At 45.7% G+C, this 72,089-nt stretch overlaps 1 protein-coding gene across 1 annotated transcript; it reads right to left on the reverse strand.

Moving 5' to 3' along the window:
* Positions 1-13,415: 13,415 nt before the first annotated feature.
* On the reverse strand, positions 13,416-28,912 carry LOC136610575 (kinesin-like protein KIF3A). Its single transcript, XM_066589804.1, has 5 exons — positions 28,877-28,912; positions 19,278-19,331; positions 19,128-19,196; positions 16,037-16,161; positions 13,416-14,591 (listed from the first exon to the last, which is right to left on the reverse strand). The coding sequence occupies exons 2-5, from the start codon at positions 19,326-19,328 to the stop codon at positions 14,543-14,545; spliced, it is 294 nt and encodes a 97-aa protein (XP_066445901.1). The 5' UTR covers positions 19,329-19,331; positions 28,877-28,912; the 3' UTR covers positions 13,416-14,542.
* Between the last annotated feature and the right edge of the window lie 43,177 nt (positions 28,913-72,089).

Genomic DNA, 72,089 nt, shown 5'->3' on the forward strand with positions numbered 1-72,089 from the left:
TCACACAGCCGAGCACTCCCAGCGGAGGATGCAGAAGACAAGCGGGATGTCCCCGATTGTCTTCTGCATCCAGCTGTTCCCCGCTAGGAGTGCCCAGCTGTAATACAGCCAAGTACTTAGAGCGGAGGATGCAGAAGACAAGCGGGGTGGCCTCTGAATGGGCCTTAACAAGTTTTCCATGGATCAGGCTCAGTGTTAATCCACATTAGATTGGAAAATCTAGTGATCTGAGTGACTTCCATCGCCTTGGTTATTGATGCTAGACTATCCGGGGCCAGGATACTACTGCCAACCTTGTGGGGTTTTCTCATGCAGTGGTTTGGATAGTATACTAAGAATAGAGTGATCAAAAAAAACTATCCAGCAAAAGGGGATCCTGTGGATGTAAACAACTCATCACCGAAAGGAGTCAGAGGAGAATGTCAAGAATTGTTCTGACGAACAGGCAATGCACAGTTAAAGTAATTACAGCCAAATACAATGCCGGTGCTCCACTTAATATGTCCAAAAAGCACAATTCATCATTTCTTAGCGCGGATGGGTTATAACAGCAGATGACCACCACTGTGTCTAAGAGAAATAGAAACACTAAACTCCAGTGGGCAAAAGAGTTCAGAAAATTGTATCAATAAATGTTGGAAAACATCTTCTGTGCAGATGAATCCAGATTTCTGTTGCACTGTGCTGATGGGAGGATCAGAATTAGGCACAAGCAGCATGAATCAATGAACCCTTGCTATCGGGTATCAGTATTTCAGGTAGAGGTGGAGTATTGATGTGGGGAAGGTTTTCTTGGCACACCCCGGGTCGCTGATATCTGTGGATGGACGCCATGATGAATTACTGCAGTTCTGAAGGCCAAAGGATGTCCAACGTGTTAGTAGATGGGGATCTCTAAGGAGGAACGGCCAATGGAGAGTTTTTATTTTATAGGCAACATAAGTAGTTAGTAAAACAGACATGTCAGGAAAGCATATTAGCAGTTTACGCTTAGGTAAAGCAGCGCTGCTGATTAGAGCCACCTGATTGGCTCTTCGGCACCACGTGACTACACAGCGTGCACGCGCATTGCCTTCAGCAGCCGTGTACTACAAACTACAGTTAAGCAGACGTGCACTACACACTACACTTAAGCAGCACGGGGTTAGGTTTAGGGTTACGGTTAGGTTTAGGGTTAGGATTACCTAAACCTAACCCCAACCCTAACCCTAACACTAACCCTAAACACTAAAACTAACCCTAAACTTAACCCTAAACCTAACCCTAAACCCTAACCCTGTGCTGCTAAAGTGTAGTGTGTAGTGCACATCTGCTTAACTGTAGTGTGTAGTGCACGGCTGCTGAAGAAAATGCGCGTGCACGCTGTGTAGTCACGTGGTGCCGAAGAGCCAATCAGGTGGCTCTAAACAGCAGCGCTGCTTAACCTAAGCGTAAACTGCTAAAATGTGTCAGGAAAGCTTCCAGTATGAGTAAGAGAGGAAACAGTACAAGTGCTGCTTGCCGATACTCACTGAAGGGGAACATTCGGAAAATTCTCTTCTGGTGCACACCTTGCACGGCTCTGGCCGCTCCTTCTCTGGCAACATTTGCTTTTACATAGCATACTAGCAAGACATAATTCTCCATTTTCCTAAATTTAAAAAATGAAAATAAGACAGGTTAGTTTTTTGTGACTCGCCAGTAGTTTATTTGATATTTTTTAAATTTCATAGAGAAGCCTATGCAGAAAAAAACGCAGAAATACACCACTAAAACACACGGTTAATGATGGGTTCACTCACCGTGTTTTGTAAAGTAAAAAAGATGAAAAAAAAAAGGAGAAAAAAAGAAAGTGGAGAAAAAGGAAAGAAACGAGGAGGAGGAGGAGGAGGAGGAAGAGGTGGAAAAAAGAAGGAGGCAGCAGAAGAGGAAAAAGGGGGAGGAGGAAGGAAGAAGGAAATCTGCTTTCTTGTTTTCCTTCTTTTTGCTCCTTACTAAAGGTCCCTCTACAAAGGAGGACTGTAGAGCATATAAGTAGAGCTGAGCGAGCACCAAAATGCTCGGGTGCTCGTTACTCGGGACAAAGGTTGCACACCACTGTTCGTCGGTCGTCTGCACTCTCAGTGAAAAACTGCGAGACCTTTGAGCACCTCGGCCTCTGCAGGGTGGCATGGCGTGAGGGGGCGCTTTGGGAAACAGTTGGTGGATTATTCGGTCTGGCCCTGCCTCTACCCCTGGCCACCGCACTGCCTCTTCCAACCTGCCCTGCTGCTGCACTTGCCTCCCCCTCTGAAGACCTGTCCTCAGTAGGCTTAGCAAACCAGGTGGGGTCAGTCACCTCATCGTCCAGCTGCTCTTGCTCCGAATCCTCTGTGCGCTCCTCCCTCGGACTTACTGCCCTTACTACTACCTGACAGATAGACAACTGTGTCTCATCGTCATCGTCCTCCTCACCCACTGAAAGCTCTTGAGACACTTGCCGGAAGTCCCCAGCCTCAACCCCCGGACCCCGGGAACTTTCCAAAGGTTGGGCATCGGTCATGACAAACTCTTCTGGTGGGAGAGGAACCATTGCTGCCCATTCTGGGCAGGGGCCCGAACACAGTTCCTGAGAGTCTGCCTGCTCCTCCAGAATGTGTCATTGTAATGGAGTGAGGATGCTGGGAGGAAGGAGGAGCAGCAGCCAGAGGATTCAGAGTTGCAGCAGTGGACGGCGCAAAAGTCTGGGTGGTCGATAGATTGCTGGATGCACTTTCTGCCATCCACGACAGGACCTGCTCACACTGCTCATTTTCTAATAAAGGTCTACCGCGTGGACCCATTAATTGTGAGATGAATGTGGGGACGCCAGAAACGTGCCTCTCTCCTAATCCCGCAGCAGTCGGCTGCGATACACCTGGATCAGGAGCTCGGCCTGTGCTCGGCCTTGGGCCTCCGTGTCCTCGCCCGCGTCCATGTCCTCCTGGCCTACCCCTACCCCTCAGCATGCTGTATTACCAGTAGTGCAGAAACAGAACGCTGTAATTAAATGTGCCGCTTATTGGCCTGTGGTTGGAGGCTGACTTCGCTTATGGAATGCACAGCAGAGCCAGGAAAGAATTTTGCGCAAGCCTGCTGTAACACTTAGCTGGCTGCGTATGAATTAGGACAACTACCCCCAGCAGAGACGCAGTACACTGAGGATGGTCACAGGCAGCCCAAATAGATTTTTTTTCCCAAATTTTTTTGGAAAAGCCCACTGCCTATATAGACTGTATATGTCTTTCACTGTCCCTGCCTCACCACTAGTGGCCCTGGACTATGTAAAATTACTGCAGGACGCAATGCTCTGGACGCAATGCTCTGCACGGTCGATATACAAAAAAAAAAAAGTGCAACACTGCAAAAAGCAGCCTCAACAGTACTGCACACGGTCAGATGTGGCCCTAAGAAGGACCGTTGGGGTTCTGGAAGCCTAAAATCAATCCTAACACTCTCCCTATAGCAGCTCTGGCATCAGCAGCGCTTTCCCTGATCTCTGTCAGAATGCATCTGTGGCGAGCCGCGGGAGGGGCCGATTTATATACTCGGGTGACACCTGATCTCGCCAGCCACTCACTGCAGGGGGGTGGTATAGGGCTTGAACGCCGCAGGGGGAAGTTGTAATGCCTTCCCTGTCTTTCTATTGGCCAGAAAAGCGCGCTAATGTCTCAGAGATGAAAGTGAAAGTAACTCGAACATCGCGTGGTGCTCGTTTCGAATAACGAGCATCTCGAACACGCTAATACTCGAACGAATATCAAGCTCGGACGAGTACGTTCGCTCATCTCTACATATCATATAAGTCATTTAAGTGAATAAAGGTGGAGTGGGCCAGGATTGTTCTCGACCACCCACCTCCAATCACAGTAAGGGCTTAAATACATGGGTGTGTTTTTGGACCATTATGCGGCCATCAAAATCACAGATGCAAAACGGGTAGAGATGAGCGAACGTACTCGTCCGAGCTTGATACTCGTTCGAGTATTAGCGTGTTCGAGATGCTCGTTACTCGTAACGAGTACCACGTGATGCTCGGGTTACTTTCACTTTCATCTCTGAGACGTTAGCGCGCTTTTCTGGCCAATAGAAAGACAGGGAAGGCATTACAACTTCCCCCTGCGACGTTCAAGCCCTATACCACCCCCCTGCAGTGAGTGGCTGGCGAGATCAGGTGTCACCCGAGTATAACAATCGGCCCCTCCTGCGGCTCGCCACAGATGCGTTCTGACATAGAGGAGGGAAAGTGGTATCTTGGTGGAGCTGCTATAGGGGGAGTGTTAGGAGTATTTTAGGCTTCAAGAACTCCAACGGTCCTTCTTAGGGCCACATCTAACCGTGTGCACTACTGTGGAGGCTGCTTTTTGCAGTGTTGCACTTTTTTTTTTGGTATATCGGCCGTGCAGAGCATTGCGCCCTGCAGTAATACTCCAGGGCCAGAAGCGCTTAGGCAGGGACAGAAGACATATTGATTGAATATAGGCAGTGGGCCTTTGCAAAAAAAATTGGGGAAAAAAATCTATTTGGGCTGCCTGTGACTGTCCTCAGTGTTCTGGGTCTCTGCTGGGTATAGTAGTTCTCCAAATTCATACGCAGCCAGCTAAGTGTTACAGCAGGCTTGCGCAAAATTATTTCCTGGCTCTGTCTGGGCTGTGAAATCACCGCTGTATTGCAGTTCACAGTGCAACACTCTGCAGTTCTTTGACATACTCCAGGGCCAGAAGTGCTTAGGCAGGGACAGAAGACATATTGATTGAATATAGGCAGTGGGCCTTTGCAAAAAAATTTGGGGTAAAAAATCTATTTGGTCTGCCTGTCACTGTCCTCAGTGTTCTGGGTCTCTGCTGGGTGTAGTAGTTCTCCAAATTCATACGCAGCCAGCTAAGTGTTACAGCAGGCTTGCGCAAAATTATTTCCTGGCGTTCCGTAAGCGAAGTCAGCCTCCAACCACAGGCCAATAAGCGGCACATTTAATTACAGCGTTCTGTTTCTATTTGGCCTGCCTCTGACAGTTCTCATCGTTCTGGGTACGTGTGTGGTGGGTGGAGAACGTAAACAAAAATCATACGCAGCCAGCTACGTTTAACAGCAGGCTTGCGCCAATTTATTTCCTGCCTGGGAAAAATCACCGCTCTGCTGTAGTTAATAACTCTGCAACCCTGCAGTTCTGTGACACATTTGCAGGGCCAGAAGACATATTTATTATTGATTGAATATACGCAGTGGGCCTTTTCTTTAACAAAAAAAGGGAAACATTCTATTTGGCCTGCCTCTGACAGTCCTCAGCGTTCTGGGTACGTGTGTGGTGGGTGGAGAACGTAAACAAAAATCATACGCAGCCAGCTACGTTTAACAGCAGGCTTGCGCTAATTTATTTCCTGCCTGAGAAATCAAATCACTGGTAATACACCATGCTGAGGGGTAGGGATAGGCCTAGAGGACGTGGACGCGGGCGAGGACGCGGAGGCCCAAGTCAGGGTGTGGGCAAAGGCCGAGCCAGTGCGGTGGCCACGGGTAGAGGCAGGGCCAGACCGAATAATCCACCAACTGTTTCCCAAAGCGCTCCCTCGCGCCATGCCACCCTGCAGAGGTCAAGGTGCTCTACGGTGTGGCAGTTTTTCACAGAGACGCCCGACGACCGACGAATAGTGGTGTGCAACCTTTGTCGCGCCAAGATCAGCTGGGGAGGCACCACCACCAGCATGCGCAGGCATATGATGGCCAAGCACCCCACAAGGTGGGACGAAGGCCGTTCACCGCCTCCGGTTTGCACCGCTGCCTCTCCCCCTGTGCCCCAACCTGCCACTGAGATCCAACCCCCCTCTGAGGACACAGGCACTACCGTCTCCTGGCCTGCACCCACACCCTCACCTCCGCTGTCCTCGGCCCCATCCAGCAATGTCTCTCAGTGCAGCGTCCAGACGTCGCTAGCGCCACTGTTTGAGCGCGAGCGCAAGTACGCCGCCACACACCCGCACGCTCAAGCGTTAAACGTGCACATTGCCAAATTGATCAGCCTGGAGATGCTGCCGTATAGGCTTGTGGAAACGGAGGCTTTCAAAAGCATGATGGCGGCGGCGGCCCCACGCTACTCGGTTCCCAGTCGCCACTACTTTTCCCGATGTGCCGTCCCAGGCCTGCACGACCACGTCTCCCACAACATTGTACGCGCCCTCACCAACGCGGTTACTGCCAAGGTCCACTTAACAACAGACACGTGGACAAGCACAGGCGGGCAGGGCCACTATATCTCCCTGACGGCACATTGGGTGAATTTAGTGCAGGCTGGGACAGAGTCAGAGCCTGGGACCGCTCACGTCCTACCCACCCCCCGAATTGCGTGCCCCAGCTCGGTGGTGGTATCTGTGGTGGTGTATGCTTCCTCCACTAAACCACCCTCCTCCTCCTCCTACGCAACCTCTGTCTCGCAATCAAGATGTGTCAGCAGCAGCACGTCGCCAGCAGTCGGTGTCGCGCGGCATGACAGCACAGCGGTGGGCAAGCGTCAGCAGGCCATGCTGAAACTACTCAGCTTAGGAGAGAAGAGTCAGGCGGCCCACGAACTGCTGCAGGGTCTGACAGAGCAGACCGACCGCTGGCTTGCGCCGCTGAGCCTCCAACCAGGCATGGTCGTGTGTGACAACGGCCGTAACCTGGTGGCGGCTCTGCAGCTCGGCAGCCTCACGCACGTGCCATGCCTGGCCCATGTCTTTAATTTGGTGGTTCTGTGCTTTCTGAAAAGCTACCCACACTTGTCATACCTGCTCGGAAAGGTGCGCCGGGTCAGCGCACATTTCCGCAACTCCAAGATGGACGCTGCCACCCTGCGGACCCTGCAACATCGGCTTCATCTGCCAGTGCACCAATTGGTGTGCGACGTGCCCACGCAGTGGAACTCTACGCTCCACATGTTGGCCAGGCTCTATGAGCAGCGTAGAGCTATTGCGGAATACCAACTCCAACATGGGCGGCGTAGTGGGAGTCAGCCTCCTCAATTATTTACAGAAGAGTGGGCCTGGTTGGCAGTCATCTGCCAGGTCCTTGGAAACTTTGAGGAGTCTACCCAGATGCTGAGCTGGGATGCTGCAATCATTAGCGTCACCATTCCTCTGCTATGCCTCTTGAGAAGTTCCCTGCAAAGCATAAAGGCAGACGCTTTGCACTCGGAAACGGAGGCGGGGGAAGACAGTATGTCGCTGGATAGTCAGAGCACCCTCATGTCTATATCTCAGCGCGTTGAGGAGAAGGAGGAGCATGAGGAGGAGGGGGAAGAGACAGCTTGGCCCACTGCTGAGGGTAGACATGCTGCTTGCCTGTCATCCTTTCAGCGTGTATGGGCAGAGGAGGAGGGGGAGGAGCATGAGGAGGAGGGGGAAGAGACAGCTTGGCCCACTGCTGCGGGTACACATGCTGCTTGCCTGTCATCCTTTCAGCGTGTATGGTCAGAGGAGGATGAGGAGGAGGAGGAGGAGGATCCTGAAAGGGATCTTCCTAGTGAGGACAGCCATGTGTTGCATACAGGTACCCTGGCACACATGGCTGACTTCATGTTAGGATGCCTTTCTCGTGACCCTCGCGTTACACGCATTCTGGCCTCTACGGATTACTGGGTGTACACACTGCTCGACCCACGGTATAAGGAGAACCTTTCCACTCTCATTCCCAAAGAGGAAAGGGGTTCGAGAATGATGCTATACCACAGGGCGCTGGTGGACAAACTGATGGTAAACTTCCCATCCGACAGCGCTAGTGGCCGAAGGCGCAGTTCCGAGGGCCAGGTAGCAGGGGACGCGCAGGGATCAGGCAGCATGTACAGCGCAGGCAGGGGACCATTATCCAAGGCCTTTGCCAGCTTTCTGGCTCCCCAGCAAGACTGTGTCACCGGTCCCCAGTCAAGGCTGAGTTGGCGGGAGCACTGTAAAAGGATGGTGAGGGAGTACGTAGCTGATCGCACGACCGTCCTCGGTGACGCCTCTGCCCCCTACAACTACTGGGTGTCGAAGCTGGACACGTGGCCTGAACTCGCGCTGTATGCCCTGGAGGTGCTTGCTTGTCCTGCGGCTAGCGTCTTGTCAGAGAGTGTGTTTAGTGTGGCTGGGGGAATCATCACGGATAAGCGTACCCACCTGTCAACCGACAGTGCCGACAGGCTTACATTCATCAAGATGAACAAAGCCTGGATTTCCCCAGACTTCTCTTCTCCACCAGCGGACAGCAGCGATACCTAAACAATACGTAGGCTGCACCCGCGGATGGAAGCATTGTTCTCTATCACCATCGAAAACGGGGACCTTTTTGCTTTATCAATCTGTGTATAATATTCCTCCTCCTCCTCCTGAAACCTCACATAATCACGCCGAACAGACAATTTTTCTTAGGCCCACAAGGCTCAGTCATATAATTTTTCTAAACAGTTTTTATACGTTTCAATGCTCATTAAAGCGTTGAAACTTTCACCTTAACCAATTTTTATTTTAACTGGGCTGCCTCCAGGTCTAGTTACCAATTGAACCACATTAACCAAAGCGATTAATGGGTTTCACCTGCCCTCTTGGTTGGGCATGGCCAATTTTTCTGAGTTACATTAGTACTGTTGGTACACCAATTTTTGGGGGCCCTCGCCTACAGTGTAATCAAATTCATTTTTAGCCCACCTGCATTACAGCTGACGTTACATCAGCTGTGTTGGGCACTGCAATGGGATTTATTTATGTACCGCCGGTGGGTTCCAGGGAGCCACCCATGCCGTGGGTCCACAGGGAGTTGTAACTGCATGTGTCCACTTCTAAAGAACCCCAGTCTGACTGGGGCATGCAGTGTGGGCCGAAGCCCACCTGCATTAAGCACGACATTACCTCAGCTGTGTTGGGCACTGCAATGGGATATATTTATGTACCGCCGGTGGCTTCCTGGCACCCACCCATGCTGTGGGTCCACACGGAGTTGTAACTGCATGTGTCCACTTCTAAAGAACCCCAGTCTGACTGGGGCATGCAGTGTGGGCCACAGCCCACCTGCATTAAGCACGACATTACCTCAGCTGTGTTGGGCACTGCAATGGGATATATTTATGTACCGCCGGTGGCTTCCTGGCACCCACCCATGCTGTCGGTCCACACGGAGTTGTAACTGCATGTGTCCACTTCTAAAGAACCCCAGTCTGACTGGGGCATGCAGTGTGGGCCGAAGCCCACCTGCATTAAGCACGACATTACCTCAGCTGTGTTAGGCACTGCAATGGGATATATTTATGTACCGCCGGTGGGTTCCAGGGAGCCACCCATGCCGTTGGTCCACAGGGAGTTGTAACTGCATGTGTCCACTTCTAAAGAACCCCAGTCTGACTGGGGCATGCAGTGTGGGCCGAAGCCCACCTGCATTAAGCACGACATTACCTCAGCTGTGTTGGGCACTGCAATGGGATATATTTCTGTACCGCCAGTGGCTTCCTGGCACCCACCCATGCTGTCGGTCCACACGGAGTTGTGACTGCATGTGTCCACTTCTAAAGAACCCCAGTCTGACTGGGGCATGCAGCGTGGGCTGAAGCCTACCTGCATTAAGCACGACATTACCTCAGTTGTGATGGGCAATGCAATGGGATACATTTATGTACCGCCGGTGGGTTCCAGGGAGCCACCCATGCTGTGAGTGCACACGGAATTCCCATTGCGGAGTTGTACCTGCCTGTGACTATTTATAAAAAACCGCGGTCTGACTGGGGCATGCAGACACCTTGACAGAATGAATAGTGTGTGGCACATAGGTTCCCCATTGCTATGCCCACGTGTGCAGCTCCAGATGGAGGTGGCACAGGATTGGATTTCTCATTGCGTCTGTACAGCATTGTGGACTATCGCCCCGCCCCTTTTAAAGAGGGTCGCTGCCTAGCCGTGCCAACCCTCTGCAGTGTGTGCCTGCGGTTCCTCCTCATGGCAGACGCACTTATAAATAAACATGAGTGTGGCGTGGCATGAGGGCAGCTGAAGGCTGGGCAGGGACAGTTTGGTGTGCGCTGTGGACACTGGGTCGTGCAGGGGGGGGGGGGGTTGGGCAGCATGTAACCCAGGAGAAGTGGCAGCGGAGTGTCATGCAGGCAGTGATTGTGCTTTGTTGGAGGTAGTGTGGTGCTTTGCTAAGGTATGCATTGCTAATGAGGGCTTTTCAGAAGTAAAATTTGTTGGTGGGGGGGCACTCTTGCCGCTATTGTGGCTTAATAGTGGGACCTGGGAACTTGAGATGCAGCCCAGAATGTAGCCCCTCGCCTGCCCTATCCGTTGCTGTGTCGTTCCTATCACTTTCTTGAATTGCCCCGATTTTCACAAATGAAAACCTTAACGAGCATCGGCGATATACAAAAATGCTCGGGTCGCCTATTGACTTCAATGGGGTTCGTTACTCGAAACGAACCCTCGAGCATCGCGATAATTTCGTCCCGAGTAACGAGCACCCGAGCATTTTGGTGCTCGCTCATTTCTAATAGATAGATATGAGATAGATTCAAAATATGAGAGCCTGAGATAGCCAAATGAATGCAGATTAAAGAATCCGGGCAGAGCCACCTCGAAAGAAGACAGCAAACACACAAACAGCAAGACGGTCCTAATCCTCTTGTGTGCCATTTCTATAAAGGTGAGTCCAGAGTGACCCAGTCCTCTGCCGATCCTCCTAAATATAATAGCCCATAACAATGTGACCTGCTGAAAAACAATGCATTTCCCAGCATGCTTATCAGTTTTGTGAACGCAGTAAAACCTGTCTGCAGCCTGTTCTACAAGCTTTTATTAATGTAAAAAATGTGCAGTGTTGTTTGCCGGCTAGAAGATAACCAACCAACTTTCTGGGTTCCAGTTTAGTGGCACAAAATCTGGATATTATAGAGCTTGTTTTAGATTTACCAGCCGCAAACCATGGAAAGCAATCAGGATTCTAATTTTTAATCATGTGATTGACAGTGTACTCGGAGCAGGAAGCAGATAGCGCCATGCACATTGCAGCAGCCTGGGCTGGTAATTCAGGAACAGATCCCATTGAATTGAATACCTGCAGTACCAACCCGGGCCCTGCTACCTGCTAGCTTGTTCCGTACATGCAGTTAAAGGCCCGGAGAACAGCTGATTGGCAGGACCCAGAGCAATGGACCTCCACCTATCTTGAGGATACTCTAATGGCAGACAACCTCTTTAATTCACACCCTGTGCCCCAGTATCACAATATTTTAATATGCAAATGGGATGTGAACCACCTGGTCCTTGTCCCCCCCCCCCACCTTATTTCACCTAAACCCTGCCCCCTACTTACTGATTGACATCTCTAGCTCTCTTGAGCTTAAGATACTGTGTCCCATAGATGGAGTTGTCAATAACTAGACTGAGGTGGGGTTTAGGCCAAATGAGGGGGAAAGAGCTTAGAATGCTTAGGGTCCAATGTGGCCCCCACTTATGCGAACATCTTTATTGGGGCCTTTGAGGATGGTTTTGTATATATCTCTTCTTACTGGCATGAGGTTAAAACCTGGTGGTGATATACAGATATCTTCATTATATGTGAGGGCTTGCAGGTGGACCTTTTGGCATTTCAGGCGGAACTTAGTGGGATTTACCCAGAGTTAAAGTTTACATCATCCTTCTCTACAGAAAGCATCCAAATTTTCAGACGCTTTGGTCTCTAGACCCGTGTTCCCCAACTCCAGTCCTCAGGGACTGCCAACAGGTCATGTTTTCAGGGTTTCCTCAGTGTTCCTCAGGTGATGTAATTATTGTCAGTGCCTCAGACATGGTCACAGGTGTTCTTACCATACGATATCCTGAAAACATGACCTGTTGGTGGTCCCTGAGGACTGGAGTTGGGGACCCCTGCACTAGACAAGGTGATGGCTTAAATACAGATCTGTTTGTTAAATCTACTGACAGGAATGATCTGTTGATATATCAGAGTTGTCTCCCCTGGACTATTTTGGACTCGCTTCCTTGGAGTCAGTTGCTTCGGGTGAGACGTATCGTAAATGATCGAGTTATTGACTAATGCTTGGAAGAGATGTGCTCCCAGTTTCTGATTAAAAGGGTTTCAACAAGGATTGCTCCAGGAATTTTCAAGAAGAGCTAGATTGTTTGGACGGAATTAGAGATGAGCGAACGTACTCGGTAAGGGCGATTTCGCAATCGAGCACCGCGATTTTCGAGTACTTCACTACTCGGGTAAAAAGTACTCGGGTGCGCTGTTGGGCGGGGGGTTGCTTTAGCACTGTAAGTCACTTTTGAAGTGGCTGCCACTAGAGGTCTCCCTTCCAGCTTCTCTGCACTCCACTCTCTGTCTTTAGGTAAAGAACTTCTGTAGTAACAAGGACATATGGACGTTTCCATATCAACAGGGGGAGGGCTTTGAACCCCTTTGATTTTTAGAGTTTTCATGAAGCAATGCTCCAATCTGATGTGACCATTTAGGGTTTCTACCCTTTCGATGTTGTGTTGGAGTGTAATGTATCCTGTGGGCACGTTACATCCTTGCAGCAGTGATTATCATAGTGCTGGGAGACGGAACGAAGAAGAGCCCGTATGGCTGAATGGGGGTAAGTATAAAAGAAAAACGGCAACAGAGTCAGCGGACAGCGGCGGCAGCGGAGCGGTACAGACACTTCCGCTGACTTCACAACATGACAGATCCTCTGTAAATAAATATGACGTACAAGATAATGAAGCTCTGTGAATACCATAGTATGAGTGATACCCTATAGACTGGGACGTGGGCACATTGTGGCTGTACATAGGATGACATTACCACGGTAAGAGGTCTCTCTGAATGATAGAACAACTTACCACTTTTTAGGGTCGTGCTACCATGCGGTGCATCACTGCAAGGAGTAACATGCTGGGCTAGCTAAACGCAAACCTGTAAGAATATTTTGCATTAAGTTCTTTTAAGCTTATTTCTCAGAAGAGGAGAACTGTTAAATGGAAGATCCAGCACCTTGTAGGGAATGTAGACATAATTAAAATCACAGTGAAATATTTTCCAAAGTTTTTACTTCTGGTGTGACTTTTTCATTCTATTGTCTGTACATAATCGGCCATCATCAGTTAGCAGCATTTAGAGATGCTTTACAGCAGCCTCACAGGCAATAGCCACAATGGACAAGTCTTAACCCATTGACATTTATGGGAGGCTGCTCTAGGCATTCTCTGTGACATGTGCAGGGAGAGGGAAGAGGTGAGCTGTGATTATGGGTTAATTCACACTTGTATGGTTTTGATTCTGTTGTTTAGCTCTGTCCTCAAATCTGAGCAATGGTAAAACAGAAGTGCTGTATGTGATTCATACTGGACCCCACTGACAATCATGTGGTCTGTCCGGATTCGGTTATGTCCTCCTCTACATTTCAGGACACAATAGTGCTGCATGCAATGCTCTTTAGTCCTGGATTTTAATGGAATTCTTAGACAGAACCTCAAACACAGATACCTATTGTGAATAGTGAATCCTGTGTTCTCTATATATGTGTTGTTTTTTATTGTTAGGGTATTTTATCACGGGGCAGCTGTTGGCTGCTTAAGCACTCGCCCGCTGCCCCAATGATTTTCTATTCTGCGTTTTTACACAGCAGCGATGACCGCTCACAGAATGGAGGCAGAGAGCGCCGAAGATCTCTTTCGGCCACCTACCGGCATTCAGAATAAATGAATGACTGCCTGTTTAAACAGGCCAACAGTTTCTCAGTTTTCAGATGAGCTACATACTAAGCGACTCAGATTAATGATTGTCACTCACTTGCCCTGTCGGTTTACATGTAACCACAGTCTCCCTACCGCTGGAAGAAGATAATGATCCCTCATTAAGAATTAGCTCCATTTATAATATTCCTCTTCAGGAGACGCTCAGCGAGGAAACCAGACTTACTGCAGGCACAAAAACTTCCTGTAAACTTGTAAGGATTGAGGCAAAGTGAATGTGTATTTCATGTGTTTTCTAGATGCAGTGGGACTACAAACCTCAGCATATCTTGCCCATGTCCATTTTGAATATCGCAAACAAAACTGAAATGAAATAAACATAGGGGTAGACCGGTCTTGGCGTATCCTGTCCATACATGTACGCTTCCACAGATAACTCAAGGCCAAATCTAGAACATTCTAACTCTGCAGAATGCTATATGTCCTGGAAGTATAAGGGAGTGTCTTACATTGTGCCCATTACCCAGGATGAAATGTTAAAGGCTTAATCCCATGTGTAAATATGCCATAAAAGTCTGAAAGGATCAATTCCCAGAGGTGGGAGCCCATTAATCAGACATTTATGGCATATACTGTGGATTTAAGCTGGGAATACCCCTTTAATGAAATGTCAGCAAATGAAACTTATAATGCCATGAATCTATGATAACGAGGCCTGTCACAATATGAGGAGACGCAGGTTTACAGGGATAATCATACAAAGCCTACACACGGTATCTATTATAATCCGCCTCCTGCAGTTTACATCACACGGAGGTCAACAACCATCTCAGACCGCCGTTCTGCCGGCGCACGGCGCCCCTCGCAGTCCAGTGCAGCTACTGTAGCAGCGAGTCAATCACTGCTTCTGGCTTTGCTGAACGCTTCCTACAGGGAAGGAATGGGGAGATACTGCAATTAATACCGCTGAAATCTGATACAAGCAATATAATTAGATTGATATTACATCATGTGATGTACTTGTCATTATGCTCTAGTATCATTTTAGGAGCACTCAATGGTGTAGCCTCTGGTTTGGGGCTCATAGCGGCAGGAAATCAGATCACCGCAGAATAGATAATACAGCACTTACCAATCGGTAACAGCCAGACCAAGAGCTCATCTTTACGGATGTAAATATGTACTGTTATGCACTTATTCTTTACACACGTAATATGGAGTGACTAGAACCCACTGACTTTAATCGATTCAATTGCATTTTTCACACAAATTTCGGTCATATGGAAAACCACAGCGTGGCCCATTTTGGTCAGTATTATGGACCATAATAGGCCATAGAAGTGAGTGGGACTGCACAAATACGCAGTGAATGCGCATGGCACATATGTATTCACTGCATAGTCACACCAAAAAATCATTGGTCCCTTCTTGCATTTTTTGACCGTATGAACACACAGTGCTTCTGTGTGCAAATACACTCATATGGAGGGCTGAACTATGCCCTGAATAGGCATGTTTTGGTCTGTGACTACGCTTGTATAAAGGAGGACTGCTGGAGATATCCATGCACTTGTACTTGACCATCTCCGGTAGTTCCATAAAGGTGAATGGAGCGGCAGTGCGTATGCTTGAATGTTGCTATATTCAAACTCCCCCTCACTACAGAGTGTACAGTGAGGAGGACAGGGGGACACAAGACCCCTGTTCTTGCGGTCTGTTGGATAGATGATTAAGTCAATTCTGCCGCAACACATTTAAGGTGGACCTGTCAGATGGAATAAGGGTACATGGGCACTGCCACTGCAGTATAGCACTGTGGTATAGGATAAGGACGCACTACTGTAAAACTCATTATAATCTCAGTAATCAAGATATCACATGCCTCGATGGGAGATTGGAGTGCTCTGCTTGGATAAATCTGTCATCAGGTGTGATCTACTGTATATTAATATCCCTGTGTCTCCTCTGTACTTGGATAACTGGGATCGAAACCAATGGTATAAATCAGTGCTTCTGAAACTGGGGGGCAGGCGTCACTGGGGACCACCGACTGTTGGCAAGGTGCAGCTATGTAGTCAGTTTTGACAGAAATGATCATATGCTAAACAGGTCTTTGTCTTGCTGAAAAAAATCTCCAATTTAGTAATATTTATTCCTCCTGTGCTTATTTTAAAAGTCATACAGGCGACCAAAGACAAATTTCCATTTTCGCATAGTCTGTGGCCATTAGTGAGGCCCAGGCATTATCACCATGTTCCAGCTATGAGGCTTCAGGGAGATAAAAAAAAAAGATTGAAATCTCCTGGTTTAAACGAACCGATCTAATATCATCGGCTCTGTGCCTTAAGCATGATAAGGAAGCGAACACATACCTCCGACCTGTTTTGGGTCTTGTTTTTCCTTTTGATGTTCTAGGCCTTTCTAGCTTCATTAAGGACTGACGAAGGCTCTCCTCGGTATAAGCCAAATATACATGGGACAAATCCACTTCAAAAGGCTGAGGGAACATTAAGCAAACTAACTTCAGTCACCTCTAAGGAGGAGGTCTATGTAAGATATACACAGACAGACACAATTAATCCACTAGCAACTGGTCAACAATAAACAGTTTTCAGAAGTTTGGTATTTTGTTTTCTTTCTTTGCTCTACGGGAATGCATCATCCTTTCTTAGGTTTCCTTTACATGATTGTGGAGTTTCTATAGGAAAGTGTCTGCCTTCAGAAAATGTATAGGCATGGAGACAGAATACTATTTGTTTTTATTTCAAAACTCAGGTTTGTGTATGTCCTGGCCGCAAAACAAATAAAGTAGATAATCTGCCACAATGTTTATTGGCTGAACTAATGGTAAGTTAAAAAGGAATTAAAACAATGTATTTCTGCCCAACATCATAGTGTAAGAGATGGAAATATACTGGTTCCAGTTTGGTAAGACAGCCATAATGAAAACCAGTTCAGAGCTGTACATAGACGTGCTGTGTGCTGGAAGACTTCGGTCATACCGTGGATCCTTCACCTAATGACGGTTTTATCTCCTGATCATGAGCCCCATAATACACCGCTGGCACGGTTTTATTTCTCCTGTTTTGTCTAGAGCCTGCTGCCCCTACACTACCATAGAGCAGCTTCTACGCTCACCCACTGTCACGTTCCCTTGTAGATTGTAAGCCCCCAGTAACAGCGCACTGATGTACTCATGTGTATTCTTGTATTTATTGTTATGTACTGAAAATGTTTTTAAATGTCTATTGAAATGTTCCCAGCAAGAGAAACCAAGTGATCGTGTAGATGTGATACCTTTTTATGTCTACAAGATTACTTGGTTTCTCTTACAGAGAACAATCACATTTTGCTTTACTGGGTAACACGGTACCAAACCTTTTTCATTGTACAGTGGTACCTTGGGTTGCGAGTGCCTCAGCTTGCGAGCTTCTTGACTTGCGAGCAGGCTCTCTCCCGAATTTTTGCTCTGATTTAAGAGCAAAAACTTGGGTTACGAGTCTGCTTCGCATTCCACGCAGGAAGTTCCCTCATCACTGAACACTGTCACAGTGCTCAGTGACAAGGGCACTCCCTGCGGGGAGTAAGGAATTCCCTGACACAGCTGTGACAGAGGATCGCAAAGCTCTCCCATTGATTTCAATGGGGCTGCGGCTGCTGGCAGCCCTATTGACAGCAATAGGATGCCGGCACCCCGGCAGTGATTTTAATATAAACCCTTTCCTGAAAAGCACACTTAGCTGTAGTAAAAAATAAAAAATATATATGTACTCACCTCTCTGCCGCTGTCGGAATTCAATGAATGGCCGAGCGCTGCCTGTGATTGGCTGAGCGCTGTGACCAATCACAAGCAGCACTCAGCTGTCATCCATTAAATGGCTGAGCGAAGCCTGTGATAGAACTTCTGATAAAAGAACTTCAGAACAGTGCAGGGAGAAGACGTGGCTACATGCGGCTGAGCCCCGGCAGTGGCGGAGAGGCGAGGAAATATATTTTTCATTTTTTACACATGTTACTACTATTTAAAGCCCTTCTCCGAAAATCACTGCGGGATTGTCGGCAGCCCATTACATTCAATGGGGCCACCGGCAACCCCATTTAAAGGAATGGCAGAATGGATTAATGCAGTTTCCATTCATTTCAATGGGGAAACTAGTTTTGACATACGAGTGTTTTGAGTTAAGAGCTTCGCCACGGAACAAATTAAACTGTTAACCCAAGGCACCACTATACCTAAATGTCTAGTGTCCTGGAATAAGTGGCACTTCTAGAAATAATGTTTTATTTAACTATTTTATGATGAATTGCTCATGGATTTAACTTCATTTTATTTAATAAGATTCATTTTGTTGTTGCAGGCATTAGTATTTTAACCCATATACGATAAAGACCCCCCGTGTATAGTGTATTTGGGGCTGTGTGCTGCCCATGTACTGTGCGCGGCCTTATTATACCTTATAAGACTATTATAGATTATAAGACATGTCAATTAATGTTTTTTCACACAGAACAATGGTCCGTGTGAAAAACTTGTCCCGCATCCTATTCCTGTCCGTTTCATGGATGAGAAATAGGACATGCCAATGCGTGCCAATGTGCTGCATCCATGTAAATCGGACAGCATGTGGACTAGTGCCCGTGTGCTGTCCGATGCGAGTTGTGCACAAACCTCTCGGTCACAACTCCCATTCATAGCTCGTGTTCACCTAGCCATAGTTACATTTTTGATTTAGGTGTGATTTTCTGTCATAGTGTATATGTATCTCCCTCAACTTTAGATTCAGCCTCTATACATGGGCGATAATCAGCAAGGTGCCGAAATGTTTAATGAACGCACAAAAGCAGATAAGAGCTGGGGTAAAACAATCAAAAATTAGTGGCTAGGGTTAAATAAACTATTAAGTTATGGACTGGCAGGAATTGGGACGCTGAGACCAGGAGTGTCACTGTCATCTTACTTATCATTCTCCCACTGTCCACCGTAGGTCCTCTGTTCATTGTATCCCGCAGACTATTTATGTGTGCATTATGGGTACACGTGGAAGTATTCTGTGACGGCTTTGCGGATGGACAGAGGGGGTACAGCAAGATAGATAAGTATGTGAGTGGCACCTTCAGACTCAGCGCCCAAGATCCTATGAGCCCATAACTTTAGCTTATGGGGCTTATAAGAGCTGATAAATATCTGAGGACCTGACGCCCCTGCAAAACGCTTATTGTTTAAGTTCATTCTATTTACTTCTTACTACAGGACACAGGTTAGCATGGAACGTATGGTGTGTTCCCTTCCCATTTACACATCACTGGTACCACTGGAACACTGTTCTCAGCGATCTGTATACACATACATGCAGAAGACGCAGGTCACATCATTGTATACCCCGAGACTCCTCCGCACAGGGAACACGCCATGTCATAAAATACATAGGACACGTTACTCTACTATGGTAGGATGCATCTTACGTCTTTTTCTTTCTTGTCCGGTACCGCAGTCTGCTTCCTCATATTGTTTCCAGTGTATGCAACGCATTTCTTACAAAGATACAAATATACATGTTAGATGTTCTTGGAGGATCAGAAGACACATTACTGTAAACTAAGGAGTCTGCTTACCAGCTGCCACTCTCCAATATCTTCATTCCAGTGGACGTAGTTTTCAATCATGTCCTGAACACAAAGAGCATTATAGATATATTTAGCATGAATACGTTTTGAAGGTTTTGATGGCTTTTCGTACATAAGTGGACCGATACATATTAGATCCTCATTATAACAGTATACAAACATAGAGGTGGTGTAAGGATGGGTCTGCAATAGCTTCCTAAGCAAAACCCTCTTAATAAATTGTTTGAAAAGTCGATTCATCAATGTTATTTCCTCCGATCCAAGAGCAGAGATGTAGATGTATACAGTTTAATAATAATAATCATTTACATCCTTCCTCACTATTTCATGCAACGGCGGGTCTCCAGCAAAGCATTCCTGCGCTGTCTCATGGCCCTTTTAGATGGAACGATTATGGCTCCATTTCTCGCCGGATCGCAGGAATCTGAATGACAATCGTTCGGTGTAAAGACTGCCAGCAACTGAACAAGGAATGATAATTCGTCCAATTATCGCTGATTGTTCAATTTCTGCAGGCATAAAAATCAAACGATGATCAACCTGAGTAAACAGGCAGTCATTCATCTGTGAATGACTGCCTGTTTACTGTGAATGGAGGCGGGCGGCTAGAACGATCTCCTGCCCGCTCCACCTCCATTCACTGAGTGAGACAAAGACTTGCTTATACATTGGACTTGAGAGAAGGTGGGCAGGAAGGAGGGGGGATTCTATATGATCCGACAAATGAGAATCCTATATGTTACTGATGTAACCTGTTGCCCGCCCATGTTATGCTTTACAATAAAAGGCCCTGTCTGGCTGTTTCTGGGCAGAGAGCCATTTTGGATATGAGGCTGATAGCTTGTGTCTAATTTGCTCCACGATGATGTGTGCACACGACATAATTCGGAAGCGGCAAAATACCCCAAAGCCTGCTGGAGAAATCATAATCCAGATCAGTGGCGTCCCTGGGTGGGCGAGTGGATCTGTGAGGTCACAGCCTGGAACGTACAGAGATCGGCAGATGGCACGCAGAACTCAGGGGCCCGAAAATCTACAGAACACGGTAAGATTGCTTTATGTAAATCTACCGATGTGAGCTGGGTTCTGACTGCTTTTCTGCCTGTTCCTGATCCAGACTGGACCTTCACTGAAAGACAGGTAATAACTCTAGTTCTGTCCACTTGGAAAAATCACCATGTTACCTGTCTAGGGGTATTTTGTACGCTGTGTCTGCTATGTCTGAGACGGTTAAAAATTGTGTATGCAAGACCAAGAGATAAATTCTGTGAGGGTTAATGTGTCAGAAGGGCGGACTCGGCTGTTTAAGTCTGAGGGAACACGCCAGTGGCACGTACTCCTAGGTAAAACTAGTGTGAGGTTAGGAAGATTTATGATACGTATATTTACCTTTATGATTGAGCGTGTTATGTTCTCATATGTGGAAAGGTATATATATACATGGGAATATGGCCGTGGTGTGACGGCTGAAGCTTCCAGAAAACTCTTGGTCATTGAAAATAATCGTCAGTCTCTGTGTATAGCTAAAATGTCCTGTCTAGAACGTGTACAAGAAGTGCTCTTGGGGATTACTAGACGGTGGGTTGTTAAAAAAGGTAGATGAGATATATATATACCCTGAGCCATTGTGGGTATTCTCCAGTAATCCTGTCTGTCTGGTACTATAGAAAGAATGTGCAGTGTTTATTGTTGGGGGGAGGGCTGCTGATAAGAGTGAACTGAAAGCTTTTTCCAATTAACCCTTTCTGTTGCCTTTGTCTTTGTTTTGTAGAATTAATGTGCATTGTAATCTGAGTGGGTTATATTGGAAGGATTTGAAGATAGAATGAGAAGGTTAGGCATAGATGCAGGTTGTTTAGAGAATGGGGAGCAAAGTGAGCAAGGACAAAGGTCATAGAGCTTGTGATTTGGTTGCTGAAGGGAAGGCAGCAGAGTTTACTGAACAATGGGAAAGGACCAGGAAAAGTTGCAGAAAGAAATATCAGGTCATGGACAGGTAGGATAAGTTGTAGAAAGTTTTCAGAAGATGAGCAGGAAGCCTAGCAGAAAGAAAGGTGTTTTTAGATTGCTAGGAGGAGGTATAACGTAGTTAAGAGATTGAAGAGGGGAAAGCATGTAGTGGGGTATGTGTATTGCTAATGAACAATGTAATGTCTTTGTGTTCACTACAGCCCCTCCCTGTAATGGCGGCCGCGCTTGCAATGTTTACAACCCAACATAGTGTGACTCTGCAGTAAATGTAGTGAGGCCTGCCCCCACCCTGAAGTTACTTCCCCCCCCATGTGCTCACTTTCAGGGTGTGTGATGTTACTTCCGGTCCCTCCCCATCCGGGACAGGACCTGGCCCCGCCCCTTCCTCCTCCAGTGGCCATTTTGCCTCACCTGGAAGTGCTGCTGCCCCTGGCCTCGCCCATTCCTCCGGCAGCCATTTTGCCTCACCTGGGAGATCTGTAGCCCCGCCCCCTTCTGCCTCTGGGGGCCATTTTGCTGCATTTGGGAGGCCTATATTCCCCAATGCCACTGTATCCAGTGCTAACATCATGATTGTCTGAAGTAAGGTTTTGTTTGACCGGCCTTTGTTACGCTCCAAGATGTGGCCACCTTGGATGTGTGATAAGTTCAGGGAAACAAACCTTTGTGAAGATGCAGCTTGGGACATAGTAGATGACTAAGCTGGTTTATAGTGCATGGAAGATTGGAGTTGATGCATGGGGGGCAGAGACCAGGAATACATGACAGGGGACGCTCTCTCATGTTCCCAGGGGCTCTGTTTTCCACTGCCCGCTTCTCCAATGGATACTCAGACAGATGATGTTATGGAAGGCTCCTACAGATGGAATAATTTCCCTATAGTCACCCAGCAAACTTTTTCATGCAATTTGGTGAAGTAATTTTACTTTTTATGTGAAGAAAGAGGGACTGAATTGCCTAGAGTAGGATGTTAATTCATCCGTATTCTTTAGTTTTTCTTTAAGTCTTTTGTATATTCTAGTGTCAGTCTACACTGAAGCTATAATTATATTCCGACAGGAGAGTAAAAGCTAAACGCTGGCCATACCCTGAAATACTATTACACTGGGTGACGTAAAATTTGAATCGTGTGGCGCCCCCTTGTGTTAAAAAAATACTAACTGCGACCTGAAAGGAAAAAAAAACAAAAAAACAACTTTTTTTTTGTAAGGAGATTTTCGCTCAGACTTCGCTGCATACAATGTCACCTTGACCTACAAAGTGCTTGTTTTTGTGCCTCTTGGTTTACTAGTTTGAACGCAATGACTCTTTTTCCATTGAGTATTCCTGTTCAAAAGGGGGGAGGCATAGGTGATATGGGTCATAGATGATCTAGGTGTTGTAGATCAGCTATTGGGTTTGAAAAAAATAAATAAATAAATGATTTTGTGCTACAAGATTCCGAGCCATGTGAAATAGAACATCAGCACGATTATTTAGTACTAATTCGGTAAGAAACTGCAGATATGCAAACAGTTATCAGAACCTCTGTTGATAATGCATATGTTGAGCTTTTTGCAGATGGTACCAGGGTGAGGACTGATGACTCCACATCGGATATGCAGTGGTCACACAACAAGATGTCCTAGAAGCAGAAGCTCTGCCTCCGCATGTCACAGTACAAGAAGCGGAATTGAAGGCCCTCACTGAGGCGAGTAGAGTGGCGAGAGGTAAGATGGCAACCCTTTACACTGACTCCTGGTATGCATTTGGAATAGCTCATGATTACGGCCCAATATGGAAGGCCAGACAGTTTTTTTACCTTAGCAGGACAACCAATTGAGAATGGTGCAGCGGTACAGAGTCGCATGGAGGCCCTACTTCTACCTGACAAAGTTGAGAGTTCGCACCGATTCCTACACTGGAGAGGCGAGAGACGACACCCTCGCTGACAGCGCAGCAAAGGCAGCGGCCCTCAAGCCGTGGAAGAAAGAAGAAAAGATACTGACGGCATGAGTCAGTGGTAAAAACTTTGGACATTGACAAAAATTTGGACTTTGATATGCTAAAGACTTTTACAGTTACAAGCCAGCAAGGAAGAAAAGAATAAATGGACTAATATGGGAGCAGCAGAAACAGGACAGCGTGTGGTGAACGGTCAACAGCACTTGCCCACCACAGTTCCTGTATCCCATGATGGCCCAGCTGATGGACGGAAAGACCCACCTAGTAAACCAGCAATAACGACGACGCTTGAAAGAGGATGGGCGACTTCTAGGTTCTCTGTAGCTGCTGCATCATTTGTCCAGTTTAGCATGATCTATGCCATAGGTGAGTCAGGGCAGAAGTAAATTTGCCACATCACACTTGCCGGGACCACTCTACCCATTTCAGGGATTGCAAATTGACTACGTTCAGCTCCCACTTGTTGGGAAGTATGAATACGTGCTTGTTGTTGTTGATGTCTTTGCAGGTTGGAGGCTGACCCTGTTACCAAGGCAAACAAGTAGGTAACCGCAAAGAAGCTCATGAACGAGGTAAACTGTGAATATGGGGTACCAGAGGTGATTCAGAGTCAGACAGAGGTATAAACTTCGCAGGTGAATGTAACATGTCATGTCTGCTCTGGGTGTATCCCAGGCCTTTTACATACTGTACCACCTTTAGAGTAGTGGCAAGGTGGAGAGACTTAGTGGCACGCTAAAAGTAAGATACTTAAAAATGACGCCACTTTGGAAAGACTGTCATCCAATAGCCTTATACAGTGTTAGATATGAACCCAGGGGGGATTATACATTATCTCCCTACGAGATTGTTTGGGCTAGCCCCAAGGCTAGGTCTTTACTATCCTCAGTGGTTACAATTACAATCTGATGTGTTGACTGAGTATGTGATTTCCGTTGTTAAAGAACTAACCAAAGCCTATGCACAGGTGTTCTCTTCCAGACTCAGAGGCAGACACTGGGACACATATCTTGCAGCCTGGGGATTGGGTGTGCGTCAAGAAGTTCCTCAGGAAGCACCCTCTTGAGCCCCGATTTGATGGCCCCTACCAGGTGCTTCTGACTACTGCCACAGCTGTGAAACTAGCCGAAAGACTTACATGGATCCATGCTTCATACTGTAAGAAAGCTTCAGATCCGGGAGACCAGTCTTAGTTGTGCCAAAGACGTTACTCTGGTTAAGGCTAGTGAGAGAGGAGGGTGGCAACTGGAATCCTTAGTCGGAAGAATATGGGGGTATGGTTACCTTCTGGTATAACTCGTCCAATGCTCAAGTAGCCGCATATTCCTTCGACTATTGTACTGTGGTCCCGTGTCTAGGCGCAAGATCCCACCGCAGGCCAGATTTAGCTCAGTCCAGCTGGTTATATGACTCATATACCCGGGGAATACAATATGTTTGCGCCACTGATAACGTCTGGGGAGAAGACTGCCGTTATTGGGGATTAGTGGGATGTAACACAGGAATAGACTGGTCCTATAAACCTCGAAGTGCCTTAAATAAGAAAGATAAGAGCGGGAAATCCCTAATTAGTCGTATAACCCTCCTTGAGAATAATAAGGACAGCAGGTATTGGAAGGCTGAACTTAGTATGTTGCTTGGTTTTAATGCGGTTTTTACATTAACCATGGGAGATCCAAGCCCGGGGGACGGGGAGACTTATAGTCTGGGGACATACCGGTACGGGAGGACAGATCCCTTAGGGAAGTTTAAAATAAGGGGTATGGTAGATGCAGCCGAATGGAAGCCTTCACTTAGTCCCGTGCACATAATTAACCCCCTCCGCCGTAAGATAAAGACCTTGACGAACATGATGATCATAGCCGACCCTACTTTTGTGGACACCTTGACAGTAGCGACTGGCTACTCTGACCAGAATCTCTGGTTGGAGTTGATGAGGTACAATGCTAACAGGAGCAACAAGTCTAACTGTTGCGTGTGTGGTAGTGCCCGACCACACTCAGGGATGGTCCCCCTAAATCTCCCTGTAGATGCTGAAGAGTGGTTTATTAGTCTCTTCACGAACATTTCCGCTAATTACACTGTCCGTGAGAAATGGAAGAAGGAATACTCTATAACTACTTAAGTGTTTTGCACTGGAGAGAGTATTACTGACTACCCTGGAAACTACACCTGCCAGGCAATTAGGCAGGGTAGAGGGAGATTTTTGGGGAACTCACCAATATTTCCCTTGTTTAAAAAAGATGAAGAGCCAGTTCCGATAATGCCAAACACATACGCTACCAAAGAAAAGGAGAAATGTACTAGTACTGCGCCTGCCCCGATCTCCTAAGATGGATTGTCAGTGGAATTCCCATTTGCCAAGGGATAGTGCAGAAGACCTTAGGTTCCGGCGAGGGCACACCCTGTGGGGTGTTAACTTGTACAGATAGAGGGTATGGATGCCCGGAAATGAGCCCAGGGAATCCATGGCCTCCCTCTGAGGTGAGGTAGGGATCCCCCCCTCCTAGGAGTAGGGACTTACGGGCAGTGGGAAAACCCTGACGCAAGGGTGAGGCGACCTGGACGTGTTCACCATTAGGACTATCTCCAGGAGGGACATTGGTGTGGGTGAAGATTAGGGAGTCCCACGCCGTGCGTACCTGTGCACGCTACTAGTATTGTAACATTATGCTAGAGCGAGAAGAGAGACCCCTGGTGGTAGTTTTGATCTACACGTGTACATTGACATCATAGGATAGCCAAGGGGGGTACCTGACAAGTTTTAAAAATTAGAGACCAAGTTAAAACTAGATTCAAGTCCATTTTCCTGATCATTATGGTAAATAAACGTTGACTGGATTAATTATGTTTATTATAATTAGCAGTGGTTTATAAATTATACTAGAGACGCCTTACAGTCGACTATGACTTTTTCAAAATAGAATGACCTTAGATATGACTTTAGCTAAAAAGGGGAGTGTCTGTAAGATGATAGGGGAGACTTGTTGTACCTACATCCTAGACGACACGTGACCCGCAGGTAAAGACGCAGTTGCCATTAAGAGGCTGACCGCACTAACTAAAAAGAGCTAACTTTTGGGACCAGCACTCGCCATGGATGAGCGGGTGGTAAAGGATCCTGGCACAGACGGGCATTGCTGTTGTATGTGAACTGATGGTTATCTTTTCTGTTCTAGTCTGCTGTGTTATCCCCTGTGTCAGAGAGACCTGTGAAACTGATGCTGGAAAAGCCACTCCCACCATGAGTTTGCTGAATGCATCCCCAGAAGGAGTGGACAAGTCCTACACCCCCTTGAAGACTCTAAAACGAACCTTCAACGCGCTCCAGTTATAGGCTCATGCGCAGAGAACTGTGAAAATTAGATAGAGAGTTAGAGGATAGACATTTTAAGGGGGGATTGTGATAGACATGATAATTAATTAGTATAAAATGTCTATCGATTTGCACTAGACGTATTATGTGTGTTTTGTGACTTCAGCCTAATGTGAAACTCTGCTGCATAAGGAAAGAGTTAAATCACAGTGTTATATGTTATTGCTTGAGTGTTCTCCCAGTCCTCCCCATCCCCCACACAGGATCTTCTTCAACAAAGAGATATCTACTTTCACTTTCAGGTTCGAGCACATGTTTGTGAGACAAAGACTTGCTTATACATTGGACTTGAGAGAAGGTGGGCAGGAAGGAGGGGGGATTCTATATGATCCGACAAATGAGAATCCTATATGTTACTGATGTAACCTGTTGCCCGCCCATGTTATGCTTTACAATAAAAGGCCCTGTCTGGCTGTTTCTGGGCAGAGAGCCATTTTGGATATGAGGCTGATAGCTTGTGTCTAATTTGCTCCACGATGATGTGTGCACACGACATAATTCGGAAGCGGCAAAATACCCCAAAGCCTGCTGGAGAAATCATAATCCAGATCAACCATCACTGGGACAGCTAGAGCCCAACAATCGTCAAGTGTAAAAGAACGCTTAGCCCTACCAATTTTTCAACTCCACACAATATGACACATAAGACTAGTCGTCTGAGAACATTCCCAAATACATGTGTATATACAAAAGTACCACTGAAATTAATATCAGTGCAGTGTGAGAACCGTGCCGGAGATTGCCAGTGATGTCAATAGCCAACTAGTTTATAAACTACTTGCAGGAATGTAGGGAACACATGGGGATTTTACATTACATAAACACCCCACCCAATTATGGAAGCCCATGTGCTTATATATGAAACAAACCGGATCTCATTTTTTAGTATAAGAAGCGGCTTTGACAAAAGGGAAGGTGCAATTTATAGACAGACACATCGCACTGAACTACATCTGCGGACCAGGATGTTAGAGGTTGTCTGAGCTGTATGTTCTCTGTAAACCCTCGTTCCCCATGCACTAGAATAACAAATGGGCATATACTCCCCACTGTATCCGCTGCCGCGGCTCGGAGTCTCCCCTCTGAGGTCATATTCACAGGCTTTCCCAGCCCTTCTTCGGGACGTCACAGGAGCTGCAGCCAATGAAAGAGCTCTGCAATCAAGTCATCGGGCATCAGCGCTGCGGGGATACTGACAGCTCATCGCAGGGGTACCAGTGTTTGAAGGAGGGAATTACATGGCACTGTCAGCTGATCCTCACCCTTTTAATGCCACCCTATGATGAGGTGGGCTAAGGGCTCTGTAACACGGCGTATGCACGATTGTACGCAACGTATTTGCACTACGACTAAAGCTTTTTTGCGCATGTATTGGCGTATTTTCCTGTACTTTTTGCACAAACCACGCCCTGATTTAAATGGCGGTGTAGCCTGGTGACTTACTGACGGGTTGTTCTTCTCGCACAGTTCTGTAATGTTTTGCGCACACATTCGCGCTCCCCCATAGAAGGGCCCTTGCGGTGCACATAACGCTGCATTTTTCTCCGCGTGCACAAAAAAAAGAAACCGTAAACGAACCGATTGAAATTAATATGTTCTATACTGTGCGGATGCAGAACCGCGCACGAATGCGTCCGTGCGAAGGAGCCCTCAGGGTTTGTTCCCATGGGTTGGAAAAACGATGGAATATTGCAGAGAGGATTCTTTCCCTTCTCTAGTGCCGCTCCTCCACGCAAACGACTTGTTTGTTGTAGCGACCAATCACAGCGCAGCTCTCTGCTCTTAAAAATTGAGCACTTTTTTATGTTTGGTTGCTACGGGCAACAGGAGTTTCTTTTAGGCAGTTTTATAAGTCCTCTTTTACCCACAACTAAATGGCCGCCATAACAGCTTCGCCGCTATTAAAGTCACGCCCAATAAGGTTTCATTAAAGGGGTTGTCCAGTTGTGAACTATTGATGGGCGTACCTCCAGGAAGGAGATAAGTGCAGAATACTACAGATGAATTGTTTTTTTTTTCTTTCTTAGACCCTCTTAAAAATGTTCATGAAAGTCAATCAGCGCGTCCCAAAAATGGTGTCAGTGAGAAACACAAAGCGTCCCGCCTCACGCTACACGGGCGGACAAGGAAAATCCTGACAATTAAAGCCCAAACAGTACTGGCCACTGAGGGGTTAAGGGTCACTGTCCCTTTAATGTAACCCCACGAGCACCGACTGCCATGAGGAGCTCGAGGAGCCAGCAGGCTGCAGCACAGAACAGGATAAGTAATGCCGGGACGACATCTCGGCCCTCACCTTGTCTCTCTGCGTCTCAATGCCAAGCTCAGGACACACGGCGACATTCGGGTGAAGGGAAAAGCTGCAAGCAAGCGCCACCTGCTGGCAGCCTACACGCCTATACCGGTGTACAGTTTCATAAGTGCGTGGGCGCCCTCTGGTGTCGAGTATGGAGATAGCAGCAGATTGTAGTCATGACTCATTTGCACTACAGATTTGTCACATAAACCCCTGAACGTCAGCTGGGTTATTAACATGTATGAGAAGTGCTGTCCTGTGTGTTGTAGGAGGTGTCAGGAGGGATGTACAGTCCGTGATAGGAACTAGTACAAACTTGTAGAAGTTGGTTACCATAATGTCAGAGGAAAAAGAATTCAAAAATAATATATATAAATATATATATAATATCATAGTATGTGAGGATAAAAAAGACATGTCCAACCAGTTCAGCCTATTACACCCAATGTGGATCCAGAGGAAGGCAGCCCCTTCAGCCCCCTCTCAACCTCCAATGCGGTAGAAGCCAATTTTCCTCATTTTAGGGCCCCAATCTGGCAATCAGAATTAATGGCTTTTTAATGACTTATCAATCGGAGGTGCCATTAGGGTACTGTGGGCATGAGTTGCAGTAAGTGGGCACAGAGTACCGCTCATTTGCTGTGCGTCACTATAACCAGGGCAAGCACAGGGGAATAATGGCAAGCAGCGGTTACTGCTGCCTGGCCGCAGCTTGTATGGGCACTCTTTGAGTATATGCGCAAAAAAGCCGGCCACAGCACGTTTTTGCGCCATGAACGAGGTTGGAGGAAGTAGATGTGCGCCTGTATCAGCACATAGTACGGTACTTTTTGTGCACACAGGGCCACCTCACACAAGCGCGGCACGCCCTGTCTGTGGATTAAAAGGCTAATGAGGTCCAGATGTGTTCTTTTCCCCGCAGTTTTGCGGGGTGTTTCATGTATCTCCTTGTGTATTTGCACCCCCCCCCCCCTCCGTAGACTTCTATTGAGCCTTTGGTGCACAAATAGAGCATGCTGCATTCTTCTCTGTGCGTGGGAAGTGCGCGCACAAAACATGCTCATAAGACTGAACCCACTGAAAACCCAATGATTTCCATGGGAGCCATGTCTGCAGTTACCTGTGCCGGTCACTACACAGAGGTCGGCCCAGAACACCACCCTGGTCCCCTCCAGAAATGTCATACATGTCTGTCCTATGTAGATGCACTGTGGAAAGCCTGTCCTGTCATATCCAGTGTGTGTGTTGCACAGCTGCAGCACTTAATAGGTTAACAGTAATAAAACCATTGCCTGCATGTAGATGTATCAGTTCGCCATGTCATGTGGTGTGTGAGAAGGAAAATGGGAGTGCTTGAGAGCCGGAAAAGAGTCCACCTTGTGAGAGGAGACCATATAGATGGCTGCTGTTTATGGTATAGGTAGGTGCGTTCTCAGTTTATATACATTATCATGATAGTTATCTATAGGTGCTATAAGGCCACTCCCACACAGGCGCTTGTTACAGCGTTTTAGCGGGTGTTTGAAACGCTGTACTGAGTCTCCATTGATATCAATGGGGCTTCATAGCGGTATGTTCTATTTCAGTGCGTTGCAGCGCTTTTTAGCGCACCACATCACCCATTGCAATGATGGGGTGCGGTAAAAACGCTGTCAACCGCGTTTACCAGCGCCGTTCTAAAACGCTGTGAAATGCCTGTGTGAGACTGGCCTGAGGACAATGCTGCATTACTATATAAACTTTGTGCCCTGCAATGTATGTCACAAGGTGCTAATTACTAGTTTCCAGCACCTTATGGATGGCGACAAGGTTACAAAATGAAAGCTGAGTTCTGATTGGTGGCTATGGACAAGAAGGTCAGTTTTGGTTTTAGACTGTTTTGATCAATTGAACTGCCCCAAAATGTACATTTCTTCACATTTAGGAAACATAATGGCCTGCTCTGAGAGCGCTCTAAGTGATGAACTGTTCCTGCTCAGCTCTACTACTCTCAGGCTGCATTCACACGAACGTATATCGGCTCGGTTTTCACGCCGAGCCGATATACGTTGTCCTCGGGTGCAGGGGGGGGGGGGAGGATGGAAGAGCCAGAAGCAGGAACTGAGGCTCCCGCCCCCTCTCTGCCTCCTCTCCGCCCCTCTGCACTATTTGCAATGAGAGGAGGCGGAATGGGGGCGGGGCTAAAGTCCAAGAATTAGCCCCGCCCCGTGCCGCCTCTCCCCATTGCAAATAGTGCAGGGGGTGGAGAGGAGGCAGAGAGGGGGCGGGAGCTCAGTTCCTGGCCCTGGCTCTTCCATCCTCCTCCCCCCCCCTGCACACGAGGACAATGTATATCGGCTCGGCGTGAAACCCGAGCCGATATACGTTCGTGTGAATGCACACTCAGGCTTCTCCCTTCAGTTGGTGGATGAATCACTAACTAACATGTTACAGGAATGACACCTGGTATGAGTATTATTTTAATGCAATTAATGAAGGTTATGTTTTAAACCTGTGTTAATTAGTGAATTAGATCATTTATATATAGTGGGCCCTACTAGTGATATCTGGTGTACAGTGAAGTGTGTCTCCCTTCAGTCGGTGACATCATAGGGTTCTGTTTAATGACATCACAGGTGGCTCATTTGTGACAGCGGTCTACATTCCATCAGATAACTCTCAGCCCACAAGACCAGCATCTTCTCACTATACGCCATGGAAGAGCTTCAAGCGGTGATCCCGGATGGCTCTGCAGGAAAATCGCCCCCTGCGTGGCACGTAAGGATCATTTCAGTGTTGTATGCTCCTTTGTACGGCCCCATTCACATCTACGTTGGAGGCTTCGTTAGGAATCTCCGGCGCAGATCCAGCAGAAAATCCCAGATGAAATATTGAAGCTGCACTGGGAAATACCAGAAGCAGGATGGCCCCCATTATAGTCAATGGGTTCTGTTTGGTGCTATTTGGGGGCTATACAGATAGTTCCCGACTTGTGAACATTCGAGTTATGAATTTCGCTAGATACGAACTATCTGTCCTGCACAGTATGATGTGATGCTATGGCATTACATCATACTGTGCAGGGATCGGACAGGCTTCTATCAAGCCTGATGGAAGCCTGTCCGGTCAGATTGCAACTGCTAGGCAGCCGGGGGCCTTCTGAAAGGCCCTAGGGCTGTCTATGCAGAGCGCCTAGCAAGCCGTGCGCTTGATGGACACTCTGCATAGGCAGCCCTGGGGCCTTTCAGGAGGTCCCCGGCTGCCTAGGAACCACACAGCGTCCCGCAATCTCATCGTGGGACGCTGTACGGGCCCCCTGAACGTTGGGTGCAGGCTGTTTCTTACAGCGGGCACCCGGCGGCAGCAGTTCCGACGAGCCGCAACGCTCGTCAGAACTGTTAACACTTTAAATACTGCTGTCATAGCGATATTTAAAGTGTTAACAGTTCAGACGAGCGGCGCGGCTCGTCGGAACTGCTGCCGCCGGGTGCCCGCTGTAAGAACAGCCGACACCCGACATTGTATGGAGCAGGATCCACCCGCGATCCCGCTCCATACAAGCATTTGTTCGACTTGCGAACAGGCTCCTGGAACGGAACCTGTTCGCAAGTCGGGGACCATCTGTACTGTATATTTATATATGTTATATTTATTATATGTTATATAAAAACGCACTGCCCCATATGGGGTGTAACGATACTGGTCCCGCACCTTCAGCCAATAGCTACATAGCGCTATACAGATGGACTAATAAAATATGATATTCTGGGAATACCCCTTTAAATAACACATTGGGCTCTGCTTTATCTGTCTATGTAGTGCACTACAGTGGGATTTGGCTGAGCAGGGGTTAATGTTACATTATCTATATATATAAAATTGAATGTATGTCTGTCTGTGTGTGTGTCTGTCTGTCTGTCTGTTTGTCCTTTATGCGCTACTACACCATTCATCCGATCGCCATGAAACTTTGGGAAGTTGTTGAGTACACTCCTGGGAAGATTATAGGCATAGTATATTTATGCTATGATAAATGGCGCGCGTGCGAGCGTCATCGACAGTTACGTCCCCCCCACGTAGATCGTTCGATTTCCATCATTGCCACTAATTCTCTCACTTCCCGATGTTGTAGAAACACGAAATTTGGCACGAGCATTGACTATGTCATAAATAGGAAACGTTAATAGGTCCCAACTCAATTATTCAATTCTATGCGCCAAAGAATTAGCGTCCAAATTTTATGTATGGAATGTAATTTTCTCACTTTCCGGTGTCATAGAAACGTGAAATTTGGCAGGAGCATTGATTATGTCATAAATAGAAAAAGCTAATGGGTCCCAGCTCGATTATTCAATTCTATGCGCAAAAGAGTTAGCGTCCAAATTTTGCATACGGAATGTAATTTTCTCACATAGAAACGTGAAATTTGGCACGGGCATTGAATATGTCACAAATAGGAAAGGCTAATGGGTCCCAACTCGATTATTCAATTCTATGCGCAAAAGAATTAGCGTCCAAATTTTACGTACGGAATCGAATTCTCTCGCTTCCCAATGTAATAGAAACTCGAAATTTGGCACACGCATTGATTATGTCATAAATAGGAAAAGTTAATGGGTCCCAACTCGATTATTCAATTCTAAGCGCCAAAGAATTAGTGTCCAAATTTTACGTACGGAATCTAATTTTCTCGCTTCCCGATGTCATAGAAACTTGAAATTTGCCACGAGCATTGATTATGTCATAAATAGGAAAAGTTAATGGGAAGTTGCTGAGTACACTCCTGGGAAGACTACTGGCATAGTACATCTATCCTACGATAGGTGGCGCGCGCGCGTGCGAGCGTCGTCGACAGTTATGCCCCCCCAGACAAAGATCGTTTGATTTCCATCTCAAGCACAAAAGCAAAAGGCATTACGAGCAACGGGATGCGTGTTCAACTACAAAATGATGCATCTGCTGAACGTTTCGCAAGACAATAGCTGGATATTGAGAATGCTGAGGTAAAATAAAAGCTGTGCTGTGATTGGTTGCTATATATTATACCGCTGAGGTAAAATGAATGCTGCGCTGTGATTCGTTGCTATTTTTTATATTGCTGAGGCAGAATAAAAGTTGCGCTGTGATTGGTTGTTATTTCTCTTACTGCTGACGTAACATGAAAGCTGCACTGTGATTGGTTGTTATATTTTATACTGCTGAGGTAACATATAAGCTGCGCTGTGATTGGGTGTTATATATTATAAAGCTGAGGTAACATGAAAGCTGCGCTGTGATTGGTTGTTATATATTATACCACTGAGGTAACCTTAAAAAGCTGCGCTGTGATTGGTTGTTATCTAGATATATAAAAACGAATGTATGTCTGTCTTTGCAGCAACGCGCGACGGGTAAGCTAGTAATGAATAAATCTATAAGAGAGTTATTTGGGTTGGTGAGTTATTGCGGGTTACTGTATGGCGGCAGGATGGGCGACGCTCCTGAGAATACATGGTAGATACAAGCATTACATAACATGGCAGCCATGCTTGTGGCTACTTGCTCCACTGAGCTTCCTTTTCCAGGGACTGTAATTCCTGAGAAATTATTGATAATCAACAAAAATATGGTGAATATTTAAGAAACCTCAGTTATCAGAACAAAAAAAGCAGGCCTGGTCGCCCATGGCAACCAATCAGAGCGCAGCTTACATTTCTGAAGCTGCTGTGGAGAAATGCGAGCTGCTCTGTGATTGGTTGCTATGGGTGACGGGGCCTGCTGTGTAAATATGTCACCTGGTAACGACAACATGATTAGATGGGCTGTGTATTAGCCGCATGAGGGTGGCCGTATATTCCTATCCAGGCGACAGAATGTAAGTAGTTCCCAGAAGGTGAGCGTTATAGCGGGGATTTGTGTTATAATGGCCAATTTGGCAGTTAAAGTCAGATTGGACAAGATGGCTGCCGGACAGAGATAGCGGTGACCATCCTGGCTTATATATGGTTTTCTTTTAAGATAAAAGATGTTAATGTATGCGTTGTTTTTTCTGAACTACAACCCCAGTATTTAGGGAGGGGGGAGGCAAACTGGGCAGTTGCTCAGGGCCCCCACCCCAAGATGACCCCACTATAGCACTGCTGTCCGGCAGCCCAACTGTGAAAACGAGCGGAGGGCCAACCGAACAGCAGTGATGGCGGTCATGTATTTAATGACTTTCAGGTCCCGCTGAGCCACTGTCACCGCACGGCGGTTTTTATTCACATGCCAGCTCCTCCTCCTGCTCTCCGTCCATTGCTTCAGAGCAGAAAGCGGAGTCGGGTATGGGGAAGCACATTGTCCGCTGGGACAGTCGCTCAGTGATAGAGATTTCTGTGACTCTATAGCGTTTTTGGAGCAGAGAAATGGAATTACATGTTTATATTTTTGCTCCATTCATTTCAATGGGTTTTATTAATAATGTTTTCTTTTGCTTCCGTTTAGTTTCCATTTCTTAAACAGAACAAATAGCGCCGCAGACCGCACTGTTTGTTCTGTTTAAAAAACGAAAATTGAACGTAAACAAACAGAAACATTTCTGTTAATTGAAAACCCAGAGAAAGAATGAAATGTTTAATTCCATTTTAATTTAATTTCCCTGTTCCAAAAACAGAGAAAATCGCTAATGGGTGCTAACGCTGGTGTGAACGGCCATTACTTTGTACAGATACACACAAAGGGCACTATTACTTTGTGGCGCCATAGAGGGTATTACCTATGGAGGCATGCACAGCGGGCACTATTACTTTGTGAGGACGCAGGACACACTGAGACACTATAACTTTGTGGGAGCATAGAAGAGTACAGTGACTTTGTGGGAGCACAGAGGGCACTATTACTTTGTGGAGGCGCACACAGGGCACTTACTTTAGTGGACATAGAAGGTGTATCATTTTCAGGGTTATTATGGGACTTTCATTACCTTTTAGGGGGAAAATAGGGATGATTATGGCACAGAGTAGGGCACTATTAGTCTTGTGGTGGGCACTATTACTATGTGAGGCAGTGAGTAGAGCAGCAGAAGCTGAGTTCTGATTGGTGGCTATGGACAAGAAGGTCAGTTTTGGTTTTAGACTGTTTTGATCAATTGAACTGCCCCAAAATGTACATTTCTTCACATTTAGATAACGTAATGGCCTGCTCTGAGAGCGCTCTAAGTGATGAACTGTTCCGGCTCAGCTCTACTACTCTCAGGCTTCTCCCTTCAGTTGGCAGATGAATCCCTGACTAACATGTTACAAGAATGACCAGCATCTTCTCACTATACGCCATGGAAGAGCTTCAAGTGGTGATCCTAAAAGGCTCTGCAGGAAAAGCGCCCCCTGCGTGGCACGTAAGGATCATTTCAGTGTTGTATGCTCCTCTGTACGGCCCCATTCACATCTGCGTTGGAGGCTTCATTAGGAATCTCCGGCGCAGATCCAGAAGAAAAACCCTGATGAAATATTGAAGCTACACTGTATAAGTGCTGATCAGAATACCAGAAGCAGGATGGCCCCCATTATAGTCAATGGGCTCTGTTTAGTGCTATTTGGGGGCTATACTGTGTATTTGGCTTATGTTATATAAAAACGCACTGCCCCATATGGGGTGCAATGATACTGGTCCGGCACCTTCAGCCAATAGCTACATAGCACGTGTTTCAGCTACTGGCGACCCCCTTGCAGTTTGTATTGTATAGGGGTCTGGAAACTTTGAGAAATTATGCCTTCAGAGACGCACTCATGAAGAAATTGCACATCTACTACATTGTTTTTCTTACATAATCTCTTTTATCTACTTTTATTAAATTTTTTATTGATGACCAAATAATGCGCAGTTCTAGCGTTGTGTTTTTTGTTGTTTTTTTTTTTTTTAAACGGACGGCGTTCATTCTGCTGGATAAATAATGATATATTTTAATAAACTGGACTCTCACTGATGCAGCAAAAGCTATTTATTTTTTTATGTGATGACTGGAATTTTTTTTTAAACTGTCATTAATTTTTAATGTACAAATAATTATAGAAAAATGTTATTTATCTTATTTTTAATTCCTTTAGTTCCCGTATGGGACTTTAACTAGTGATTATCAGATCTCATGTACAATATACTGCAATACATCATCATTAAGGATGCATCTACACGGAGAGATGCACAGAAATCACACTGGAAAAAATCCACTGAGATGTGAGAGAAAAATTGTAGCATGTCATATTTTTAGGTGATTCTGTTGAAGAATCGGCCATTCTTCCCTTTGGGTGCAGAAAAAATAAATAATGTACCTGTGAGTTTCATGCGAGTGGGATGCATTATATTTTTTCTCCCATAGGGAATAATGGGTGATTTTCACCCATATTTTTCACACAATGTGAGTGCCATGTCGGTGGCTGTGTGTACTCAGGCCATCTAGCACTCAGAATCACTGTTTCAAGCAATTACTTGGAAGGTAATTGCCCCGTGTAAAAGTACCTTTACACTAGGAGGTTAGTATAAAACATTTTTGGGAACTTGTCCTATTAGAACCATAACTTAGTTTATAGTGCTTACAGCTGGTGACTAGAGATGAGCGAGCCTACTCGAGTAACTGCTTAGTGATCCGAGCAGGCTCGGATGGGGAAGGAAGAAAGAGTGAGAGAGACCTCTCTCTCTTCCCCCCGCTTCGTCCCCCCCACTTACTCGCTCGAGTAACTGCCTTACCGAGTAGGCTCGCTCATCTCTACTGGTGACAGATCCCCTTTAAGTAAAAATGTACCTGAATCATGTTTTTTTTTAGGCCACACCGATTTGACAGCTCCCATGTCCCATATGAGGTATGAAGATAGAAAATGGACCGTCATGGGTATGTTACTATTTGATTGGGTTCTTGAGTGGGGCCCCAGTGGAAGTGGATACCACCTGCATCCTGGGTAGAGGGGAAAATTGCCAAAACCTGAGACTATCTAGAAGGTTGGAAGGAATGTATTCACGTTCCTGAGATCTGCAAATAAAAGCACCTTGCACACCGCCATTTTTGGATACAGTTAAACACTACATTGTTTACTATGGTGACAATATATGCCAAATAGCATCAGGCATACCTTGTAGACCAACTCATTTTATGTGGCCCACCAGCTGTGCAGCACGCTAACAAGCCTTCCATTTACCCAACCAACTCTGGTCCAGCAACAGCAGTGTATAGTCTGTGACCGCTGATCTCTCTCTCCGGTGTCTGTGTGCGCCATCCTGCATGCATCACAGGGGAGAGCTCAGCGGTCACAGACACAGAAGAGGCTGATGCCGGACAGGAGTTGTAAGCAAAGTGAGTGGATGGAATGGAGGGATGCTGCCTGGCCAGAGGCCATAAGGAGGGGTCTCTATAACTACCGGAGCCAAGGTAGGGGGCACTATTACTGCTGGGACTAATTTGGGGTTCACATATTACTACTGGGGCCAATATAGGGGACACCATTACTACTAAAGCCACTATAGGGGGCACTATTACTACCGTGGACTGGTGGTTGGGGCCCCCTGCTTCAGTGGACATAGAAAGTGTATTATTTTCAGGGTTATTACGAGAGTTTTATTACCATTTGTGGTTGAAAAGGGGGATGATTATGGCACAGAGGAGGGCACTATTACTCTTGTGGTGGGCACTATTACTGTATGAGGCACTGAGAAGGGCAGCAGAAGTAGCAGGAGGATGGGGAGTGTTCAAAGACAATTTGTGGCTAGAAGAAGTTGCCAGGGCAGTCCAATCACAGACAGAGAGAAGAAGAGAAAGTGAAAAACCCCAATCAGAGGAGACGCCCCCTGTCATCACTGGAGGTAACTGCATTGTAATCATTATGACTGGGTAGAGCTGGTATCTGTTATAGGCTGACTGTATTATTTAGACGTATACTAGACCTGAGCTGATGTGTTTAAGCCCACAATCTTATAAAAATGATAATCATAACCGCTTAACAGGACAAAACAAAACCACTGATTTCAATTGATTTCCGTGGTTTCGTTTTCACTATCAGGATTCTCGCCTGTTAATTGTACGGCTGGGAAGAGATAGGATCTGCCCTATCTTTCCCGCATGTACTATTAACTATGCGTGGAAAAGATCGGGCAAGACCTATCTTCCCACTATTTTTTTAAACTCCTTCGCTATGGCGTGGAGTCTGAACATCTGGTGAAAAACCTTGTTCATGGGCAACTACTCGCTATGCTGGCGAGCGAAATTGTGCTTAGGGTCGTCTGAAACTGTCCTCATACTGATATGTAATAGTATCTTTGTGCATTACTAATACTTATGTTATAAACACTGATGTGTTTGAGAAATATTCTGTTGAGAAGAAATGCCTATATTTTTAGCTCTTGGGCTCTAAGTAGCAGTAAGGCCTCATGTACACGGGTGGGTTGCATTCAGTGCGGACCTCTTTTGTGCTAGGACGTCTGTACTGCGGATGGTCCACACGGCTCGCCGTCGGAAATGCGCAGTACAGATTTTTGCTTTAAAGCTCCTGCTTTCCCGTGGCATCCATGGCCCGTCTGCAGTGTCAGATGCGGGTGTGCTGCGGATCAGACGGCTTCCTTTGACTTCAATGGAAGCTGTCTGTACGGGAACTGCACTGAAATAAAGCATACTGAGATTTGTTTTCCGGATTAAAAGGTCCGCAAAAAAAATCTGCATACTTTAATTCCAGCATGGACGCCCATGCATCCCTATGGGCGGATTAAATTGAGAAACTTCCGCGAGAATTTAATTCCACCCATGCACATTGGGCCTAAGGCCAGGCTCCCATGCCATGACCCTGCGTACGGCTGTGTAATGTACCGTGTATGACCGCATACTCACGCAGGCGGTTAAGTGCAGTACAGCTTTTTGTTTATATTTCCTGCACCATGACTTAGTGATGACATGGATACCCGCAGCGCATACACAAGCTGCGTGTATATCCCAAACCATAGAGAACAATGGGCTCTATTTCGTGGATTCCGCGATAAAATAGAATATGCCGCGTTCAGCAGAGCAATATTTTCAGCGAACAGATTACACAATTCCGACCCACTAATGTGAGCGCAATTGTGTAATCCAATACATTTGACTGATCTGCATATTACCGCAGATTAAACGCTCACGGAATCCGCAATTCCTATCCCCAATACCCAATTCACAATATAGTGCAGACATTAGAGTTTGTTCTGACGGCCGAATCTAAACCAGATTTATGCAGATGGCTAAACACTGAAATCACCAAAGTTAAAGGGAGTGTACGCTTATAAAGTCACCGAACACCCTAAAACTATAAATGTTATTAAATACAATTAAAACTGAGGTTTAAAATTAAAACAAAAAAAAAGGCAAACAGCATATAGCATATTGTGGATGCACTACGAGATCGGACCACTTCATTGTAGTTGTGTAACAAGTACGCCCTCACTCGGTATTAAGGGTAGGCCATCCAAACAATACAGCTCCTTAGATTTGTGCAAGCTAAGTACGTAAAGATCTCCGGAGATAAAAGGAGAGTCTAGAATAATTTTTTTTGTGCCACAAAACTACCCTTAAGAGTCCTCACAAAGGGAGGGAAAAAGAAAAAAAATACCAAGGGGGTCCAGATATACAGTAACCTCAATAGGGTTAGTGAAAAAAAATAAAAAAATGAAATTGTTCTAGACCAGACTCCAAAAATCAAGGGCCGCTCACAGATAGAATGCGGACTTTCATGTAGGTCAATTCTAATCAAAGAATGCCCAACATAAACTCCTGTTAGCTGCCGCTGTGCTTATATGGTTTACTGTCTCAAAGCGCCAGTCCTGCATGGTGATGCATGGGGTTACAAAACTTAAATATATGTCCCTGTATCACCTTAACCACACTTACGAAGGACACACAGAACTAATAGCCCAAATGTGTGAAGTGTAGTAAAGTGGCACACAGTTGGTATAATTGTGCTTAGCTTCATTTCACACAAAAGGAAATAAAAAATGATGCGCAGTCAAAGAAAACATTCCCAATTCGTTTCTCTGGCAAACCACAGCCTGATTATCAGGGGCAAGATCGTGAGAATGGAAAAGGAGAGTGCCAAAAAACAGACTATACAAAAAAAAGAGGTGCAGTACAGTTAAATCACCTCCACTCACAAAAAAATTATGATATGAAGCGATGCGGAGTTGAGAGGGTTAACAGGAGCTAACTGATTCCATGAGAAATCAGATTCAGACCCCAGAGCCGAAAATGCAAACAGAAATCCCCACCAACCTATATATATATATATATATAACTGACTTGGCCTGCAGGACTAGCCTTATACAGAGATAAGAGAAGTGTAGGAGGCAAAGTGCAAGAATAAAATAACGAAGGTCACCAATTAGAGATGTAGACTGGTGGCAACAGATACCAGCAGTATTATTTCTCCTAGATATTCAGCAAAATAAACATTTTTTTCTACCTACCTTTAACCCCTTGAGTGGCGGGTTTCCTACCACCCTGTCGTGCCCACCAGGGCAGGTTTTTTAAAATGGTCTAATCATTGAATTTCAACTAATTTTGCAGTTGCGTCTCAAGAACCATAACTTTTTCATTTTTCCATTGACATGGCCATATGAGGGCTTGTTTTTTGCGGGACAAGTTGTGATTTTTTAAACAGGGGGGAGGAAAAAAAGAAATGGGGAAAAAAGAAAAAAAGGGGCCATGTCATTAATGGGTTAAATAATGCATTAACTTCCTTCTCTGGGTCATTACGACGCATGGATACCACATGTGTGATTGTATTTTTGATTTTTTTACAAAGTAAAGGGAGACAAGTGTTTTTATAATTTTTTTTATAATTTTTAAATTTTTTTTTTTTTTGTCCCTTTAGGGGACTTCCACAGGGACCCATCAGGACCCCTGATCACATTCCGGGGGTCCGATGGTGACAGCCCTTTACATGCTGCAGTGACAGCCCTTTACATGCTGCAGTCACATAGACTGCAGCATGTAAAGGGTTAACACAGCAGAGATCGGAGGTTTTCTCTGATCTCTGCTGTAAGAGCTAGTACCTAGCTGTCCTCTCACAGCCAAGCACCAAGCTCTCCCTGCCACAGAGACCATCGGCTTGCTTCTGACAAACCGATGGTCTCTATGGCAACCTGTAAACAAACCAGTGCAGGAGATTGCCGGCATGTCGGCAATATCTTCTGCTGGTTTTTCAAAGCCCTTGCACTGCTCTGTGTGGGTCTGTGCAGGCAGAGCACACTGTCACAGCTTGTGGCATTGTGCTCTGCAGCTCCCATAGTGATACATAGCCCGGAAATCTTCCGGGCTATGTTGCTATGAGCAGTGGAGCTCGTCCCGGAAATTTTCCGGGCGTGCCACTCAAGGGGTTAATGGTAGAGAGCACACCGCGTTTGGAGATGGAAAGGTGGGCTAGAGGGGTTATGGAGGAGGCCTATGCGTTTTAATTCTATTTTTTTGCTAAGTGTGCTTTCATCTGTTTGCTGGTAATCTAGAAAAAATAGCTACAAAGGGTAGGGCCAAAGGTGTAACTGTAGTGGGGGGAGAGTATGCGGTCTTACTTGGGTCTTTAGGAGAGGATCGCTCACGCAGGTGGTGGGGCGAGTAGCAAAAAGCAATCTGGAGGCTTCTTCCTCTGTGGTTGGTTCTAGTATTGATAGTGAGTTATGGAGTCATTGCTAGAGATACCGGGATCAGGGCTCCCTGTGCAGTTTTTGGAGATCCATCACGTGGGCCTGTTCTTTGGGGCTGAAGAGGGAGTGGAATGTATTGAAAAGTCGTTTGGGTTGTGGGATAGTGAGGAGACTTATGAACAGATCGGCGGTATAGATAGGGAATTATAATTGAAGGCTTTGTCAAAAACTTTGTATAGTTGGCCAGTGGATAAAAGTTATGTTTACATAATTGTAATGCCCGTTGATGTAAGGCAGCATAGTACTGGCTCACAATCTAACCCTTTTCTTTGCAACAGGCTAAGGTGAGTATAGCGTTAATAGGTCTTGCACCTCGGTCTTATGTTAGTGTCAGCTGCCACATAACTGAGACTACTTTTGCGAGTAACGGCTTGGGGACCCCGCAGCGAAGACCAAATGCCACTTTGAGGTGCAAGAGGTGAAAACCGGGGTATCCTAAGTGCTGCCTCCAGATTTAGCCCAAAGCCAAATCAGTTTGTGGTAAAGCGGGTCCACATCCGCTTGCTGACCTAACGGTGCCCAGTTCTAGGTTTAGTCCAGTTTTTAGGCACCGACCACATTAATGTGAGCCAATACATTCTAACGGTGAAGTGCTTGTGTTTTTTTTTTTTCAAAATGTACAATTACATTAAGGATTAGACTAAAAGTTGTAAACTAGGCTTGTCTACGTATGCAATATTGAGGAGATATACTAGATGGTCCTTCTGTTTCTCCTAGAAAGCCAGCAGATTGAATGAACATTTTTTTCTACCTACCTTTAATGGTAGAAAGCACACCACGTTTGGTGATGGAAAGGTGGGCTAGAGGGGTTATGGAGGAGGCCTATGCGTTTTAATTCACATTTTTTGCTAGGTGTGCTTTCATCTGTTTGCTGGTAATCTAGGAAAAATAGCTACAAAGGGTAGGGCCAAAGGTGTAACTGTAGTGGGGGGAGAGTATGCGGTCTTACTTGGGCCTTTAGCAGAGGGTCGTTCACGCAGGTGGTGCGGCGAGTAGCGAAAAGCAATCTGGAGGCTTCTTCCTCTGTGGTTGGTTCTAGTATTGATAGTGAGTTATGGAGTCATTGCTAGAGATACCGGGATCGGGGCTCCCCGTGCAGTTTTTGGAGATTTATTTTCAGATGTTTTTGTTTTTTTTCTATGAAATGGGAGGCTAGCTCTCTAGCACTGAGATCCATCACGTGGGCCTGTTCTTTGGGGCTGAAGAGGGAGTGGAATGTATTGAAAAGTCGTTTGGGTTGTGGGATAGTGAGGAGACTTATGAACAGATCGGCGGTATAGATAGGGAATTATAATTGAAGGCTTTGTCAAAAACTTTGTATAGTTGGCCAGTGGATAAAAGTTATGTTTACATAATTGTAATGCCCGTTGCTGTTAGGCAGCATAGTACTGGCTCACAATCTAACCCTTTTCTTTGCAACAGGCTAAGGTGAGTATAGCGTTAATAGGTCTTGCACCTCGGTCTTATGTTAGTGTCAGCTGCCACATAACTGAGACTACTTTTGCGAGTAACGGCTTGGGGACCCCGCAGCGAAGACCAAATGCCACTTTGAGGTGCAAGAGGTGAAAACCGGGGTATCCTAAGTGCTGCCTCCAGATTTAGCCCAAAGCCAAATCAGTTTGTGGTAAAGCGGGTCCACATCCGCTTGCTGACCTAACGGTGCCCAGTTCTAGGTTTAGTCCAGTTTTTAGGCACCGACCACATTAATGTGAGCCAATACATTCTAACGGTGAAGTGCTTGTGTTTTTTTTTTTTCAAAATGTACAATTACATTAAGGATTAGACTAAAAGTTGTAAACTAGGCTTGTCTACGTATGCAATATTGAGGAGATATACTAGATGGTCCTTCTGTTTCTCCTAGAAAGCCAGCAGATTGAATGAACATTTTTTTCTACCTACCTTTAATGGTAGAAAGCACACCACGTTTGGTGATGGAAAGGTGGGCTAGAGGGGTTATGGAGGAGGCCTATGCGTTTTAATTCACATTTTTTGCTAGGTGTGCTTTCATCTGTTTGCTGGTAATCTAGGAAAAATAGCTACAAAGGGTAGGGCCAAAGGTGTAACTGTAGTGGGGGGAGAGTATGCGGTCTTACTTGGGCCTTTAGCAGAGGGTCGTTCACGCAGGTGGTGCGGCGAGTAGCGAAAAGCAATCTGGAGGCTTCTTCCTCTGTGGTTGGTTCTAGTATTGATAGTGAGTTATGGAGTCATTGCTAGAGATACCGGGATCGGGGCTCCCCGTGCAGTTTTTGGAGATTTGTTTTCAGATGTTTTTGTTTTTTTTCTATGAAATGGGAGGCTAGCTCTCTAGCACTGAGATCCATCACGTGGGCCTGTTCTTTGGGGCTGAAGAGGGAGTGGAATGTATTGAAAAGTCGTTTGGGTTGTGGGATAGTGAGGAGACTTATGAACAGATCGGCGGTATAGATAGGGAATTATAATTGAAGGCTTTGTCAAAAACTTTGTATAGTTGGCCAGTGGATAAAAGTTATGTTTACATAATTGTAATGCACGTTGCTGTTAGGCAGCATAGTACTGGCTCACAATCTAACCCTTTTCTTTGCAACAGGCTAAGGTGAGTATAGCGTTAATAGGTCTTGCACCTCGGTCTTATGTTAGTGTCAGCTGCCACATAACTGAGACTACTTTTGCGAGTAACGGCTTGGGGACCCCGCAGCGAAGACCAGATGCCACTTTGAGGTGCAAGAGGTGAAAACCGGGGTATCCTAAGTGCTGCCTCCAGATTTAGCCCAAAGCCAAATCAGTTTGTGGTAAAGTGGGTCCACATCCGCTTGCTAACCTAACGGTGCCCAGTTCTAGGTTTAGTCCAGTTTTTAGGCACCGACCACATTAATGTGAGCCAATACATCCTAACGGTGAAGTGCTTGTGTTTTTTTTTTTCAAAATGTACAATTACATTAAGGATTAGACTAAAAGTTGTAAACTAGGCTTGTCTACGTATGCAATATTGAGGAGATATACTAGATGGTCCTTCTGTTTCTCCTAGAAAGCCAGCAGATTGAATGAACATTTTTTTCTACCTACCTTTAATGGTAGAAAGCACACCACGTTTGGTGATGGAAAGGTGGGCTAGAGGGTTTATGGAGGAGGCCTATGCGTTTTAATTCACATTTTTTGCTAGGTGTGCTTTCATCTGTTTGCTGGTAATCTAGGAAAAATAGCTACAAAGGGTAGGGCCAAAGGTGTAACTGTAGTGGGGGGAGAGTATGCGGTCTTACTTGGGCCTTTAGGAGAGGGTCGTTCACGCAGGTGGTGCGGCGAGTAGCGAAAAGCAATCTGGAGACTTCTTCCTCTGTGGTTGGTTCTAGTATTGATAGTGAGTTATGGAGTCATTGCTAGAGATACCGGGATCGGGGCTTCCCGTGCAGTTTTTGGAGATTTGTTTTCAGATGTTTTTGTTTTTTTTCTATGAAATGGGAGGCTAGCTCTCTAGCACTGAGATCCATCACGTGGGCCTGTTCTTTGGGGCTGAAGAGGGAGTGGAATGTATCGAAAAGTCGTTTGGGTTGTGGGATAGTGAGGAGACTTATGAACAGATCGGCGGTATAGATAGGGAATTATAATTGAAGGCTTTGTCAAAAACTTTGTATAGTTGGCCAGTGGATAAAAGTTATGTTTACATAATTGTAATGCCCGTTGATGTTAGGCAGCATAGTACTGGCTCACAATCTAACCCTTTTCTTTGCAACAGGCTAAGGTGAGTATAGCGTTAATAGGTCTTGCACCTCGGTCTTATGTTAGTGTCAGCTGCCACATAACTGAGACTACTTTTGCGAGTAACGGCTTGGGGACCCCGCAGCGAAGACCAAATGCCACTTTGAGGTGCAAGAGGTGAAAACCGGGGTATCCTAAGTGCTGCCTCCAGATTTAGCCCAAAGCCAAATCAGTTTGTGGTAAAGCGGGTCCACATCCGCTTGCTGACCTAACGGTGCCCAGTTCTAGGTTTAGTCCAGTTTTTAGGCACCGACCACATTAATGTGAGCCAATACATTCTAACGGTGAAGTGCTTGTGTTTTTTTTTTTTCAAAATGTACAATTACATTAAGGATTAGACTAAAAGTTGTAAACTAGGCTTGTCTACGTATGCAATATTGAGGAGATATACTAGATGGTCCTTCTGTTTCTCCTAGAAAGCCAGCAGATTGAATGAACATTTTTTTCTACCTACCTTTAATGGTAGAAAGCACACCACGTTTGGTGATGGAAAGGTGGGCTAGAGGGGTTATGGAGGAGGCCTATGCGTTTTAATTCACATTTTTTGCTAGGTGTGCTTTCATCTGTTTGCTGGTAATCTAGGAAAAATAGCTACAAAGGGTAGGGCCAAAGGTGTAACTGTAGTGGGGGGAGAGTATGCGGTCTTACTTGGGCCTTTAGCAGAGGGTCGTTCACGCAGGTGGTGCGGCGAGTAGCGAAAAGCAATCTGGAGGCTTCTTCCTCTGTGGTTGGTTCTAGTATTGATAGTGAGTTATGGAGTCATTGCTAGAGATACCGGGATCGGGGCTCCCCGTGCAGTTTTTGGAGATTTATTTTCAGATGTTTTTGTTTTTTTTCTATGAAATGGGAGGCTAGCTCTCTAGCACTGAGATCCATCACGTGGGCCTGTTCTTTGGGGCTGAAGAGGGAGTGGAATGTATTGAAAAGTCGTTTGGGTTGTGGGATAGTGAGGAGACTTATGAACAGATCGGCGGTATAGATAGGGAATTATAATTGAAGGCTTTGTCAAAAACTTTGTATAGTTGGCCAGTGGATAAAAGTTATGTTTACATAATTGTAATGCCCGTTGCTGTTAGGCAGCATAGTACTGGCTCACAATCTAACCCTTTTCTTTGCAACAGGCTAAGGTGAGTATAGCGTTAATAGGTCTTGCACCTCGGTCTTATGTTAGTGTCAGCTGCCACATAACTGAGACTACTTTTGCGAGTAACGGCTTGGGGACCCCGCAGCGAAGACCAGATGCCACTTTGAGGTGCAAGAGGTGAAAACCGGGGTATCCTAAGTGCTGCCTCCAGATTTAGCCCAAAGCCAAATCAGTTTGTGGTAAAGCGGGTCCACATCCGCTTGCTGACCTAACGGTGCCCAGTTCTAGGTTTAGTCCAGTTTTTAGGCACCGACCACATTAATGTGAGCCAATACATTCTAACGGTGAAGTGCTTGTGTTTTTTTTTTTTCAAAATGTACAATTACATTAAGGATTAGACTAAAAGTTGTAAACTAGGCTTGTCTACGTATGCAATATTGAGGAGATATACTAGATGGTCCTTCTGTTTCTCCTAGAAAGCCAGCAGATTGAATGAACATTTTTTTCTACCTACCTTTAATGGTAGAAAGCACAACACGTTTGGTGATGGAAAGGTGGGCTAGAGGGGTTATGGAGGAGGCCTATGCGTTTTAATTCACATTTTTTGCTAGGTGTGCTTTCATCTGTTTGCTGGTAATCTAGGAAAAATAGCTACAAAGGGTAGGGCCAAAGGTGTAACTGTAGTGGGGGGAGAGTATGCGGTCTTACTTGGGCCTTTAGCAGAGGGTCGTTCACGCAGGTGGTGCGGCGAGTAGCGAAAAGCAATCTGGAGGCTTCTTCCTCTGTGGTTGGTTCTAGTATTGATAGTGAGTTATGGAGTCATTGCTAGAGATACCGGGATCGGGGCTCCCCGTGCAGTTTTTGGAGATTTATTTTCAGATGTTTTTGTTTTTTTTCTATGAAATGGGAGGCTAGCTCTCTAGCACTGAGATCCATCACGTGGGCCTGTTCTTTGGGGCTGAAGAGGGAGTGGAATGTATTGAAAAGTCGTTTGGGTTGTGGGATAGTGAGGAGACTTATGAACAGATCGGCGGTATAGATAGGGAATTATAATTGAAGGCTTTGTCAAAAACTTTGTATAGTTGGCCAGTGGATAAAAGTTATGTTTACATAATTGTAATGCCCGTTGATGTTAGGCAGCATAGTACTGGCTCACAATCTAACCCTTTTCTTTGCAACAGGCTAAGGTGAGTATAGCGTTAATAGGTCTTGCACCTCGGTCTTATGTTAGTGTCAGCTGCCACATAACTGAGACTACTTTTGCGAGTAACGGCTTGGGGACCCCGCAGCGAAGACCAAATGCCACTTTGAGGTGCAAGAGGTGAAAACCGGGGTATCCTAAGTGCTGCCTCCAGATTTAGCCCAAAGCCAAATCAGTTTGTGGTAAAGCGGGTCCACATCCGCTTGCTGACCTAACGGTGCCCAGTTCTAGGTTTAGTCCAGTTTTTAGGCACCGACCACATTAATGTGAGCCAATACATTCTAACGGTGAAGTGCTTGTGTTTTTTTTTTTTCAAAATGTACAATTACATTAAGGATTAGACTAAAAGTTGTAAACTAGGCTTGTCTACGTATGCAATATTGAGGAGATATACTAGATGGTCCTTCTGTTTCTCCTAGAAAGCCAGCAGATTGAATGAACATTTTTTTCTACCTACCTTTAATGGTAGAAAGCACACCACGTTTGGTGATGGAAAGGTGGGCTAGAGGGGTTATGGAGGAGGCCTATGCGTTTTAATTCACATTTTTTGCTAGGTGTGCTTTCATCTGTTTGCTGGTAATCTAGGAAAAATAGCTACAAAGGGTAGGGCCAAAGGTGTAACTGTAGTGGGGGGAGAGTATGCGGTCTTACTTGGGCCTTTAGCAGAGGGTCGTTCACGCAGGTGGTGCGGCGAGTAGCGAAAAGCAATCTGGAGGCTTCTTCCTCTGTGGTTGGTTCTAGTATTGATAGTGAGTTATGGAGTCATTGCTAGAGATACCGGGATCGGGGCTCCCCGTGCAGTTTTTGGAGATTTATTTTCAGATGTTTTTGTTTTTTTTCTATGAAATGGGAGGCTAGCTCTCTAGCACTGAGATCCATCACGTGGGCCTGTTCTTTGGGGCTGAAGAGGGAGTGGAATGTATTGAAAAGTCGTTTGGGTTGTGGGATAGTGAGGAGACTTATGAACAGATCGGCGGTATAGATAGGGAATTATAATTGAAGGCTTTGTCAAAAACTTTGTATAGTTGGCCAGTGGATAAAAGTTATGTTTACATAATTGTAATGCCCGTTGCTGTTAGGCAGCATAGTACTGGCTCACAATCTAACCCTTTTCTTTGCAACAGGCTAAGGTGAGTATAGCGTTAATAGGTCTTGCACCTCGGTCTTATGTTAGTGTCAGCTGCCACATAACTGAGACTACTTTTGCGAGTAACGGCTTGGGGACCCCGCAGCGAAGACCAGATGCCACTTTGAGGTGCAAGAGGTGAAAACCGGGGTATCCTAAGTGCTGCCTCCAGATTTAGCCCAAAGCCAAATCAGTTTGTGGTAAAGCGGGTCCACATCCGCTTGCTGACCTAACGGTGCCCAGTTCTAGGTTTAGTCCAGTTTTTAGGCACCGACCACATTAATGTGAGCCAATACATTCTAACGGTGAAGTGCTTGTGTTTTTTTTTTTTCAAAATGTACAATTACATTAAGGATTAGACTAAAAGTTGTAAACTAGGCTTGTCTACGTATGCAATATTGAGGAGATATACTAGATGGTCCTTCTGTTTCTCCTAGAAAGCCAGCAGATTGAATGAACATTTTTTTCTACCTACCTTTAATGGTAGAAAGCACACCACGTTTGGTGATGGAAAGGTGGGCTAGAGGGGTTATGGAGGAGGCCTATGCGTTTTAATTCACATTTTTTGCTAGGTGTGCTTTCATCTGTTTGCTGGTAATCTAGGAAAAATAGCTACAAAGGGTAGGGCCAAAGGTGTAACTGTAGTGGGGGGAGAGTATGCGGTCTTACTTGGGCCTTTAGCAGAGGGTCGTTCACGCAGGTGGTGCGGCGAGTAGCGAAAAGCAATCTGGAGGCTTCTTCCTCTGTGGTTGGTTCTAGTATTGATAGTGAGTTATGGAGTCATTGCTAGAGATACCGGGATCGGGGCTCCCCGTGCAGTTTTTGGAGATTTGTTTTCAGATGTTTTTGTTTTTTTTCTATGAAATGGGAGGCTAGCTCTCTAGCACTGAGATCCATCACGTGGGCCTGTTCTTTGGGGCTGAAGAGGGAGTGGAATGTATTGAAAAGTCGTTTGGGTTGTGGGATAGTGAGGAGACTTATGAACAGATCGGCGGTATAGATAGGGAATTATAATTGAAGGCTTTGTCAAAAACTTTGTATAGTTGGCCAGTGGATAAAAGTTATGTTTACATAATTGTAATGCACGTTGCTGTTAGGCAGCATAGTACTGGCTCACAATCTAACCCTTTTCTTTGCAACAGGCTAAGGTGAGTATAGCGTTAATAGGTCTTGCACCTCGGTCTTATGTTAGTGTCAGCTGCCACATAACTGAGACTACTTTTGCGAGTAACGGCTTGGGGACCCCGCAGCGAAGACCAGATGCCACTTTGAGGTGCAAGAGGTGAAAACCGGGGTATCCTAAGTGCTGCCTCCAGATTTAGCCCAAAGCCAAATCAGTTTGTGGTAAAGTGGGTCCACATCCGCTTGCTAACCTAACGGTGCCCAGTTCTAGGTTTAGTCCAGTTTTTAGGCACCGACCACATTAATGTGAGCCAATACATCCTAACGGTGAAGTGCTTGTGTTTTTTTTTTTCAAAATGTACAATTACATTAAGGATTAGACTAAAAGTTGTAAACTAGGCTTGTCTACGTATGCAATATTGAGGAGATATACTAGATGGTCCTTCTGTTTCTCCTAGAAAGCCAGCAGATTGAATGAACATTTTTTTCTACCTACCTTTAATGGTAGAAAGCACACCACGTTTGGTGATGGAAAGGTGGGCTAGAGGGTTTATGGAGGAGGCCTATGCGTTTTAATTCACATTTTTTGCTAGGTGTGCTTTCATCTGTTTGCTGGTAATCTAGGAAAAATAGCTACAAAGGGTAGGGCCAAAGGTGTAACTGTAGTGGGGGGAGAGTATGCGGTCTTACTTGGGCCTTTAGGAGAGGGTCGTTCACGCAGGTGGTGCGGCGAGTAGCGAAAAGCAATCTGGAGACTTCTTCCTCTGTGGTTGGTTCTAGTATTGATAGTGAGTTATGGAGTCATTGCTAGAGATACCGGGATCGGGGCTTCCCGTGCAGTTTTTGGAGATTTGTTTTCAGATGTTTTTGGTTTTTTTCTATGAAATGGGAGGCTAGCTCTCTAGCACTGAGATCCATCACGTGGGCCTGTTCTTTGGGGCTGAAGAGGGAGTGGAATGTATCGAAAAGTCGTTTGGGTTGTGGGATAGTGAGGAGACTTATGAACAGATCGGCGGTATAGATAGGGAATTATAATTGAAGGCTTTGTCAAAAACTTTGTATAGTTGGCCAGTGGATAAAAGTTATGTTTACATAATTGTAATGCCCGTTGATGTTAGGCAGCATAGTACTGGCTCACAATCTAACCCTTTTCTTTGCAACAGGCTAAGGTGAGTATAGCGTTAATAGGTCTTGCACCTCGGTCTTATGTTAGTGTCAGCTGCCACATAACTGAGACTACTTTTGCGAGTAACGGCTTGGGGACCCCGCAGCGAAGACCAAATGCCACTTTGAGGTGCAAGAGGTGAAAACCGGGGTATCCTAAGTGCTGCCTCCAGATTTAGCCCAAAGCCAAATCAGTTTGTGGTAAAGCGGGTCCACATCCGCTTGCTGACCTAACGGTGCCCAGTTCTAGGTTTAGTCCAGTTTTTAGGCACCGACCACATTAATGTGAGCCAATACATTCTAACGGTGAAGTGCTTGTGTTTTTTTTTTTTCAAAATGTACAATTACATTAAGGATTAGACTAAAAGTTGTAAACTAGGCTTGTCTACGTATGCAATATTGAGGAGATATACTAGATGGTCCTTCTGTTTCTCCTAGAAAGCCAGCAGATTGAATGAACATTTTTTTCTACCTACCTTTAATGGTAGAAAGCACACCACGTTTGGTGATGGAAAGGTGGGCTAGAGGGGTTATGGAGGAGGCCTATGCGTTTTAATTCACATTTTTTGCTAGGTGTGCTTTCATCTGTTTGCTGGTAATCTAGGAAAAATAGCTACAAAGGGTAGGGCCAAAGGTGTAACTGTAGTGGGGGGAGAGTATGCGGTCTTACTTGGGCCTTTAGCAGAGGGTCGTTCACGCAGGCGGTGCGGCGAGTAGCGAAAAGCAATCTGGAGGCTTCTTCCTCTGTGGTTGGTTCTAGTATTGATAGTGAGTTATGGAGTCATTGCTAGAGATACCGGGATCGGGGCTCCCCGTGCAGTTTTTGGAGATTTATTTTCAGATGTTTTTGTTTTTTTTCTATGAAATGGGAGGCTAGCTCTCTAGCACTGAGATCCATCACGTGGGCCTGTTCTTTGGGGCTGAAGAGGGATTGGAATGTATTGAAAAGTCGTTTGGGTTGTGGGATAGTGAGGAGACTTATGAACAGATCGGCGGTATAGATAGGGAATTATAATTGAAGGCTTTGTCAAAAACTTTGTATAGTTGGCCAGTGGATAAAAGTTATGTTTACATAATTGTAATGCCCGTTGCTGTTAGGCAGCATAGTACTGGCTCACAATCTAACCCTTTTCTTTGCAACAGGCTAAGGTGAGTATAGCGTTAATAGGTCTTGCACCTCGGTCTTATGTTAGTGTCAGCTGCCACATAACTGAGACTACTTTTGCGAGTAACGGCTTGGGGACCCCGCAGCGAAGACCAGATGCCACTTTGAGGTGCAAGAGGTGAAAACCGGGGTATCCTAAGTGCTGCCTCCAGATTTAGCCCAAAGCCAAATCAGTTTGTGGTAAAGCGGGTCCACATCCGCTTGCTGACCTAACGGTGCCCAGTTCTAGGTTTAGTCCAGTTTTTAGGCACCGACCACATTAATGTGAGCCAATACATTCTAACGGTGAAGTGCTTCTGTTTTTTTTTTTTCAAAATGTACAATTACATTAAGGATTAGACTAAAAGTTGTAAACTAGGCTTGTCTACGTATGCAATATTGAGGAGATATACTAGATGGTCCTTCTGTTTCTCCTAGAAAGCCAGCAGATTGAATGAACATTTTTTTCTACCTACCTTTAATGGTAGAAAGCACACCACGTTTGGTGATGGAAAGGTGGGCTAGAGGGGTTATGGAGGAGGCCTATGCGTTTTAATTCACATTTTTTGCTAGGTGTGCTTTCATCTGTTTGCTGGTAATCTAGGAAAAATAGCTACAAAGGGTAGGGCCAAAGGTGTAACTGTAGTGGGGGGAGAGTATGCGGTCTTACTTGGGCCTTTAGGAGAGGGTCGCTCATGCAGGTGGTGGGGCGAGTAGCAAAAAGCAATCTGGAGTCTTCCTCCTCTGTGGTTGGTTCTAGTATTGATAGTGAGTTATGGAGTCATTCCTAGAAATACCGGGATCGGGGCTCCCCGTGCAGTTTTTGGAGATTTATTTTCAGATGTTTTTGTTTTTTTTCTATGAAATGGGAGGCTAGCTCTCTAGCACTGAGATCCATCACGTGGGCCTGTTCTTTGGGGCTGAAGAGGGAGTGGAATGTATTGAAAAGTCGTTTGGGTTGTGGGATAGTGAGGAGACTTATGAACAGATCGGCGGTATAGATAGGGAATTATAATTGAAGGCTTTGTCAAAAACTTTGTATAGTTGGCCAGTGGATAAAAGTTATGTTTACATAATTGTAATGCCCGTTGCTGTTAGGCAGCATAGTACTGGCTCACAATCTAACCCTTTTCTTTGCAACAGGCTAAGGTGAGTATAGCGTTAATAGGTCTTGCACCTCGGTCTTATGTTAGTGTCAGCTGCCACATAACTGAGACTACTTTTGCGAGTAACGGCTTGGGGACCCCGCAGCGAAGACCAGATGCCACTTTGAGGTGCAAGAGGTGAAAACCGGGGTATCCTAAGTGCTGCCTCCAGATTTAGCCCAAAGCCAAATCAGTTTGTGGTAAAGCGGGTCCACATCCGCTTGCTGACCTAACGGTGCCCAGTTCTAGGTTTAGTCCAGTTTTTAGGCACCGACCACATTAATGTGAGCCAATACATTCTAACGGTGAAGTGCTTGTGTTTTTTTTTTTTCAAAATGTACAATTACATTAAGGATTAGACTAAAAGTTGTAAACTAGGCTTGTCTACGTATGCAATATTGAGGAGATATACTAGATGGTCCTTCTGTTTCTCCTAGAAAGCCAGCAGATTGAATGAACATTTTTTTCTACCTACCTTTAATGGTAGAAAGCACACCACGTTTGGTGATGGAAAGGTGGGCTAGAGGGGTTATGGAGGAGGCCTATGCGTTTTAATTCACATTTTTTGCTAGGTGTGCTTTCATCTGTTTGCTGGTAATCTAGGAAAAATAGCTACAAAGGGTAGGGCCAAAGGTGTAACTGTAGTGGGGGGAGAGTATGCGGTCTTACTTGGGCCTTTAGCAGAGGGTCGTTCACGCAGGTGGTGCGGCGAGTAGCGAAAAGCAATCTGGAGGCTTCTTCCTCTGTGGTTGGTTCTAGTATTGATAGTGAGTTATGGAGTCATTGCTAGAGATACCGGGATCGGGGCTCCCCGTGCAGTTTTTGGAGATTTGTTTTCAGATGTTTTTGTTTTTTTTCTATGAAATGGGAGGCTAGCTCTCTAGCACTGAGATCCATCACGTGGGCCTGTTCTTTGGGGCTGAAGAGGGAGTGGAATGTATTGAAAAGTCGTTTGGGTTGTGGGATAGTGAGGAGACTTATGAACAGATCGGCGGTATAGATAGGGAATTATAATTGAAGGCTTTGTCAAAAACTTTGTATAGTTGGCCAGTGGATAAAAGTTATGTTTACATAATTGTAATGCACGTTGCTGTTAGGCAGCATAGTACTGGCTCACAATCTAACCCTTTTCTTTGCAACAGGCTAAGGTGAGTATAGCGTTAATAGGTCTTGCACCTCGGTCTTATGTTAGTGTCAGCTGCCACATAACTGAGACTACTTTTGCGAGTAACGGCTTGGGGACCCCGCAGCGAAGACCAGATGCCACTTTGAGGTGCAAGAGGTGAAAACCGGGGTATCCTAAGTGCTGCCTCCAGATTTAGCCCAAAGCCAAATCAGTTTGTGGTAAAGTGGGTCCACATCCGCTTGCTAACCTAACGGTGCCCAGTTCTAGGTTTAGTCCAGTTTTTAGGCACCGACCACATTAATGTGAGCCAATACATCCTAACGGTGAAGTGCTTGTGTTTTTTTTTTTCAAAATGTACAATTACATTAAGGATTAGACTAAAAGTTGTAAACTAGGCTTGTCTACGTATGCAATATTGAGGAGATATACTAGATGGTCCTTCTGTTTCTCCTAGAAAGCCAGCAGATTGAATGAACATTTTTTTCTACCTACCTTTAATGGTAGAAAGCACACCACGTTTGGTGATGGAAAGGTGGGCTAGAGGGGTTATGGAGGAGGCCTATGCGTTTTAATTCACATTTTTTGCTAGGTGTGCTTTCATCTGTTTGCTGGTAATCTAGGAAAAATAGCTACAAAGGGTAGGGCCAAAGGTGTAACTGTAGTGGGGGGAGAGTATGCGGTCTTACTTGGGCCTTTAGGAGAGGGTCGCTCATGCAGGTGGTGGGGCGAGTAGCAAAAAGCAATCTGGAGTCTTCCTCCTCTGTGGTTGGTTCTAGTATTGATAGTGAGTTATGGAGTCATTCCTAGAAATACCGGGATCGGGGCTCCCCGTGCAGTTTTTGGAGATTTATTTTCAGATGTTTTTGTTTTTTTTCTATGAAATGGGAGGCTAGCTCTCTAGCACTGAGATCCATCACGTGGGCCTGTTCTTTGGGGCTGAAGAGGGAGTGGAATGTATTGAAAAGTCGTTTGGGTTGTGGGATAGTGAGGAGACTTATGAACAGATCGGCGGTATAGATAGGGAATTATAATTGAAGGCTTTGTCAAAAACTTTGTATAGTTGGCCAGTGGATAAAAGTTATGTTTACATAATTGTAATGCACGTTGATGTAAGGCAGCATAGTACTGGCTCACAATCTAACCCTTTTCTTTGCAACAGGCTAAGGTGAGTATAGCGTTAATAGGTCTTGCACCTCGGTCTTATGTTAGTGTCAGCTGCCACATAACTGAGACTACTTTTGCGAGTAACGGCTTGGGGACCCCGCAGCGAAGACCAAATGCCACTTTGAGGTGCAAGAGGTGAAAACCGGGGTATCCTAAGTGCTGCCTCCAGATTTAGCCCAAAGCCAAATCAGTTTGTGGTAAAGCGGGTCCACATCCGCTTGCTGACCTAACGGTGCCCAGTTCTAGGTTTAGTCCAGTTTTTAGGCACCGACCACATTAATGTGAGCCAATACATCCTAACGGTGAAGCACTTGTGTTTTTTTTTTTCAAAATGTACAATTACATTAAGGATTAGACTAAAAGTTGTAAGCTAGGCTTGTCTACGTATGCAATATTGAGGAGATATACTAGATGGTCCTTCTGTTTCTCCTAGAAAGCCAGCAGATTGAATGAACATTTTTTTTCTACCTACCTTTAATGGTAGAAAGCACACCACGTTTGGTGATGGAAAGGTGGGCTAGAGGGCTTATGGAGGAGGCCTATGCGTTTTAATTCACATTTTTTGCTAGGTGTGCTTTCATCTGTTTGCTGGTAATCTAGGAAAAATAGCTACAAAGGGTAGGGCCAAAGGTGTAACTGTAGTGGGGGGAGAGTATGCGGTCTTACTTGGGCCTTTAGGAGAGGGTCGCTCATGCAGGTGGTGGGGCGAGTAGCAAAAAGCAATCTGGAGTCTTCCTCCTCTGTGGTTGGTTCTAGTATTGATAGTGAGTTATGGAGTCATTCCTAGAAATACCGGGATCGGGGCTCCCCGTGCAGTTTTTGGAGATTTATTTTCAGATGTTTTTGTTTTTTTTCTATGAAATGGGAGGCTAGCTCTCTAGCACTGAGATCCATCACGTGGGCCTGTTCTTTGGGGCTGAAGAGGGAGTGGAATGTATTGAAAAGTCGTTTGGGTTGTGGGATAGTGAGGAGACTTATGAACAGATCGGCGGTATAGATAGGGAATTATAATTGAAGGCTTTGTCAAAAACTTTGTATAGTTGGCCAGTGGATAAAAGTTATGTTTACATAATTGTAATGCCCGTTGCTGTTAGGCAGCATAGTACTGGCTCACAATCTAACCCTTTTCTTTGCAACAGGCTAAGGTGAGTATAGCGTTAATAGGTCTTGCACCTCGGTCTTATGTTAGTGTCAGCTGCCACATAACTGAGACTACTTTTGCGAGTAACGGCTTGGGGACCCCGCAGCGAAGACCAGATGCCACTTTGAGGTGCAAGAGGTGAAAACCGGGGTATCCTAAGTGCTGCCTCCAGATTTAGCCCAAAGCCAAATCAGTTTGTGGTAAAGCGGGTCCACATCCGCTTGCTGACCTAACGGTGCCCAGTTCTAGGTTTAGTCCAGTTTTTAGGCACCGACCACATTAATGTGAGCCAATACATTCTAACGGTGAAGTGCTTGTGTTTTTTTTTTTTCAAAATGTACAATTACATTAAGGATTAGACTAAAAGTTGTAAACTAGGCTTGTCTACGTATGCAATATTGAGGAGATATACTAGATGGTCCTTCTGTTTCTCCTAGAAAGCCAGCAGATTGAATGAACATTTTTTTCTACCTACCTTTAATGGTAGAAAGCACACCACGTTTGGTGATGGAAAGGTGGGCTAGAGGGGTTATGGAGGAGGCCTATGCGTTTTAATTCACATTTTTTGCTAGGTGTGCTTTCATCTGTTTGCTGGTAATCTAGGAAAAATAGCTACAAAGGGTAGGGCCAAAGGTGTAACTGTAGTGGGGGGAGAGTATGCGGTCTTACTTGGGCCTTTAGCAGAGGGTCGTTCACGCAGGTGGTGCGGCGAGTAGCGAAAAGCAATCTGGAGGCTTCTTCCTCTGTGGTTGGTTCTAGTATTGATAGTGAGTTATGGAGTCATTGCTAGAGATACCGGGATCGGGGCTCCCCGTGCAGTTTTTGGAGATTTGTTTTCAGATGTTTTTGTTTTTTTTCTATGAAATGGGAGGCTAGCTCTCTAGCACTGAGATCCATCACGTGGGCCTGTTCTTTGGGGCTGAAGAGGGAGTGGAATGTATTGAAAAGTCGTTTGGGTTGTGGGATAGTGAGGAGACTTATGAACAGATCGGCGGTATAGATAGGGAATTATAATTGAAGGCTTTGTCAAAAACTTTGTATAGTTGGCCAGTGGATAAAAGTTATGTTTACATAATTGTAATGCACGTTGCTGTTAGGCAGCATAGTACTGGCTCACAATCTAACCCTTTTCTTTGCAACAGGCTAAGGTGAGTATAGCGTTAATAGGTCTTGCACCTCGGTCTTATGTTAGTGTCAGCTGCCACATAACTGAGACTACTTTTGCGAGTAACGGCTTGGGGACCCCGCAGCGAAGACCAGATGCCACTTTGAGGTGCAAGAGGTGAAAACCGGGGTATCCTAAGTGCTGCCTCCAGATTTAGCCCAAAGCCAAATCAGTTTGTGGTAAAGTGGGTCCACATCCGCTTGCTAACCTAACGGTGCCCAGTTCTAGGTTTAGTCCAGTTTTTAGGCACCGACCACATTAATGTGAGCCAATACATCCTAACGGTGAAGTGCTTGTGTTTTTTTTTTTCAAAATGTACAATTACATTAAGGATTAGACTAAAAGTTGTAAACTAGGCTTGTCTACGTATGCAATATTGAGGAGATATACTAGATGGTCCTTCTGTTTCTCCTAGAAAGCCAGCAGATTGAATGAACATTTTTTTCTACCTACCTTTAATGGTAGAAAGCACACCACGTTTGGTGATGGAAAGGTGGGCTAGAGGGTTTATGGAGGAGGCCTATGCGTTTTAATTCACATTTTTTGCTAGGTGTGCTTTCATCTGTTTGCTGGTAATCTAGGAAAAATAGCTACAAAGGGTAGGGCCAAAGGTGTAACTGTAGTGGGGGGAGAGTATGCGGTCTTACTTGGGCCTTTAGGAGAGGGTCGTTCACGCAGGTGGTGCGGCGAGTAGCGAAAAGCAATCTGGAGACTTCTTCCTCTGTGGTTGGTTCTAGTATTGATAGTGAGTTATGGAGTCATTGCTAGAGATACCGGGATCGGGGCTTCCCGTGCAGTTTTTGGAGATTTGTTTTCAGATGTTTTTGGTTTTTTTCTATGAAATGGGAGGCTAGCTCTCTAGCACTGAGATCCATCACGTGGGCCTGTTCTTTGGGGCTGAAGAGGGAGTGGAATGTATCGAAAAGTCGTTTGGGTTGTGGGATAGTGAGGAGACTTATGAACAGATCGGCGGTATAGATAGGGAATTATAATTGAAGGCTTTGTCAAAAACTTTGTATAGTTGGCCAGTGGATAAAAGTTATGTTTACATAATTGTAATGCCCGTTGATGTTAGGCAGCATAGTACTGGCTCACAATCTAACCCTTTTCTTTGCAACAGGCTAAGGTGAGTATAGCGTTAATAGGTCTTGCACCTCGGTCTTATGTTAGTGTCAGCTGCCACATAACTGAGACTACTTTTGCGAGTAACGGCTTGGGGACCCCGCAGCGAAGACCAAATGCCACTTTGAGGTGCAAGAGGTGAAAACCGGGGTATCCTAAGTGCTGCCTCCAGATTTAGCCCAAAGCCAAATCAGTTTGTGGTAAAGCGGGTCCACATCCGCTTGCTGACCTAACGGTGCCCAGTTCTAGGTTTAGTCCAGTTTTTAGGCACCGACCACATTAATGTGAGCCAATACATCCTAACGGTGAAGCACTTGTGTTTTTTTTTTTCAAAATGTACAATTACATTAAGGATTAGACTAAAAGTTGTAAGCTAGGCTTGTCTACGTATGCAATATTGAGGAGATATACTAGATGGTCCTTCTGTTTCTCCTAGAAAGCCAGCAGATTGAATGAACATTTTTTTCTACCTACCTTTAATGGTAGAAAGCACACCACGTTTGGTGATGGAAAGGTGGGCTAGAGGGGTTATGGAGGAGGCCTATGCGTTTTAATTCACATTTTTTGCTAGGTGTGCTTTCATCTGTTTGCTGGTAATCTAGGAAAAATAGCTACAAAGGGTAGGGCCAAAGGTGTAACTGTAGTGGGGGGAGAGTATGCGGTCTTACTTGGGCCTTTAGGAGAGGGTCGCTCATGCAGGTGGTGGGGCGAGTAGCAAAAAGCAATCTGGAGTCTTCCTCCTCTGTGGTTGGTTCTAGTATTGATAGTGAGTTATGGAGTCATTCCTAGAAATACCGGGATCGGGGCTCCCCGTGCAGTTTTTGGAGATTTATTTTCAGATGTTTTTGTTTTTTTTCTATGAAATGGGAGGCTAGCTCTCTAGCACTGAGATCCATCACGTGGGCCTGTTCTTTGGGGCTGAAGAGGGAGTGGAATGTATTGAAAAGTCATTTGGGTTGTGGGATAGTGAGGAGACTTATGAACAGATCGGCGGTATAGATAGGGAATTATAATTGAAGGCTTTGTCAAAAACTTTGTATAGTTGGCCAGTGGATAAAAGTTATGTTTACATAATTGTAATGCACGTTGATGTAAGGCAGCATAGTACTGGCTCACAATCTAACCCTTTTCTTTGCAACAGGCTAAGGTGAGTATAGCGTTAATAGGTCTTGCACCTCGGTCTTATGTTAGTGTCAGCTGCCACATAACTGAGACTACTTTTGCGAGTAACGGCTTGGGGACCCCGCAGCGAAGACCAAATGCCACTTTGAGGTGCAAGAGGTGAAAACCGGGGTATCCTAAGTGCTGCCTCCAGATTTAGCCCAAAGCCAAATCAGTTTGTGGTAAAGCGGGTCCACATCCGCTTGCTGACCTAACGGTGCCCAGTTCTAGGTTTAGTCCAGTTTTTAGGCACCGACCACATTAATGTGAGCCAATACATCCTAACGGTGAAGCACTTGTGTTTTTTTTTTTCAAAATGTACAATTACATTAAGGATTAGACTAAAAGTTGTAAGCTAGGCTTGTCTACGTATGCAATATTGAGGAGATATACTAGATGGTCCTTCTGTTTCTCCTAGAAAGCCAGCAGATTGAATGAACATTTTTTTCTACCTACCTTTAATGGTAGAAAGCACACCACGTTTGGTGATGGAAAGGTGGGCTAGAGGGCTTATGGAGGAGGCCTATGCGTTTTAATTCACATTTTTTGCTAGGTGTGCTTTCATCTGTTTGCTGGTAATCTAGGAAAAATAGCTACAAAGGGTAGGGCCAAAGGTGTAACTGTAGTGGGGGGAGAGTATGCGGTCTTACTTGGGCCTTTAGGAGAGGGTCGCTCATGCAGGTGGTGGGGCGAGTAGCAAAAAGCAATCTGGAGTCTTCCTCCTCTGTGGTTGGTTCTAGTATTGATAGTGAGTTATGGAGTCATTCCTAGAAATACCGGGATCGGGGCTCCCCGTGCAGTTTTTGGAGATTTATTTTCAGATGTTTTTGTTTTTTTTCTATGAAATGGGAGGCTAGCTCTCTAGCACTGAGATCCATCACGTGGGCCTGTTCTTTGGGGCTGAAGAGGGAGTGGAATGTATTGAAAAGTCGTTTGGGTTGTGGGATAGTGAGGAGACTTATGAACAGATCGGCGGTATAGATAGGGAATTATAATTGAAGGCTTTGTCAAAAACTTTGTATAGTTGGCCAGTGGATAAAAGTTATGTTTACATAATTGTAATGCCCGTTGCTGTTAGGCAGCATAGTACTGGCTCACAATCTAACCCTTTTCTTTGCAACAGGCTAAGGTGAGTATAGCGTTAATAGGTCTTGCACCTCGGTCTTATGTTAGTGTCAGCTGCCACATAACTGAGACTACTTTTGCGAGTAACGGCTTGGGGACCCCGCAGCGAAGACCAGATGCCACTTTGAGGTGCAAGAGGTGAAAACCGGGGTATCCTAAGTGCTGCCTCCAGATTTAGCCCAAAGCCAAATCAGTTTGTGGTAAAGCGGGTCCACATCCGCTTGCTGACCTAACGGTGCCCAGTTCTAGGTTTAGTCCAGTTTTTAGGCACCGACCACATTAATGTGAGCCAATACATTCTAACGGTGAAGTGCTTGTGTTTTTTTTTTTTCAAAATGTACAATTACATTAAGGATTAGACTAAAAGTTGTAAACTAGGCTTGTCTACGTATGCAATATTGAGGAGATATACTAGATGGTCCTTCTGTTTCTCCTAGAAAGCCAGCAGATTGAATGAACATTTTTTTCTACCTACCTTTAATGGTAGAAAGCACACCACGTTTGGTGATGGAAAGGTGGGCTAGAGGGGTTATGGAGGAGGCCTATGCGTTTTAATTCACATTTTTTGCTAGGTGTGCTTTCATCTGTTTGCTGGTAATCTAGGAAAAATAGCTACAAAGGGTAGGGCCAAAGGTGTAACTGTAGTGGGGGGAGAGTATGCGGTCTTACTTGGGCCTTTAGCAGAGGGTCGTTCACGCAGGTGGTGCGGCGAGTAGCGAAAAGCAATCTGGAGGCTTCTTCCTCTGTGGTTGGTTCTAGTATTGATAGTGAGTTATGGAGTCATTGCTAGAGATACCGGGATCGGGGCTCCCCGTGCAGTTTTTGGAGATTTGTTTTCAGATGTTTTTGTTTTTTTTCTATGAAATGGGAGGCTAGCTCTCTAGCACTGAGATCCATCACGTGGGCCTGTTCTTTGGGGCTGAAGAGGGAGTGGAATGTATTGAAAAGTCGTTTGGGTTGTGGGATAGTGAGGAGACTTATGAACAGATCGGCGGTATAGATAGGGAATTATAATTGAAGGCTTTGTCAAAAACTTTGTATAGTTGGCCAGTGGATAAAAGTTATGTTTACATAATTGTAATGCACGTTGCTGTTAGGCAGCATAGTACTGGCTCACAATCTAACCCTTTTCTTTGCAACAGGCTAAGGTGAGTATAGCGTTAATAGGTCTTGCACCTCGGTCTTATGTTAGTGTCAGCTGCCACATAACTGAGACTACTTTTGCGAGTAACGGCTTGGGGACCCCGCAGCGAAGACCAGATGCCACTTTGAGGTGCAAGAGGTGAAAACCGGGGTATCCTAAGTGCTGCCTCCAGATTTAGCCCAAAGCCAAATCAGTTTGTGGTAAAGTGGGTCCACATCCGCTTGCTAACCTAACGGTGCCCAGTTCTAGGTTTAGTCCAGTTTTTAGGCACCGACCACATTAATGTGAGCCAATACATCCTAACGGTGAAGTGCTTGTGTTTTTTTTTTTCAAAATGTACAATTACATTAAGGATTAGACTAAAAGTTGTAAACTAGGCTTGTCTACGTATGCAATATTGAGGAGATATACTAGATGGTCCTTCTGTTTCTCCTAGAAAGCCAGCAGATTGAATGAACATTTTTTTCTACCTACCTTTAATGGTAGAAAGCACACCACGTTTGGTGATGGAAAGGTGGGCTAGAGGGTTTATGGAGGAGGCCTATGCGTTTTAATTCACATTTTTTGCTAGGTGTGCTTTCATCTGTTTGCTGGTAATCTAGGAAAAATAGCTACAAAGGGTAGGGCCAAAGGTGTAACTGTAGTGGGGGGAGAGTATGCGGTCTTACTTGGGCCTTTAGGAGAGGGTCGTTCACGCAGGTGGTGCGGCGAGTAGCGAAAAGCAATCTGGAGACTTCTTCCTCTGTGGTTGGTTCTAGTATTGATAGTGAGTTATGGAGTCATTGCTAGAGATACCGGGATCGGGGCTTCCCGTGCAGTTTTTGGAGATTTGTTTTCAGATGTTTTTGTTTTTTTTCTATGAAATGGGAGGCTAGCTCTCTAGCACTGAGATCCATCACGTGGGCCTGTTCTTTGGGGCTGAAGAGGGAGTGGAATGTATCGAAAAGTCGTTTGGGTTGTGGGATAGTGAGGAGACTTATGAACAGATCGGCGGTATAGATAGGGAATTATAATTGAAGGCTTTGTCAAAAACTTTGTATAGTTGGCCAGTGGATAAAAGTTATGTTTACATAATTGTAATGCCCGTTGATGTTAGGCAGCATAGTACTGGCTCACAATCTAACCCTTTTCTTTGCAACAGGCTAAGGTGAGTATAGCGTTAATAGGTCTTGCACCTCGGTCTTATGTTAGTGTCAGCTGCCACATAACTGAGACTACTTTTGCGAGTAACGGCTTGGGGACCCCGCAGCGAAGACCAAATGCCACTTTGAGGTGCAAGAGGTGAAAACCGGGGTATCCTAAGTGCTGCCTCCAGATTTAGCCCAAAGCCAAATCAGTTTGTGGTAAAGCGGGTCCACATCCGCTTGCTGACCTAACGGTGCCCAGTTCTAGGTTTAGTCCAGTTTTTAGGCACCGACCACATTAATGTGAGCCAATACATCCTAACGGTGAAGCACTTGTGTTTTTTTTTTTCAAAATGTACAATTACATTAAGGATTAGACTAAAAGTTGTAAGCTAGGCTTGTCTACGTATGCAATATTGAGGAGATATACTAGATGGTCCTTCTGTTTCTCCTAGAAAGCCAGCAGATTGAATGAACATTTTTTTCTACCTACCTTTAATGGTAGAAAGCACACCACGTTTGGTGATGGAAAGGTGGGCTAGAGGGGTTATGGAGGAGGCCTATGCGTTTTAATTCACATTTTTTGCTAGGTGTGCTTTCATCTGTTTGCTGGTAATCTAGGAAAAATAGCTACAAAGGGTAGGGCCAAAGGTGTAACTGTAGTGGGGGGAGAGTATGCGGTCTTACTTGGGCCTTTAGGAGAGGGTCGCTCATGCAGGTGGTGGGGCGAGTAGCAAAAAGCAATCTGGAGTCTTCCTCCTCTGTGGTTGGTTCTAGTATTGATAGTGAGTTATGGAGTCATTCCTAGAAATACCGGGATCGGGGCTCCCCGTGCAGTTTTTGGAGATTTATTTTCAGATGTTTTTGTTTTTTTTCTATGAAATGGGAGGCTAGCTCTCTAGCACTGAGATCCATCACGTGGGCCTGTTCTTTGGGGCTGAAGAGGGAGTGGAATGTATTGAAAAGTCGTTTGGGTTGTGGGATAGTGAGGAGACTTATGAACAGATCGGCGGTATAGATAGGGAATTATAATTGAAGGCTTTGTCAAAAACTTTGTATAGTTGGCCAGTGGATAAAAGTTATGTTTACATAATTGTAATGCACGTTGATGTAAGGCAGCATAGTACTGGCTCACAATCTAACCCTTTTCTTTGCAACAGGCTAAGGTGAGTATAGCGTTAATAGGTCTTGCACCTCGGTCTTATGTTAGTGTCAGCTGCCACATAACTGAGACTACTTTTGCGAGTAACGGCTTGGGGACCCCGCAGCGAAGACCAAATGCCACTTTGAGGTGCAAGAGGTGAAAACCGGGGTATCCTAAGTGCTGCCTCCAGATTTAGCCCAAAGCCAAATCAGTTTGTGGTAAAGCGGGTCCACATCCGCTTGCTGACCTAACGGTGCCCAGTTCTAGGTTTAGTCCAGTTTTTAGGCACCGACCACATTAATGTGAGCCAATACATCCTAACGGTGAAGCACTTGTGTTTTTTTTTTTCAAAATGTACAATTACATTAAGGATTAGACTAAAAGTTGTAAGCTAGGCTTGTCTACGTATGCAATATTGAGGAGATATACTAGATGGTCCTTCTGTTTCTCCTAGAAAGCCAGCAGATTGAATGAACATTTTTTTCTACCTACCTTTAATGGTAGAAAGCACACCACGTTTGGTGATGGAAAGGTGGGCTAGAGGGCTTATGGAGGAGGCCTATGCGTTTTAATTCACATTTTTTGCTAGGTGTGCTTTCATCTGTTTGCTGGTAATCTAGGAAAAATAGCTACAAAGGGTAGGGCCAAAGGTGTAACTGTAGTGGGGGGAGAGTATGCGGTCTTACTTGGGCCTTTAGGAGAGGGTCGCTCATGCAGGTGGTGGGGCGAGTAGCAAAAAGCAATCTGGAGTCTTCCTCCTCTGTGGTTGGTTCTAGTATTGATAGTGAGTTATGGAGTCATTCCTAGAAATACCGGGATCGGGGCTCCCCGTGCAGTTTTTGGAGATTTATTTTCAGATGTTTTTGTTTTTTTTCTATGAAATGGGAGGCTAGCTCTCTAGCACTGAGATCCATCACGTGGGCCTGTTCTTTGGGGCTGAAGAGGGAGTGGAATGTATTGAAAAGTCGTTTGGGTTGTGGGATAGTGAGGAGACTTATGAACAGATCGGCGGTATAGATAGGGAATTATAATTGAAGGCTTTGTCAAAAACTTTGTATAGTTGGCCAGTGGATAAAAGTTATGTTTACATAATTGTAATGCACGTTGCTGTTAGGCAGCATAGTACTGGCTCACAATCTAACACTTTTCTTTGCAACAGGCTAAGGTGAGTATAGCGTTAATAGGTCTTGCACCTCGGTCTTATGTTAGTGTCAGCTGCCACATAACTGAGACTACTTTTGCGAGTAACGGCTTGGGGACCCCGCAGCGAAGACCAAATGCCACTTTGAGGTGCAAGAGGTGAAAACCGGGGTATCCTAAGTGCTGCCTCCAGATTTAGCCCGAAGCCAAATCAGTTTGTGGTAAAGCGGGTCCACATCCGCTTGCTGACCTAACGGTGCCCAGTTCTAGGTTTAGTCCAGTTTTTAGGCACCGACCACATTAATGTGAGCCAATACATCCTAACGGTGAAGCACTTGTGTTTTTTTTTTTTCAAAATGTACAATTACATTAAAGGAGATGTCTCGAGGAAGCAGTTAATTTTTTTTTTTGCCCAGTCCCCCTTATTCAGCATACAAAACTAAGCACCCGTTTAAATGACTTTTAAAGCCGGTTTCTACTCACTGTTCCAGCGTTTCAGCAACTTTTAAAAACTTTTCCAAAGATGGCCGCCGGTTCTTCTCCCAAAGTGTACAGCCCTTGCTTCAGCCCGACGTGCGCGCTCCCGAGACGCCGCCAGCTGTGTCTCCATGGCAACCGGACGCATCGCAGCCGCCGACCAGACGCCCACCGCCAGGCAGCAGGTAAGCGGCGCTAGCCCCCGGCTCCCCAGCGCTAGTTCCCCCGGCGCAGCGACAGCCCCCCCGGCCTAGCGACAGCCCCCCCCGTCGCAGCGACAGCCCCCCCGGCCTAGCGCTAGCTCCCCCGGCGCAGCGGCAGCCCCCCCGGCCTAGCGACAGCCCCCCCCATCGCAGCGACAGCCCCCCCGGCCTAGCGCTAGCTCCCCCGGCGCAGCGGCAGCCCCCCCGGCCTAGCGACAGCCCCCCCCATCGCAGCGACAGCCCCCCCGGCCTAGCGCTAGCTCCCCCGGCGCAGCGGCAGCCCCCCCGGCCTAGCGCTAGCTCCCCCGGCGCAGCGGCAGCCCCCCCGGCCTAGCGACAGCCCCCCCGGCCTAGCGACAGCCCCCCCCATCGCAGCGACAGCCCCCCCGGCCTAGCGCTAGCTCCCCCGGCGCAGCGGCAGCCCCCCCGGCCTAGCGACAGCCCCCCCCGGCGCAGCCCGGCGCAGCGGCAGCCCCCCCCCCGACCCATCACTTACCTGGGAGGCTTCTCGGGGCGGCTGGGCTGGGCTGGGCTGGGCTGGGCTGGGCTGGTCTTCTCCGCTGGGCAGCTCCAGTTTCTGCACCTTCCTCTAACAGAGGATGGTGCAGAATGGCCGCTTCAGCGCGCTCCCGAGCAGTGACAGCTCGTCTGCGCATGCGCAGAAGAGCTGTAGCGGGGAGCACACTGAAGCGGCTCGTGCTGAATGGAGAAGACCGGACTGCGCAAGCGCGTCTAAAAAAGCAAGCTGCCAGCGAATTTAGACGGAACCATGGAGACGAGGACGCTAGCAACGGAACAGGTAAGTGGAATAACTTCTGTATGGCTCATATTTAATGCACAATGTACATTACAAAGTGCATTAATATGGCCATACGGAAGTGTATAACCCCACTTGGTTTCGCGAGACCACCCCTTTAAGGATTAGACTAAAAGTTGTAAACTAGGCTTGTCTACGTATGCAATATTGAGGAGATATACTAGATGGTCCTTCTGTTTCTCCTAGAAAGCCAGCAGATTGAATGAACATTTTTTTCTACCTACATTTAATGGTAGAAAGCACACCACGTTTGGTGATGGAAAGGTGGGCTAGAGGGGTTATGGAGGAGGCCTATGCGTTTTAATTCACATTTTTTGCTAGGTGTGCTTTCATCTGTTTGCTGGTAATCTAGGAAAAATAGCTACAAAGGGTAGGGCCAAAGGTGTAACTGTAGTGGGGGGAGAGTATGCGGTCTTACTTGGGCCTTTAGGAGAGGGTCGTTCACGCAGGTGGTGCGGCGAGTAGCGAAAAGCAATCTGGAGACTTCTTCCTCTGTGGTTGGTTCTAGTATTGATAGTGAGTTATGGAGTCATTGCTAGAGATACCGGGATCGGGGCTCCCCGTGCAGTTTCTGGAGATTTATTTTCAGATGTTTTTGTTTTTTTTCTATGAAATGGGAGGCTAGCTCTCTAGCACTGAGATCCATCACGTGGGCCTGTTTTTTGGGGCTGAAGAGGGAGTGGAATGTATCGAAAAGTCGTTTGGGTTGTGGGATAGTGAGGAGACTTATGAACAGATCGGCGGTATAGATAGGGAATTATAATTGAAGGCTTTGTCAAAAACTTTGTATAGTTGGCCAGTGGATAAAAGTTATGTTTACATAATTGTAATGCCCGTTGATGTTAGGCAGCATAGTACTGGCTCACAATCTAACCCTTTTCTTTGCAACAGGCTAAGGTGAGTATAGCGTTAATAGGTCTTGCACCTCGGTCTTATGTTAGTGTCAGCTGCCACATAACTGAGACTACTTTTGCGAGTAACGGCTTGGGGACCCCGCAGCGAAGACCAAATGCCACTTTGAGGTGCAAGAGGTGAAAACCGGGGTATCCTAAGTGCTGCCTCCAGATTTAGCCCAAAGCCAAATCAGTTTGTGGTAAAGCGGGTCCACATCCGCTTGCTGACCTAACGGTGCCCAGTTCTAGGTTTAGTCCAGTTTTTAGGCACCGACCACATTAATGTGAGCCAATACATCTAAACGGTGAAGCACTTGTGTTTTTCTTTTTCAAAATGTACAATTACATTAAGGATTAGACTAAAAGTTGTAAACTAGGCTTGTCTACGTATGCAATATTGAGGAGATATACTAGATGGTCCTTCTGTTTCTCCTATAAAGCCAGCAGATTGAATGAACATTTTTTTCTACCTACCTTTAATGGTAGAAAGCACACCACGTTTGGTGATGGAAAGGTGGGCTAGAGGGGTTATGGAGGAGGCCTATGCATTTTAATTCACATTTTTTGCTAGGTGTGCTTTCATCTGTTTGCTGGTAATCTAGGAAAAATAGCTACAAAGGGTAGGGCCAAAGGTGTAACTGTAGTGGGCGGAGAGTATGCGGTCTTACTTGGGCCTTTAGGAGAGGGTCGCTCATGCAGATGGTGGGGCGAGTAGCAAAAAGCAATCTGGAGTCTTCTTCCTCTGTGGTTGGTTCTAGTATTGATAGTGAGTTATGGAGTCATTCCTAGAAATACCGGGATCGGGGCTCCCCGTGCAGTTTTTGGAGATTTGTTTTCAGATGTTTTTGTTTTTTTTCTATGAAATGGGAGGCTAGCTCTCTAGCACTGAGATCCATCACGTGGGCCTGTTCTTTGGGGCTGAAGAGGGAGTGGAATGTATCGAAAAGTCGTTTGGGTTGTGGGATAGTGAGGAGACTTATGAACAGATCGGCGGTATAGATAGGGAATTATAATTGAAGGCTTTGTCAAAAACTTTGTATAGTTGGCCAGTGGATAAAAGTTATGTTTACATAATTGTAATGCCCGTTGACGTTAGGCAGCATAGTACTGGCTCACAATCTAACCCTTTTCTTTGCAACAGGCTAAGGTGAGTATAGCGTTAATAGGTCTTGCACCTCGGTCTTATGTTAGTGTCAGCTGCCACATAACTGAGACTACTTTTGCGAGTAACGGCTTGGGGACCCCGCAGCGAAGACCAAATGCCACTTTGAGGTGCAAGAGGTGAAAACCGGGGTATCCTAAGTGCTGCCTCCAGATTTAGCCCGAAGCCAAATCAGTTTGTGGTAAAGCGGGTCCACATCGGCTTGCTGACCTAACGGTGCCCAGTTCTAGGTTTAGTCCAGTTTTTAGGCACCGACCACATTAATGTGAGCCAATACATCCTAACGGTGAAGCACTTGTGTTTTTTTTTTTTCAAAATGTACAATTACATTAAGGATTAGACTAAAAGTTGTAAACTAGGCTTGTCTACGTATGCAATATTGAGGAGATATACTAGATGGTCCTTCTGTTTCTCCTAGAAAGCCAGCAGATTGAATGAACATTTTTTTCTACCTACATTTAATGGTAGAAAGCACACCACGTTTGGTGATGGAAAGGTGGGCTAGAGGGGTTATGGAGGAGGCCTATGCGTTTTAATTCACATTTTTTGCTAGGTGTGCTTTCATCTGTTTGCTGGTAATCTAGGAAAAATAGCTACAAAGGGTAGGGCCAAAGGTGTAACTGTAGTGGGGGGAGAGTATGCGGTCTTACTTGGGCCTTTAGGAGAGGGTCGTTCACGCAGGTGGTGCGGCGAGTAGCGAAAAGCAATCTGGAGACTTCTTCCTCTGTGGTTGGTTCTAGTATTGATAGTGAGTTATGGAGTCATTGCTAGAGATACCGGGATCGGGGCTCCCCGTGCAGTTTCTGGAGATTTATTTTCAGATGTTTTTGTTTTTTTTCTATGAAATGGGAGGCTAGCTCTCTAGCACTGAGATCCATCACGTGGGCCTGTTTTTTGGGGCTGAAGAGGGAGTGGAATGTATCGAAAAGTCGTTTGGGTTGTGGGATAGTGAGGAGACTTATGAACAGATCGGCGGTATAGATAGGGAATTATAATTGAAGGCTTTGTCAAAAACTTTGTATAGTTGGCCAGTGGATAAAAGTTATGTTTACATAATTGTAATGCCCGTTGATGTTAGGCAGCATAGTACTGGCTCACAATCTAACCCTTTTCTTTGCAACAGGCTAAGGTGAGTATAGCGTTAATAGGTCTTGCACCTCGGTCTTATGTTAGTGTCAGCTGCCACATAACTGAGACTACTTTTGCGAGTAACGGCTTGGGGACCCCGCAGCGAAGACCAAATGCCACTTTGAGGTGCAAGAGGTGAAAACCGGGGTATCCTAAGTGCTGCCTCCAGATTTAGCCCGAAGCCAAATCAGTTTGTGGTAAAGCGGGTCCACATCCGCTTGCTGACCTAACGGTGCCCAGTTCTAGGTTTAGTCCAGTTTTTAGGCACCGACCACATTAATGTGAGCCAATACATCCTAACGGTGAAGCACTTGTGTTTTTTTTTTTTCAAAATGTACAATTACATTAAGGATTAGACTAAAAGTTGTAAACTAGGCTTGTCTACGTATGCAATATTGAGGAGATATACTAGATGGTCCTTCTGTTTCTCCTAGAAAGCCAGCAGATTGAATGAACATTTTTTTCTACCTACATTTAATGGTAGAAAGCACACCACGTTTGGTGATGGAAAGGTGGGCTAGAGGGGTTATGGAGGAGGCCTATGCGTTTTAATTCACATTTTTTGCTAGGTGTGCTTTCATCTGTTTGCTGGTAATCTAGGAAAAATAGCTACAAAGGGTA

The sequence above is a fragment of the Eleutherodactylus coqui genome, chromosome 2 (assembly GCF_035609145.1).
Source record: "Eleutherodactylus coqui strain aEleCoq1 chromosome 2, aEleCoq1.hap1, whole genome shotgun sequence".
Taxonomy (NCBI): Eukaryota; Metazoa; Chordata; class Amphibia; order Anura; family Eleutherodactylidae; genus Eleutherodactylus; species Eleutherodactylus coqui.

What these genes read in the sequence shown, in the direction of transcription:
- LOC136610575 (XM_066589804.1), bottom strand. Translation starts at nt 19,328, where the DNA reads ATGATTGAAAACTACGTCCACTGGAATGAAGATATTGGAGAGTGGCAG. An exon ending in ATATTGGAGAGTGGCAGCTG is followed by an intron (nt 19,197 to 19,277) that starts GTAAGCAGACTC and finishes TATCTTTGTAAG; the next exon opens with AAATGCGTTGCATACACTGG. An exon ending in CGGACAAGAAAGAAAAAGAC is followed by an intron (nt 16,162 to 19,127) that starts GTAAGATGCATC and finishes ATGTTCCCTCAG; the next exon opens with CCTTTTGAAGTGGATTTGTC.